The sequence below is a fragment of the Callorhinchus milii genome, unplaced genomic scaffold (assembly GCF_018977255.1).
Source record: "Callorhinchus milii isolate IMCB2004 unplaced genomic scaffold, IMCB_Cmil_1.0 Scaffold2, whole genome shotgun sequence".
Taxonomy (NCBI): Eukaryota; Metazoa; Chordata; class Chondrichthyes; order Chimaeriformes; family Callorhinchidae; genus Callorhinchus; species Callorhinchus milii.
This window is the reverse complement of record NW_024704743.1, coordinates 82,669,736-82,741,824: the sequence shown is the minus strand read 5'-3', so window position 1 is coordinate 82,741,824 and position 72,089 is coordinate 82,669,736. Positions and strand designations below refer to the sequence as shown.

The following is a 72,089-nucleotide window of genomic DNA, read 5'->3' as shown; positions in this document are numbered from 1 at the left end:
TGAAAAAGAGAATGAGCAGGAGAGAGCAAACATATTAAATGACTACTTCCTGAAGTTTTTAACCAGAGAGAACTCCTTACAAACTTGACATTCAACATCCTGTAAACATTGTTTGAGCTGCAGGATTATGACAAGTTCAAAGAGCTGAAAACAATGAGGAGCAGTTCCCTAGGGGGTGTTAGTAATAACCCTTACAATTGATGTACTGCCTTTCATGCAGGGAGGATGTCCCAAAGCGCTTCACAGTATATACTGTAAAGTAAGTGTTGGCTTCTATAGGCAAACAGGCCTTCAGAGAGACAAAAAGTAGTTTGTGTAGGCATAACAGACTAAATAACCCACTAACGCTTCTGTTTACCTAGCAGTAAGTAGGAACCCGGTTGTTAGTCGATTGGCAGATCGCTTTTCTGGGGGTAATAATTCCTTAAATAAAATAAATTGGTCACTTCAATCCATGACTGCTGTGTGCAATTGGCTGCTGCGTTTCACCCACAAAATATGCAGTCAATTCTCTTTACAGTACATTCTATGAAACGCTTTGAGACATCTCAAAGATGTGAACAGAGTTAAATCAGATGCAAGGATTATTATTATTAGTATGACGTGAAGGACCAATTGCATTTGGGAGACATTCCCTTCTCTTTTCGAAATGTGCCATGCGATCTTTATCAAAGTCCTGAACAGACAGATGGGAACTTCGTTTAACACATGAAAATGAAAATCAAATCTCCAATTTTTACAACCATAGCACTGTAAATGTCTCAACCAAAGGATAGTAACATCTACACTGAAGTACACCTCCAGTGCTGTATTGGAGCGTCACCCTAGACTCTGTGACTTCAAAGTCCCAACATAAGGCTTGAACCCACAGTCTTCTGACTCAAAATTGAGAATACTACAAACTGAGCCAGGCTGACATCAGCATAGAATGACTTTTCAATTTCCTCAAAGTACCTTCCAACGATTCGGTATTTCCCTCTAAAGATCTAGCTGAGATTTGGCATTCCTCTACAAGAAACCAATGGTGTGAATCGATGCAACCAATATCCGTCTTGAGCTGGGTAGGTAAGTGGATCTTTGAGGTAATGGATGTAGGTACAAAAAAAGGGTCAGCTTCCTCATTTGTAACAATAGATTTCAAGAACTGCTAGGTCAGATATAACATAAACAGATGCACGGTGACTGTGTTTTGTTCAGCTACAATCCAACCATAAAGATATCAATATTCAAAAACAAAGCCAACTTCTAGATCATGTTTTTCAATTAGATGCAAATTGGAAAGGTAAACATGAGTTTAATGCTACGACAAGAATCTTCACTTCCACTGCATTTATAGAGCGATGTTGACAAGGTTGGAAACTTGACTTTCATTTTCAGTATGGGTATGGATTATGAAAGTAGAAGCTCACAATCCTACTGACTTTATGGGTTTTAAGTAAGAGGTTACTAAATGGATAATTGGCTTGAAGTTGCCAAATGTTCATAATAATGTTGCTTTTCAATCCTTCAATGTTGGCTATGCCTATCATGATGCAACAGCATCCCAGTTTTGGGTTCATATCAAATGTGAGCTAGGTTTAGACTATTGAGAGGCAGGTTATTTATCCTACAACTGATGTTGCAATAGTAATCATATTCAAGGAAGAACTATACAATTCATTTATTCCTGAAAATACTACCATTTAATTAAGTTTCAGAGTTCCATCAAAATGAATGAATTACTTTCAAATTTCAAATTACTTGTGAATTACAACATTTCTATTCTTGGCTCATAAATCAGGATTAAGTTTCATTGGCTTCTACATGTCCAAACAAATTGCTCCTAGATCATTGGACCAAACCTCATAAAATCAAGGAGTTCCTTACAAATAAGGAGAATAATGACAGCCCATTTACAAAACAGAATATCACCAAATGAGTAATCAATGGCACTGTTAATCTCTGCCCACTAGATCTATTAAGAGTTTTCAACTAAGAGTGATGCATCCTCAGCAGCAGATATTCTTTCAGTTTCACTCGATCATCCTTTCCTTCTTCTTCCAAGTATTAGATCCTTAATGTAGGAGAAAAAAAGTATTTTTTCAGCGTTTAAATATATATGTTTTATTTGTAGTATTTATTTATAGGTATGCTTTATTTAAATATTATATTTAATATTATAATTTAAATAGTATATTTAATTTAATTCCTTTCTCGAACCCCTCCAATCGAGTTTCCGTGCCGCCCACAGCAGAGAAACAACCCTGATCAAAGTGACAAGGGCTCCCTCTGCCTCCTCGTCCTCCTTGACCTCTCTGTTGCCTTCGACACTGTCGACCACTCTATCCTCGTTCACCACCTCTCCTCTCACCTCAACCTTCACGGCTCGGTCCTTGACTGGTTCAGATCGTAACTCTCACACCGCCTCCCCTTCATCTCCACAAACAATTTTGCCTCTAGCCCCTGCACAGTCTCGTATGGCGTTCCTCAGGGCTCTGCCCTTGGTCCCCTCCTCTTCAATATCTATATGCTCCCGCTTGGAGACATCATCCACAGACATGGGGTCAACTTTCACATGTATGCGCATGTCACCCAACTCTTCCTCTCTGCCTCCACCCTTCACTCTGTCAGACATCAAGACCTGGATGAGAGCTAACTTTCTTCAGTTGAATGTCAATAAGACCGAGGCTCTCCTGATTGGCTCCCGTCAGCGCCTCCTCACCTCAGGCGCTGACAGCATCACCATCCATGGTTGCACACTCCACCTCACTGAGCCAGTCCCGAATCTTGGGGTCTTGTTTGACCCTCAACTATCCTTTCTACCCCACATCTGTGCCATGTCCCGCTCTGTCTTCCCCACCTCCGCAACATTGCCCGGCTCCACCACTGTCTCACACCACAGGCCACCAAAACCCTCATACATACTTTAATTACATCGATGCTCGACTATGCAAACTCACTGCTTGTCGGCCTCCCCAATTCCTACCTCCATAGGCTGCAGATCATCCAGAACTCTGCAGCCCGTGTCCTCTCCCACACCAGGCTCCGTGACCCTATCACCCCCATCCATGCCCAACTCCACTGGCTTCTCGTCTCACAGAGGATACAGTTCAAGATCCTGGTCCTCACCTTCAAAGCCCTCCATGGTCTTGCTCCCCCCTATCTCTGCGACCTCCTAACCCCTTACCATCCTGCTCGCTCCCTCCGCTCAGCGGGCTCCAGCCTGCTTCATGTCCCCTGCCTCGCTCGCCCCACTATTGGCAGGCGGAGCCACTCTGCTCCACCCTCTGGAACTCCATCCCGGAGTCTCTCCTCCTCACCCCCTCGCTTGCCACCTTCAAGACCCATCTCAAAACCCTCCTCTTCAACCATGCTTTCAATCTCCCTGCTTCCCCGTCTGCCCTCCACCCTCCCCGACCCCGAGCTCAGGTCCGAAACTCTGTCTGTCCAGCGCCCTGGGATGTCCTCCCGATGTGAAAGGCGCTATACAAATGTAATTTTGTTATTGTTGTTAATTTATTTTTAGTATTATATTTAAACATGCTCCTGTACTCCAAAGAAGACCCTTCCCACATAAATGTAGTTACCCACCTATTTCTCTTTGTGAGAACAGCTCGATGTTTAAAAACCTACTAATAGATGCTGAGAAGAGTCTTTAGTGATGGGTCATGCGCATTCCGTGAGAGAGTGTAGCGACATTTTTTTCTAAAATTTATGGTGTGCACCTGTGATTTGATAAATGCAAGTGTCCACGTAACAAATACTCTCACTTGGAGATCAGGGATTACTTTGGTGAGTAATCTCACTTTCCCACACTCTAGATTTCTGAATTGTTACAATAAGGTTATTGTATGACTGCCAGATACACTCATGTTGAATTCAAGAACATCTGTTATGTGGACTTGTGCCCACTAGGGACTTGTTGGAGTCTCAGTCTGACACAAAGCTTTGATGTCAAAACTTGGAAGGCTATGTTGCAGCTTCTTTGTCACTGATGCTTCATCCAATTTATTAGCATCCTACAAGGCACTGCTAATTTCACATATCAGTGAACCCTGATCACTTAAAATTAATTTACAAGAAAAAAAAGTCTTCTTACAGTTCAGGCATTTCTCTGCATTCTTTTGAATTGAAAAAAAGCACAATGAATGTTTTAACTGAGAACCATTTTTTTTCTAATGGTACTGTATGGACATTTACTACTGAGAAATCGGCAGTGTCTCTGGTACATCAACGGCTGTTAAAGCTTTGAGGGTTTCTTTCTATACCTATTCAAAAACTCAAAGCTTTTAAAAAAAACAGCTACATCCCAACTCCCAATAGTTAACCCTAAACCTTACTTCACTCAACAAAGATTAATCATCCAAGATGAAACTTTAATAGCCCTTAAAACAATTTGAAATTATTATGATCACGTTTAACTTGCTTTAGTTAATTTATAAATATACTAGCTGTACCTAGTTTATTTTGTTTCCGCCGCTTGGCTACGTAAGTGCTCTGTGATACAGAATACCACAGCATCACAATGACTCGGCGGCCACCAGGTGTAACTACAGCGAAAAACGCAAAGCTGAAAATGACTCAAAAGCAATAGGAGATACCCAAAAACAAATATGCCCATGTCACTCCCAGTTACAAGACCTTCCAATGAGGTATAAATCAAGACTCTAATTCAATCGGTTATTGAGATCTTTCTTGAAGCGCAGACAGATGTTTTATTAGTATAAACTAAAGAAGATACTGGATATTATCAGAGCACACACGTGTGTATATATATTTCTCTTCAAAAAAAACAGAATGGGTTACGAACCCGAGAAGTACGTGAGACCGGAATTAACATTCTGAATTCAGCAGATACCATAAAATATAACTATGAATGTTAAAGGTGGCAGCTGACACATTGTGTCCAATTGACACATTCAGCAATTGCACCCAGTCAGCTCCCTGGCAGGCTATCCCCACTATAATTAAAATGGTTAAATTTGAACAAAAAGCAGAAAAACAAACATTTGTTAACCCTTAGACAACTGCTGACTGCACAGAATTCCAAGCTTCCTGGGACAGTCTTTTCCTTAATGTTTCCAATTCCTACACTGAAATATACTCTATAATAAAGCTACTTGGATAGCAGAAGTATCCTTATTTCTGCAAGATTACAGTTATACTACTAAAAGGTAATTTTAAAAATAATAACCTTCTGCCTTCCAGTCTTCTCTTCTAAAGGTTTTTTTTGCGCTTTTCCTTCTGATCTTTTCTGCCTTTAGTCCCCTCGGCTTTACTACTGATACCAGTGCTTTCTGCTACTATGCCCCAAATCTCTGGAACTCCCTGTTTAATCCCTCCATCATTCCCCTTCTCTGCCCATCTTCAAATCACACCTGAACACTTTCTTCTACAACTATGCCTTCAGTCATCTTCCCCTCTCTTTCCAGCTCAGCATCAAACCCCACTGCTGGTAAGTTCTCCGAGCCTCTGCTTGCGTGACGGGGATACATAAATACAAGTTATTGTTGATGAGCTCCATGATCCTTTCAAGAATTGTTTTAGCCAATCAAAGCATAGATATCTACAATGACAGTCACATTATATACTATTACTATGATAAAGCTACTTGGATAGGAGAAGTATCCTTATTTCTGCAAGATTACAGTTATACTACTAAAAGGTAATTTTAAAAATAATAACCTTCTGCCTTCCAGTCAACATTTGATATAATAAAACTTTACATTCATATACTGCCTCTCACTCCCAGAGGACGTCCCAAGGCGCTTACAACAACAACAACAAGATTCCATTTATAAAGCGCCTTTCACGTCAGGAGGACGTCCCAAGGCGCTACACAGTTGGGTCATGACCCGAGCAGGGGGGAAATGGTGAGGGGAGGGAAGGGAGGGAGCGAGGAGGGGGGAAATGGTCAGGGTGAGGGGAGGGGAGGGAGCGAGGAGGGGGGAAATGGTCAGGGTGAGGGGAGGGATGGGAGGGAGCGAGAAGGGGGAAGAGAGTCGAGAGGGGAGCTGAAGGCTCGGTCAAAGAGAAAGGTTTTGAGACCGGCCTTGAAGGCTTAAAACTTTCCCAGCATGAATCAGGAAGTGATGCTCGGTGGTTAAGTTACTTTGATGGTATGGCTACAGTGGTTATAATTCCTATAACCATTTATTACGGACCCAATCACTTGAAGTTTATCAAGCCGAGCTGAAACCAAACTGCATTCTCAGAACTGAAAGGGCAGCATTCTCACACACTTTGCTTGCCAAATCCCATTAGATTTAAATTTATGCTTGGGGAGGCAGGGGAAGCTGTTGAATGTTTGACTCCCAACTACATGATTCAAAGCTTGAATCCCAAGGCCATCTAGCAATCAGACTCACTTGCTCAAATTGGGTGATGTAATTAGATATTTTATACAATTCTCAGCACTCCAAGACGCTATCCCGTTGAAGAGTGCTATATAAATCCAAGTTGTTACTGTTGTTGTTTTCAATGGAGTGCAGCACAGAACTGAAATAATCTATGTGGGAGATGAGTACTTTTGAACTTCACATATAAGTGTTAATTGCACAATGGCAATGAAATAAATGCTCCAACAAAACAATGTACAGACCATAAATTCACTGTGCTTCCTAAATTACTGCAAACAGAAATAATGAAAGTGAATCACTATACTGAGCACTGATGTCTTACATTTGGAAGGACTTCAATTATGTGGAGAGACTAGAGAAGCTGGGATTGTTGTCCTTACAGCAGAGAAGGTTAAGGGGAGATTTAATCAAGATGTTCAGAATTATGAGGGGTTTTGATAGAGTTAATAAGGAGAAATTGTTCCCACTGGTAACCAGTGAGAATTTTTTTTAACGCAGCAAGTTGTTACTATCTGGAATGCATTGCCTGTAAAGATGGTGGAAGCAGACTCAATAATAACTTTCAAGAGGGAATTGGACATTTACTTGAAAAGAAAAGGCTCCAAGAAAAGAGCAGGGGAGTAGGACTAATTGGACAGCTCTTTCAAAGAACTGGCACAGACATGATGGACCGAATGGTCTCCTTCTGTGCCATAGGATTCTATGAAAATCATCAGCATCACCACTGGATGGCAAGTGGTAATCTCGAGGCATTTGTAAAATGCTAAATTACTGAATCATAGAATTTTATAGCACAGAAACTGATCACAGGTATTTGGCCCATAAAGTTGATGTTGGTGTGTTTTAAGCATCTAATTTACTCTTTAAAAAATAATGAACTCTGCCTCAACAACAGTGGCAGAGAAAAAAATTCCACCTCCTCGCTGTAATGTTTTTCCAATCTTCTTTTCAATTCTTTTTGCATTACCTTAAATGAGTGTCTTCTACTTACTGGCTAATATACCAGTATAAATACCCTATTACAATTTACCCTATCAAAACCTTTATAATCTCGAAGACCTCAATCAGGTCATCCCTAAACCTTTTCAAATGTAGTGAATAAGTAATATCTTCTGAAGTCTCTTGTCACAACTGAAACTGTTCAGCCTTGGTAACATTGTTTTAGAAACAACAAACAAAAGCAAAACAAAATTGTTGCTAAATTAGTGGTTCAGCATAAAACTATCACTGTAAATATTTACATGCCAAGTTAAAGGTTGTGAATTTGTATAAAATTTCAAATCATAAACCAGAATTACCACTCAACTAAATCGGCAATTAAAATGCTGACCAAACAAATCTGTACAGGCACCCATGCTACAAATTACATATTATGCAGATTGCAAAGGGGTTTCAAATTACTGAATTTTATGCATACACAAAGATTACTCATACCTCTAAAATGACCCGGAGAACGGTATGTTAATTAGCGGCTGCTACACAGTCATTTTAACATTTATTATTGAAAGACTGGAATCCTGTTACTCGCCGATAGAGAGGAAGAGAACAAATACTACAGAGTACAAATAAACACTTGATTTTTGAAACGGTGCCTTACCACTTTGAAATGTCCCAAGTGCTTCACATAATTAATTACTCTGAAGTGAGTAACTGTTAGATTGTAAACAACATGGCAGCTAATCTGCACCAGTGAGCAATTGGTTAGCTTGTTGACAAATTTGGGGTTGAGGGATAGTGGCTTGAGACTTGGGAGATGTGCATGCCGTGAGATCATTAGCATCCAATTCGACCCAAAATAAAGCAGATGTGATCTCAGTTTAATGTTTCACAAAACAATGAGATTATTACTGAAGGATGGATCTAACTGGTGGAGGTGGAGCAATATTCAAAAGAGCTTCTTTTTAAGTTCAAAAGTGCAATCCTTTGCACATTGGCCTGCTTTTGACTTTAACCAATATTATTAGTGACAGAATCAATGGTCCAGATTTGATAATGGTGAGTTGCCTGCCAAGCACAGCTGCACCACAGCACAATAATTCAGTAAACGTGAGGAGTGGAAGGAATTAATCAATTTGTGTTGCCAATGTACCAGCCCCAACCAGGAGTACTTTCAGCAGCTTCTCTTGAAATATTGTAATTTCCACACATAACCTTTTTATTTTTACCATCTTTATTGATCAAATCTATTTTGTAAACTTGAGCAATGTTCATTGGTGACAGAGGTTGAACTGATTTGAAGGTGTCATTGAGTGTGGCCGAGTGAACTAGGTGAATTAATGTTAACAGAGATACAGTGATCACGTCACTTAAACCCCATACATTATTACACAGTTGATTATATTGTGAGATCAGGAAGTACATTTTATTAAGGAGGTTAAAGGGTGACTGTGGATGGTCTGTGGAACAACAAGCTAGATGGGCCAAGTAGCCTTTTCGTTTTGCAAGCTTGCTGATATTCCCAATGATCAACATTTTCCATCAGAATCAATAATTAACGGTCAGCAGCATTCTGCAGACTGAACTGGGGATCTTTCTCGTCTTTGTGGCTCAGTTCCACACCAAGCAGTTAATGTAAGTCCCGAGCTTTCAGAGAAACTAAACAAAAAGGTCCTTTATGCCATCTAAATTCATACATCACTGCAATCAGTCACCAGTGGAACTGAAATATACACATCTCTTGTAATTACAGTGGTTATGTAGCGAGCTGCCTGCATAGAAATGTAAAAAAAGGAGGTCAAACAGATTTATTATGTGGATCACCCGTAAATCCTTACAATTCAAAACCTAAGTTTACTGTATAAGATCAGACCAGTGCAAATGTCCTGCTTGCTACTGGAAGCTGCAAGGCAATCTCAGTGAGAGAGGCTTAAAGGCTTACTATAAAATCTCCAGTCCTATTTACCATTACCTCAGAGTATAGTACCTTGTTGACATAAAGTAGGAGGGCCACTGGTTTTCTAGAAACAATCTGGAGATATGGTACAACTGGAGTGCTTGCCGTAATATCACTTTAAAAATATTAAAATGGGAGGAACAGCTGTGAAACCAGATAGCATCAACTGGGACTCCAGAGGTTGAGAAGAAAGTCTTGAGAAAAAAAAACTTTTTGCAGCTTCCGATAAATGAACCTTGACAAACACACTTCCAAGCGGAATCACATTTCTTGATGTCAAACAAACAGCTTTTTACTTTTCTTGTCAAATTCAGACCATTCCATCTGAAGAAAAAGTATCCTATTAAAATGTAACCCATAAAGTAACCGTTTAGACCACTAAAGAAGGTGTATATTCCACTTCAGAATCCTAACTATTGTAAAGGCTGATGTCTGTACATTTAACAGCATTTCACAGTTATTTCCAGTTGCTGTACTTCACAGGGCCACTGGCTACTGTCAACATTTTAGTTTAATAAAAGTTTATAATTGATGTCCAGATCATCATTCCTTTTTCCAATTGTCATTAATTTAGGTCAAATTTGCCTTGTTATTTCAAATGGATGTGGGCATGCCACTGATTTGGAAAAACATTTAAAAAACAGCCATCCTTGCTGCAGATGTAGGCACAACTGCTGTTGCTTTCACCTAATTTACAACACTGTAAAAATGGGACGAGAATATCTGAAGCCACATCGAGTCTGGTGAGAATGGAATTCAAAGAAAAGTGGTATTTTCTGTTTACTTCACAGGTATCTTGGTTTATATTCTCTCCTTATCCAATTCACCCAAAAAATTTTAAAGCTGTGTCCAGGCCACTGTTGTTGCAAATTATGCCATGTTTAACTCCAAAACATTCACTTTACATTACTTGTAATTATTAATAAAAATAACCATTGCGTTCGATATACTGCCTTATCATGTAAACAAAACATTTCAAAGTATTTCACAGGATACTTTACACCCTCAAAATACACAGTTGTACCACTTCACAGGATACACTGTGAGTGGTGTAACTGTGTGTACTTTGTGGGTGTAAATTGTGTGGAACAAAAAAAAATTTCCTAGGATATTGTGAGTTTTGCACCATTTTTAAACATGAGGAAATTCAATTTAAGGCACTTTCCCTTTCAAGTAATCTAATATTTGCCAGCATTACTTTTCGTTGCCTAAAAATGCAACAAATGATACGTTTGAGGAGCACATGATCCCTCAAAAACTTCCAAGTCTCATTTTTACAAAACTTTGAATCTATACTTCTTAAGGTAATATAGAATAACAGTGTTGAAAGTGTGATATTCGCAAACGAGAACTCACTGTGCTTACAGTGGGATTTGCTGTGAAATTGAATTCAAAATAAATTTACAAACAACATGGGGAAAAGATCCCGATCGCAAAGGCTTGCAATGTCTGTTTTGCATCTAAAGTTTTACTTTCCGGCCTTTTTTTCAGATAAGGAATGACATAAAGCGAAAGGTAACATTGCAGAAAGATATCAGCCTGGCTCAGATGGAAGCACTCTCACCTCTGAGTTAGAAAGGTTGGGGGTTCACACTTCACCTCACATTTGAGCTCATAGTCTAAGCTTATACTCAAAAGCAGCGCAGTAGAAGTGCCTCATTGTCAGAGGTGCCATGGTTCAGATGAGACTATAAAACAAAAGTCCTGTCTGTCTGTTCAGGTGGATGTTAAAAATCCCATGGCACTATTCAAAAATAGTTTCTCCTGATGCCTAGGCCAACAATCCTCCAGACAAAATTGGTCATTCACTTCATGGCCAGTTGTGAGACATTATTGTGCGCAAATTGGTTGCTGTATTTGCTTGCAAAACATGCAGTCATAACACTTTACAGTAAATCCTTTGAGGCATCCTCCTGATGTGAAACACGCTAAATCAAATGCAAGGATTATTATTAATAAATAATATCTCAAACTAGTTGATGAAGTGCCATTGCTTACGTAAGTCTTTTTAAATATTAAGACGTTGAAGAAATAAATAACATATTTCTCAACATTTTGTTAAGTGATTTATTAAGTGTGCAATGCTAGGTTTCTGACACCAGAGGGATTCATGAATTACATAAACATTAAAGCTCCCTCCAGTAGCACAAAGAAGTATTGAAGCATTTCAAGTTTTGTCACAATCTTTATATAGAACTTCGATTTGGTGCAGATTCCAACTGAAAAGGCACAAGTCCCAGTCATTCAACTTGCTTTTTTTTTAAAATCAAAGAATGCAATATTAACTAGATTGCAGGACATTACAGTTAGAGTGCCACAAATCCACACACCAGCTAACCGCACGTTCAATTATCCGGACTCGCATGAAACCTGTGCTAAAATGTGGGGGGAGATAAATAATTGTACCTGCACATAATGGTAACCATTGATGGGAATCTTAACACAGTACACAAAAGTCTGGTCATTCATATATCTGATACAGTACAGGGTTTTAAAGAAATTGTACGAGAAACCCAGAGGCACAGAGAGAGAGAGAATGTATATTTACATAGTGCCATGCACATAGGATAATGTCGGAGCACTTCAGAGTAGGATGGCGAGCTACTCCCCTAATCCTCCATTTTGCTTTTCACTGAAGACCTAGGTGAAGGGCCACAGTCCATACTGCAGGAGAGCAAAGCTGAAGAGTACAACAATAAATTACATTTGTTTAGCGCCTTTCACATCAGAAGGATGTCCCAAGGCACTGGACGGTCAGGGATCCGCACCCGAAGTGGTGGTTGGGATCAGAAGGGGTGGAGGGCAGGGAAGGTAGGGATAGGCGGGTGACCGCAGGCAAGGTCAAAGAGGAAGGTCTTGAGATGGGTCTTGCAGGAGGCAAGGGAGGGGGTGAGGCAGAGGGGCTGTGGGATAGAGTTCCAGAGGGTGGGGCCAATGATGGGGCAGGCAAGGCGGAAAACGTGAAACAGGCCGGAGCCCACTGAGCGGAGGGAGCGGACAGGTTGGTAGGGGGTTAGGAGGTCCCAGAGGTAGGGGGGAGCAAACCCATGGAGGGCTTTGAAGGTGAGGACCAGGAACTGCATCCTCTGAATGATGGGAAGCCAGTGAAGCCGGGCAAGGATGGGGGTGATAGGGTTGCGGAGAGTTAGGAGATGGAGAGAAACAGGATATAATTCATGATGTCTTTAGGGAACACCAAAGCCTTTAGGTAGTGACAGAGAGGGGAAGATTGAGTCATGTCATCTTATTTACCATCTTTACAATAATTCCAATTTTACAGCATTATAGAACCATATCCTGAATCATTTCATCAGATCATACAACTCTGAAGTTTTAGTTTTGAGACATTAACTTTGGAACATATTTAAATATGTATTCTTTTCACACCCACACCTAGTTTGTGGAACATGTATTCCCCAAGCTATGTGTAAGAGTCAAGGAAGTCCAGCGCCAATTTTTCTGGCCATACCATTTATTTTGAAGCTACCAGGTACTAATATAATGTTAGCAGCCAATGATTTGCTTGTGCATTTACTCTGGTGATAATTTATTGATGGATTTCTGTCAATTTCCTGGTTAGCTCCAACCTATATGTATCACAGACAAAACAAATTTGTATCATCTGTTGGCACCACAATTTGAAATATCTCTATTTACATGTTTCCTGCTCTTAATTTTAATCCTCAGCAATAATGTAAGTCACACAATGGAGATTCCATACTCTCCACTGAGACTTACAGTATGAATTAAGAAAAAATGAGATTGCTCATTCATTAAAAAGATTGTTACAATTTTTGTGTGTGTGTGTGGGGGGGGGTCAATTTGGGCACTCTCAAATCATGTCCTTTTATGAAGTCATTATGAATAATGTAGTCGAGAGGAGGCGAGCCCTTCACGTAAGGGAGAGAGGAATAGAAGGATATGGGAGGGTGTAAGGAAAGTGTGTGAAGTATAAAACACCAGCACAGACTGGTTGGCCAGAGTGGCCTCTTTCTGAGCGAGATATTCTTTGTAAATAACAATAATAATAATATCTTTGTAAATGGTGTTTCCTTTGCAGCAATAATGAACGCACGCAGAACACTAACACAAAGCAACTTGGGCAATACTATTTACTTTCCTTTAGTTTAGTTGAAGAGCTTTAAGAGAGAAACCCAAAGTCTGAGTGGACTACTCATCATGCAAAATAGGCAATGGTTGAAGAAATACATTTTCTAATGTAAAAAGAGGAGACCTTTAATGTTCTATGCGACTATGCATACTCTGAAAAGATGAACACAAATTTGAAGAATTTATAAAATGTACTGTATAATGTATTTGCTATTAAACTACTATAAGAAAAAGAATAGTACATACTATAGCAACCATCACATTTGCTATGTATCTTCCAAGTCGAGCATAACCAGCTTTGTTAGTCTTTCAACTTCATCACATGCCACAAGAGACAAGTTTATAATTTAAAAACTATTCAGCAGGAGGCAGAACATTTAAGGTTATAATTAAGTCTTGGGATTCTGCTGGTCTTTATAAACTGCTCGATTAAATTACAGCCTCATAACTTGCTGCCAGCTATCCATTATCCTGTATTTATTCCCATGCACTTCATAAAAAAAGACTTCAACAGATATTCATGTCAAGAAACTTTTGATTTTTTTAAAAAAACACTCAAACAGAGTGTTCTATATATTTAAAGTGGTATGTTCTGTCAAAAAGGTGCCATAACATCCTTGCTGTTATCTGCAAAATTACAAATGCCAGATTGTGTAGCTTAACGGTAGGAAGGAATCAGCATAATTTCAAGTTAAACAATACAGCTGTTCGCATATGTAGAAAATTCAGTCAAATAACACATGAACAGGGAATACATCTTTCACTTTCCAAATCATACATTCCTTAACCAGCTGCATAAGGCCAACTGCAGGGACACAGCACCCTCTAGTGAAAAGAAGCTAAAATTGTTGGAAAATAGACACTGGTCAAAATTCAAAATAATGACTACAAATTATTTTTCTCTTCCCAAATGATCACAACGCAAGCAGCTTTGTGATTTGAATGGCTTACACAACATTTAATGTGTAATAATCTCTAATTATTGGCTCCAAATAACATTTTCACTTTGGATCAAATGGAGAGAATTCCATACAGGACGAGCTCTCTGTATAAACTTCTGCTTCAATTTCGGTGATATTTGCCACAAAACATGAAGTATAAACTGAAGTTCAGGTATCACAAACTCAGGAGCAGTGTAAGTCTCCCCCACTACAGTATAAATGCGACAAGGGTGAAGTTCACCAGCCTCATAATTATCAGACAGTTTAAATTATTGGCTGTGTCATGCTGTCCAATATCACCAAGTAACTTTCAAAAATTATTTTTTTAATCTTATTACGTATTAAACATTGAACCAATGAAACAAGGCATTCTTAGCCTCAATTAAATACAGCGCAGAAAATATAAAACAGGGTTCCCACTCCAAAAGTTGTTTGCTCTAAGTAGTAACAACAACAACAAATGATATTTGTATAGTGCCTCAGGAGGTCATTTACATATCACTGATTCAGTATAATGCAGAAGGGAATATTGTAATTCTGTAGTAATGTTCTGATGACTCATTGATAAGACTCTGCCCCACATCTTCAGTCATAGACAGCAAGTTCTTAATCTTATCCACTCAAACAGTGGATAAATCTAAAACAAATTGCTGAATAGTTAGTGCAGTAATGTTTCTTATATGGTCATGGATAAACATATCACTTTGGCTTACTGCACTTTTACCCTCTACTGAACAATTTACACAACAGCCTGGAAGTCTGAACAACAACAGCAACAAGATTACATTTGTGAAGCGCCTTTCATGTCGGGAGGACGTCCAAAGGCGCTGGACAACTAATCTCAGCTACAAAGTAATAATAAACTAAAATTCAGACAATGTAATAATAATAATCCTTGTTATTTGATATGGAGCCTTTTTACGTCTTCGAGACATCTCAAAGCGCTTCACAGAATATACTGTAAAGTGAATTGACCAAGGCACTCACATTCTTTAATTGAATACTATTAAATAAATGTTCCTTCACAGTTCATGAAGCATTTTCATACTGTGTTACGTAAAGTGAAAGGAAACCTATTTTGCATGGCCTTTGCTAGGAGAGCAAAGACATTTGTAAGACTAAAGCGGTATAGGTGAATGCTAAGAATCCATTATTTAATTCCCAGAATAAATAAGAAGAATCCTTGCATTTGATATAGCGCCTAATCATGTCTTCAAGACGTCTCAAAGCGCTTCACTGAATATACTGTAAAGTGAATTGACTGTATATATTTTGTGGACGAAACGTGGCAGCCAATTGCGCACAGCAGTGTCCCACAAACAGTCGTGGATTGAAGTGACCAATTTTTTTTAAAGAAATTATTACCCCTGGAAAAGCGATCCGCCAATCGACTAACAACCAGGTTCCTACTTACTGCTAGGTAAACAGAGACTGTATATTCAATATACTGTATATTCACAATTATTCCTGGGACCATGTCATGGTCAATTCCTGGGAAACAGTCAGATTAATAGAATTAAGTGTTTATTTTCTTTCAGGCTTTTAAGAATGTTAGTAATGTTATTACTGCAGTAAGATACAGTATACTCAAAAAACAATAACAAACACGTACACTAAAGTACATTTACAAAACAATCACATGCATATTGTTTCCACATAGCTTAAAATATTTATTAAACCAACTTAAGTTATGATTCATCAGTATTCACACTGAGAACTGAATAACAACTTTGTTTTTAAATTATTAAATCTAATGTGAAATACTTCTTCAATCAATTAAGCCGAAAGAAACAGATTTGCTCAATTCTTATGCGCCCTTTTGTAAAAGGTGACTTTTATAATGACCTCCCACATGTTAACGGCCTAGAGTTAGTCAAACCTTCCTTTCCAAATAAACACTTTCCACAATGATTTTGCCACATCTCCAAAGGAGAGCAAGTATTTTTCCAGGAGAAGCATTTTACCAAAACTAAAGACGGCATGCTCACAGGTCTGCCCTCAAATAAAAGAAGCAAACTTGCATTCAGAGCAGTGCCTGATCACACTGAAACATCTCAAAAGTGTTTCACACACTGAGACTTATTTTAAAATGCAGCAGCTGTTGTTAAATAAGCAAACATGGCAGCTGGTGTGTTCCAGCAATGTTCCACAAACAGTAATGAGATGAATAACAAAATTAAACTGGTTCTTGGTGTATTTGGATAAGCAGAATATTGGACAGGGTGCGAAGAGAACTCACATGAAATAGTATATGAAATTTTTAACACACACCTGAACCACCTTGTGGTTTTGATTTTATGTTTTGATTTATTTTACATTATGAAATTCTGTCACAAGACTTTGGATTAGTCTCATTTAATGGTTGACATCTCCAACAACACAACACTCCTTCAGTACAACATGAAGTGTCAGTGTAGATTATGAATTAACATCAAGTTTGAACCCACAACCTTCAGACCCAGGAGCAAGAATGCTACCACGGATAAGCAAACAATAAGAATGATTATATTTGGCTCCACAGTTTTCCTTACTGCTTGAGAGCACTATACAGTAATCGATGATCAGGGTTGCTACGCACTACTTTCAGAATACATAGGCCACACACAGGCCATATTCCCAGATATTTCTACTTTAAACACTCTCTCCCCAGGGAAGAATCAAAGAATCACTGCTACCAAGTTCCTCCTAGTCCAACCAAACACGAGCACTGACTGAAGCCTAGGAGCTTGGCAGCAGTGAACATAATTGTCCTTTGGCAGAACGGCCTGAACAAATTTTTAAAAAAATAATTCCAAAGATATTTAAAGACTGCTCCCATTTCCAGAGAGGCTGCTCGTGAACCTCTCCATGGGAAAACTCTGTTATTGTTTGTTGGCATTTACCACATGTTCCTCCCAAGCTCTAGCTCCAGATATGTAGTACTTCTTTCCATCATCAATACTCTATTGTTACCAACTCCCCCACCCCCAACCCCCCCCATAGACCCCACTCATGTCTTCCAGACTGTGGAACTCACTGCCTTCCTCAGTCTCTTCACTTAAGACTTTTAAATCCGAAACACGGTGCCACCCAACCACTGTTTGACAAGTAATTTTCTCCATTAATCTTTTCAACCTTGTTAGAATACTGAATTGTGAACAGGGCACTTTACCGAGGTTCTCCAAAAATACTTGATTTTCAGATTTCACTCATGAGCTTATTACAAAAGAACATTTTATTACTGGTGTAAATCATGATTATAAATGTGATATGTAGAACTGAGAAATCATAGATCTGGAGAGAAACTATTGCTTGTAACCAATTGCTTGCAGCTATTACTGCATAATAAGATAAGAAAAATAAGAAGATTATTATGAGGACCTTCTACCCAACTGGTTTAAAAAAGCAACTATTTTACAATGACAACTTGCAATTACATAGTGCTCTTCATATGGGGTAATAATAATAATATTCCTTGCATTTGATATAGCGCTTTTCACGTCTTCTCAACGTCTCAAAGCGCTTAACAGAATAGACTTTAAAGTGAATTGACCGTATATTTGTGAGCGAAACGCGGCAGCCATTTGCGCACAGCAGTGTCCCACAAACAGTCGTGGATTGAAAATGACCAATTTATCATTGTTTTGTAGGGATTATTATTATTAGGCGTGTGGAGTAAGGAAACTTGCCCAATGTTTCGCCCTGCCTGGAATTGAACCCAGGTGTCTCGCTTGCAAGGCGAGCGCTCTCACAACTAAGCTACAGGACTCCACGTTGATGCCGAGCTGGGTAGAAAGGGGTGATTACCACAGGCAATGATCAAAGAGGAAAGTCTTCAGAGAAAAAGACACAAACGGCTTTCAAAAAATGTACATAAGGGAAAGATTTGTATCCTATTGTAGAAAACAACTGTATAATGCCACATATTCCATCACGTTTCTGTATAGGACCTCTATGTAGGACCTGGTTTCTCTTTTTAAATAATGTCATAGGAACTTTAATATGCACCTAAACTGGCAAACAGGATCTCGGTTTAGTCCCATCCAAAGGATACCATCTCCGACAAAGCAACATTCTTCCAGTACTGCACTGGAGTATCAGCAAAGACTGCCATTCACTTCCGAGCAGTGATGCACTATGTTGGCACTTAAGCAACAGTACACCTACTTCAACTCCCAACATGGAGCTTGAACCCACAACCTTCGAGTTTCAAGGACACTTAAATGTGCATGTAAAACAAGTTTAATTTGTTTGAACCTCAATATATCCATGTGAAATGATTTATTCAAGGACAGAAAGTCTACAATAGATACTCTTTTTTCCCCGAATGCTTTTTCCGCTTTCCTAAAAGTACTCAACGTTTGATGGGGATATGGTGTTGCACTGGTCACCTTATCCAAGTGGGTATTAATTTGACCACTAATATCGTGAGTTTCAGTGGAGTATTCAATCATACAGGTAGTCGAGCTGAATTCTGCTCTCACCTAAAGTACACGCATTCTTTCAGCAAGGTCACTGCGATAAGCAACGTGAGCTCTGAGTGATTCTCCCTCGCTATCCTCGTCCAGTGGAACTACACGCAATGGTGCGGTTCCAGTACCTGCCACGGCTGCAATCAACTACCTCAGCCCACACCATTAAGCGAGCCCACGGACCTCTCATCTATCTAATTTAACGCCGCACGCAGAGCAGAGCAGTACTTTTACTCATCGAACCACCGAGGGCACACTAAACGCTAAATCGTAAAATTAGGCTCAGGAGTAGAGAACATCCGAAAACAAGTGTACATATTTTTTCCACAATTAGAAAATGTGGGGAAAAAAATGGCTGTTAACAGAACACACGAAAAGCACAGGTGAAGTGATTCCGAGGTGAGGTACTTCTGATGAATCTGTTTTTTTTCTCTCTCATATTTGTCTGCAACACCTGAATGTAACGGCACTGGGAACCTGGTTGGGCCAGTCCCGGGTCTCTCACCCCCTCCCCCACCACCTGCTGACCAGGGCAGTGAGGCTGAGGCTGCAGCACAGGGGCTGAGCGGCTCATTCATTGAGACACATCGACACCGACTCGCATTTCCTGGTTCGAGCCCATTGGAGGAAAGGCATTGTGACGCTCCCCCGAGATTGGCACGGCAGCGCGGCCAATCGGATCGCCGGGCATCGCGTGAAGCCCACCCCCCCCGATCCTAGCCAATCCGCTCACAGAGGAGGCGGGCCCTTGCGCCGGGACAAGTCACTGAGCGGCCAAACGACGGCATCGCAGAGGCCCAAAAAGCCTCCTGTGAGCGACCTCCCCAGCCTCCCCATCGTATGCCCCCAACCGCCGCTCCGACAGCAGTAACGCTTATGCCGCTGAGTCCCCGCTGGGCCCCCGAGTGCCTGAGGATGATCAAAAGTCACACGTTTGGTTATTTACACTTACCTCCACGCAAGTACGTAGAGCGCCCGCCCGGCATGTACTTAGTCACAAGTGGCCTGCCGTAGAGGAGGCGGGGCACGGGGGCGTGACTGCCAGCGTCACTCAGCGAGACGGGAGCGCGTGCGCTGCATCACGTGCCTAGGCGTCACGTAGCACGCTCGATTCTGCGCAGCAGCGAGTGGGCGCCGGACCCTTCATTGTGATGTCACTGGGGATTCCCTCAACCCCAGTGGTTGGTGATGGAGGGAAGGCTTGATGGGAAATCCCCAGGGCTGGGCCGGGCTGGCCGGGCTGGCTGGCTGGCTGGGCCGGGCTGGGCTGGGCCGGACTGGCTGGCTGGCCAGGCCTGGCGGGGCTGGGCCGGGCGGGCCGGGCTGGGCCGGGCTGGGCTGGCCGGGCTGGGCTGGCCGGGCTGGGCTGGCCGGGCTGGGCTGGCCGGGCTGGGCTGGCCGGGCCAGGCTGGGCCGGGCTGGCCGGGCTGGGCCGGCTGGGCTGGCCGGGCTGGGCTGGGCCGGGCGGGCCGGGCTGGGCCGGGCTGGGCTGGGCTGGCCGGGCTGGGCTGGGCTGGGCTGGCCGGGCGGGCTGGGCTAGCTGGGCTGGGCTGGGCCGGGCTGGCCTGGCTGGCCGGGCCTGGCTGGGCGGGCCGGGCTGGGCCGGGCCGGGCTGGCTAGGCTGGGCCGGGCTGGGCTGGGCTGGCCGGGCTGGGCCGGGCCGGGGCGGGCTGGGCCGGGCTGGCCGGGCTGGGCCGGGCCGGGGCGGGCTGGGCTGGCCGGGCTGGCTGGGCTAGCTAGGCCGGGCTGGCCGGGCTGGGCTGGCCGGGCTGGCTGGCTGGGCTAGCTAGGCTGGGCGGGCCGGGCTGGGCTGGGCTGGCCGGGGCGGGCTGGGCTGGCCGGGCTGGCTGGGCTAGCTAGGCTGGGCCGGGCTGGGCTGGGCTGGCCGGGCTGGGCTGGCCGGGCCGGGCTGGGCTAGCCCGGTTGGGCTGGCCGGGCTGGGCTGCCCGGCTGGGCTGGGCTGGCTGGCTGGCTGGGCGGGGCTTGGCTGGCAGGCCGGGCTGGCCGGGCTGGCTGGGAGGGCGGGGCTGGGCTGGCTGGCTGGGCTGGGCCCGGGGTGACCTGCTTGGCAATGGATTGTCTGTGTGTTGTCCACCCTGTGTGAGCGGCTTCAGTCCGGTCCCTGAGCACTGCTGCTGGCAGCCCATCCAGCCTGGGCTCAACAGCAGGACTGGGGAGGGCAGACCAGTCACTGGGGACCAAGACTCTTCCCACTCAGCTCCCATTGGGAGTCAGCCTGGCTGAGGGGATAGCACTCTCCTCTGCGTCAGAGGGTTGTGGGTTGTAGGGGTGTGATGGATTGTCAGAGGCTCCGTCCTTCGGATGAGACGTTAAACCGAGGTCCCCTCTGCCTGTTCGGGTGGATGTTAAGGATCCCATGGCATGATTTTTTTTAGCCCTGTTGGTGTACAGACACCCCTTTTCAGTGGCCAGTTCTAAGTGAATTTAATGTTCTTAACTGTAACGCATCACCAATTTTTCGGGGCCCACATGTACACTCTTGATAAACCCCTAATGCATTTACCAACTACCATGTTGGGAAGTCCATGTGATGCCAACAGCTTCCGCCCTCACCAGAGAGATGGCGTTGGTAAATATAATAATAATCCTTGCATTTGATATAGCATTTTTCACGTCTTCTAGATGTCTCAAAGCACAATGCTTTAGGAGTTCGGGAGGAATACTTGCAGACCTGTGGAAATTTTTCAGGCCTGGTCAACCAACCATTATTTGGAGGCAATCCTTGAATAAAGGGCACTTTAGTCCATCCAGTCCTCTGACTGTTGCTGAAAACAGGTTTACTGTAAAAATCCTTGAAAGGTTCCCAGTTCCACACACCTTTCTCAAATCAGTCACTGAAAGGTGTGCAACAGGAGCACAAGGCTGAATTTCTATTCCTTTGAAGAAGGAACAATAGGTGCCTTCCTATAGCAGAATACAGAAACCATAGGCAAGACTTTTGGCTTAACTGTGTAACACATCACTCCATGTTACAACCTTTTGGATCATCAACCTTCCTGATCTTTAAGAGTTTTCTACATATTATTCTTCTGCCTTTGTTTCAAGGCACCACACATTCGCATACAAATACACAGTTAAGTACAATTTACAGTAAAATCCTGTGAAGCATTTTGGGACATTTCAACGACAATGATAAGCCCACAAAATAGTCCACTTTACAGTATATTCTGTGAAACAGATTGCGACAACTCAACAATGTGATAAGGTGCTATATCAAACACAAGGATTATTATTTTAAAGATCAACTGTTTGAAAACCTAATCTTTATTTAAATTATTAGAACAAATGAACACAGTTAGTACCATTGCATTCATCTTGAAGCTTATTTTATACTCCTCTGGCGTGAAATGTGCTGAACAAATGACTGTGTGGCAGTCACTGACATCTGGCAAGTGATTCTTTTTATTTGCTGCTAACCACTTTTTAAATTAGGATAGCAAAATGGCTATGGCAGCAATACACTATGTTGGCACTCTCGATATCACAATGCACCAATTCCATACACTGCCCCGAGGCACTGCTGAGTACATTGCCACCCATCTTGTCATCACAATGTTGGAATTGAGATAATAGCATTTCTTGATATTTCAAACTAGTTCCTCAATTTTTTTTGACAATAAGAAAGCATTCAAGCACAACCCAGTTCTTACATTACGCAGTCAATCCACTTTACGGTGTCCTGTGAAGAGCTTTGACATGTCTCAACAGCAGGATAAGGCTCTATACCAAATGCAAGGAGTATTATTATTATTACTTAACTTCAACAAGTGCTGTATCTTATTCACTGAGTGAGTGAGCTCTTTGTTGATGCCGTTGAGCACTTCCAATCACACCAATAAATAGTCTGCTCCTCTAGTTCAGAAATGTCAAGAACTGTCTGGACTTTCATCATGGGTTAGGTTCTTTTTACGCATTTATATCATTCTCCCATTTTATCCCAATAATAAATGCCATTTTTACTAAACTATTTATGCCGCTAATTGAGGCTCGGTATTAAAATTCTCTCATGTCAATGAATGTCAAAAGATGTCATCTTGTGATGCTCTCCCCCACAAAATACACAGTCAATCCACTTTACAATATATTCTGTGAAGCACTTTGAGACATCTCAATGATGTGATAAAGCGCTATATCAAATGCAAGGAGTATTATTATTAATAATGTCAGAGTCTGATCAAATAAAAAAGAAAGATCAGGTGTTTCAGTACTTCTGTAATTACAAATGGGTTACGATTCACTTCAAGAAAACAATATAAACAAACTATGTACAGATTTGATATCAAATAAATTAAAATCATTTTCAGTGGATCAATTGTATGGAATTAAATTGACTGCAAAGAAAAGTTAATTGAGCAGCAAAGTCATGGTGGAAAATTAGTAGCTTTGCCTCATGATTAAAAAACTGCCTCATATGTTGCCCCATCAAAATTAATTTAAAAGTATCGCCTTCTGTATCTAACTCACAGGAAGGTTCAATGGCTGAAACTGCTAAATAATTCACTTGCATCAAAGAACAATAATAACAAATTGCATTTATATAGTGACTTTCACGTTGTGATTTAAGACGTTAATAAGAACGCAACTTTGGTTTTAAACATTTTTACCTGCTTTAGACGACTTTAAATATTTAAACCAACTAATCTTTACAATGTGACACATTTTTACATAAGAAGCAATGAAACAATAAGAACTTTCTTTTAGGAGAAAAAACTCTCTGAAATCTTCTGAAAAAAGAACATTCTTTTCCCTACATAAAAAAACCTTGCCAATGTTCCCAGTGTGCACAAATGCTGCATATCAATCAGATAAGGATTTTCAAATTGCTGTCAAACAACACAACACAGTCAAACACTGCAAAATTAGGACATTTAGCAGAATTCTCGCCACACAAACAAAAGAGTGTTATTTTCATACCTGTCAAACAGACAGCTTTTCATGCTGATGTGCCACTCGAGTTGGGGTGGAAGAGCAAACACTTAGACCTGACATTCCTCCTGGAGATTATTTTGTCCAGTGTTGAATACCAATCTTACTTTGCTAGAATTAATGAGGTCTGGCACTGAGTTAGAAATACCACCTCGCTGCCAGAAAGAGCAGAGTTAGGCATTCACTAGTTGGCATCATTTTCCAAGTATCATTTGTCAGCAAAAGAATTGTTGACAAGAAAATAACTTTAACAATCTACTGTGGTCATTTCAACAACAACAACAAGACAACAACAAGATTCCATTTATAAAGCGCCTTTCACGTCAGGAGGACGTCCCAAGGCGCTGCACAGTTGGGTCAGGACCCGAACAGGGGGAAATGGTCAGGGTGAGGGGAGGGAAGGGAGGGAGCGAGGAGGGGGAAATGGTCAGGGTGAGGGGAGGGAAGGGAGGGAGCGAGGAGGGGGGAAATGGTCAGGGTGAGGGGAGGGAAGGGAGGGAGCGAGGAGGGGGAAGAGATTCGAGAGGGGAGCTGAAGGCTCGGTCAAAGAGAATAACAACAGCAACAAGGATTTATATAGCACCCTCCATGTCGGACGGCGTCTAAGAGCGCTTCACAGTAATGGATCCTGGGACCGAGCCAGGGGGACAGGGAAGAAGGTGACCAAAAGCGCGGATCTGTAGGGTGCAGACAGACTATCATCTACACCAGTGGTGGCCAACCTTTATGGTCAGCCTACAAAATAAATTTTCATGATTCAATATTTCTTGGTTTATGCCATTATATAAGGAAATGTTCAATCATGAAGAAACTGAAAACACACTATCATTCGAACAAAGACTTACCTAGACTTGTGGGAATGTTTGTGGAGGGTGTGGGTGGGGCGCTTCTTGGCGGCCTACAGGCTACACGTTTGCCAACACTGGCTTACACAGAAAGCCAGCCACTAAACAAATACCAAGGATTATTAGTTAAGTGCAAGACTGTTTAATTGGTTGGTGCTTTCAATGGCTGCAGATAGCGTGTGGGGGAATGGAAGTGGCAAGCAATAGTCTTGAATTATACAAACAGTGGTTCATGAATAAATATTGAGAGGATCTTTGACCTATCAGGAAATTTTAGAGAATTATTCTTTAATTTGTGTTGAGCCGAGCAGAATATTTTTTAAGCAGTCGCAAAAACCACGAGTTAATTGTAAAGGTGAGAATCAACCGAGCTTAGATTTGACTCACCGTCCACTGCTGTCTCCAGTATCTAGACAGAATCTGGTGAAACATCTAAATCTGGCACCCAAATCTCCGCCTGTTCTCTTGCATTCTGAATATTGTTGTTTTGGCTTGATGTGATTGTTCTTATTATTAATAATCCTTGTATCTAATATAACGCCTTATCATATCGAGACATGTCAAAATGCTTAAAGGATTTACTGTAAAGAGTTGTGACTATATTTGTAGGCAAATGTGGCAGCCGATTTGCACACAGCAATGTCCAACAAACAGCCAATAAATTAATTTTATCTAGGGGGATTGTTGACCACAACACTGGTTCGAAACCTTCACTTTTCAAATAGTGCTGCGGGATTTTTAATGTCCACCTGAACAGGAAGATGGAACCTTGGTTTAACATATCAAGAAGATGGAAGATGGTTTAACATATCATCTGAAGAATGGCACCTCCAATAATGCAGCCTCCCTCAGTAATATATTGGAGTTTTGGCCTAGTCTCTGAACTCAATATTGTAACATAGAGCTTGAACCCACAATGCTCTGACTCAGAGAAAAAAATGCTATCCACTGAGCCAGGCCGCCACATTTATTGAGGAAGAATGTGATGTTTACCAGAACCTACCAATGCTGCTTCTCACATGCTTCTAGGGCATTGCAACAGTTCTCACCCCAACGTGTACCTAGTGAATGTCAGTGACACAGAGTACTGGGTGGCCTCTGTATTAACTCCTAACTCTGTGAGTGCAAATTCCCACTCTTGGGTAATTTGACTATTTCAGCTTACTGACCCTACAATTGGGATGCTTTCCCCAATGCCTTATTGCACTACCAAGCCACTAGGTATGGGAACTTCCTGCTTTAATGTGTTTTACCTTCCTCCCTCCCTAAGGATATATTGGAGACTCAAAGGCAATGCTGAGCAGGTACAAAGGATGTTTATTAACTAAAGACAGGTGCATATCTTTCTATCTTACTTCTAGGCCGTAGTGAATCAAATAAACACAACAATGAAACAGATCCAACAAGATCCAATAACTGACTGTGATAACTGGCAGCAAATAATAATCTTAGTAAAATAATAATAAAAACTCATCTTGACTTGGAGGTAGTCCCCCTCAAGTCAGGCATGTACCATTAATTGTTGGGCTAAGACAGCCTGCAACCACGAGGTAAGCCAAGTCTCCTTATAAAAGCATATGGTTCCTCCCATTAAACAAAGGATCAGTGTGTTTTTTTTCCCGCGCTAAACAACATAAACAAAATTACATTTGTATAGCGCCTTTCAAGTTGGGAGGACGTCCCAAGGTGTTGGACAATCAGTGTTTCGGACCTGAGCTGGCGGTTGGGATCGGAAGAGGGTGGAGGCCAGGGGAGGAAGGTGGGTGATTGAAGGCTCAGTTGAAGAAGAGGGTCTTGAGATAGGTCTTGAAGGAAGCAAGGGAGGGGGTGAGGTGGAGGGACTGCCGGATGGAGTTCTGGAGGGTGGGGGCAGAGTGTCCAATGGTGGGGCAGATAAGGCAGGGGACGTGAAGCAGACTGGAGCCCGCTGAGGGGAGGGAGTGGGCAGGTTGGTAGGGGTTTAGGAGGTCGCATTGGTAGGGGGGAGCAAGGCCATGGAGGGCTTTGAAGGTCGGGTGAGGATGGGGTGATAGGGTCACGGAGCCTGGTGTGGGAGAGGATACGGGCTGCAGAGTTCTGGATGATCCACAGCTTATGGAGGAAGGAGTTGGGGAGGCCGACAAGCAGGGAGTTTGCATTGTCAAGCCTGGATGTTACGAATGCGTGTATGAGGGTCTTGGCGGCCTGTGGTGTGAGAGAGTGGTGGAGCCGGGCGATGGGGGAAGGCAGAGCGGGCCATGGTGCAGATGTGGGGTAGAAAGGATAGTTGAGGGTCAAACAAAATCCCAAGGTTTGGGACTGGCTCAGTAAGGTGGAGTGTGCAACCATGGATGGTGATGCTGTCAGTGCCTGAGGTGAGGAGGCGCTGCCGGGAGCCAAACAGGAGAGCCTCGGTCTTGTTGATGTTCAACTGAAGAAAGTTAGCTCTCATCCAGGACTTGATGTCTGACAGATGTTTGTTGGCACAGCGATGGTCCTGGAATCAAGGGTGGAGGCAGAGAGGCACAGTTGGGTGTCATCCACATACATGTGGAAGTTGACCCTATGTTTGCAGATGATGTCACCAAGAGGGAGCATGTAGATATTGAAGAGAAGGGACAGAGCCCTGAGGAACGCAACGTGGTTTAACTTGTTGCAAGTAACTGTTTCTTTCCCAGACCTAGACTTAGTACCTTAAAGGGGCAGGCAACCCCCAACATGCAGATATATTTACAATATATTATACAATTTATACAGGATAGAGTATGGAAAAATAAAGTAACTGTGACAGCATCTTGATCCAGTCTCTGCGCTATGGCAGTAACATATGCTCTTGCTTGCAGCCATCTGAAGGAACTTAATCGAAACCCCACAAATGTCTGATGAACCCTATCATACTACAGGGACCAGTGAATGTCTTACACCATGAGGACATTGTAAACATTTCAATGGATATTTTCATTGCTGTGACGATACCTTCAGAATTAACTCGCCTTTCTCTTCTTGCATGTCAACACGGAGCATCCAATTTCGTTAAAGTTTAAACCACTAATTAAGTCTGCACAAGCCTGTCTGTCTTCTCTGGTGCTTGTTCCACTTGCCTCAGCAGACTTTCTGTTATATAAAAAGGAAAGCTGACAATTGCAGGAAACAGTTAAAAAAGAAATATATGAAAGTCTTTCATCTGACCAGTGCAAATTGTAAATTCTAATTTTATTTCCTTCATATTGTCATCTCTGTCAAGTAATTATAGACATTTATCAGTGTAGTAATGAATTATGCATTCCCTGAACTAGGATTTATTATTAAATGTTGATTCATCCAGACACATTTCTACATCAAAGTATACTGCGAAAATGGAAACATAAATTTATTGAAAGCTATGTAAAATGTCTGAATGAACCAAGGTAGAATTCAAACCACATGAAATGGCAATGAAAGTGAACACTTTAACACTTTAACGAACAATGTAAGATTCTGTAATTAATGAGTTAAATAATATCTCAAATTATATTAGCGTTGTTTATATATTTAAGACATATGATCAATCTCATATGATGGGAGCTGGTTGTGACTAGCTTTGCAGAAGAAACAAAGACTGTTTATAAATAACAAATTGTTTTCAGTCCTTATCAGTCATTTTCTCATGGGAAAATAGTCTGCAGCTGGAGAGAGAGCTGTGTTGTATTTTTTACAAAGGAACCACCTTGCAAAAGACAATAGGTGAAAGATCGTCTAATGAGTTGTATAAACAGAGATCAATTCGGAAGAGAATCAGAAGAAATAATTGAAGAAGCAGAAGGATCAAATTGGATGTGCCATAATACCTCGATACTTTTGAGGGATTGAAGTGAACATACAATAATACCTGGATACTTTTGGATGATCGAACTGAGAAACGTACAAGAATACTTGGATAACTTTTGATGGACATATATAGTTGGATTAAAAAGGACACATTAAAATGGACATTAAATTGGACATTGCTCCTCTATGTTTTCCGCAGCATTTGGTTAGGTCAACTTAAATCATTGTGTCGATACGTAAGCATTATTGTGATGTATTTTTTTAATTACTTATAACTATTACTAATCTGAATTAATAAACATCTATATTTTTGTACAACATTTGTGTCAGTCCTTACTTCACAGCAGGGTCACAAATTTAAATTAACCCTTACACTAATGAAATGTGCCAACAAAAATTGTAACAGGAATCGATTATTTTTTAAAAAAGACACATTTTCTGGAATTGTTACTGGATTATGAAATACTTAAATGTTGATATTAGTTTCCAAACATGTATAAAATGAATTACATACTACTGCATAGAAACAGGCCATTTGGCTCAAGCAGTCGGTACCAGTGTTTATACTCCATAGGAGCCTTTACTAACCTAATTTTACGACCACATTGGGAACATGGGATTCTACACAACACTTTTTTTTATTTGTCAGCCAGGTGCCTGATACATCCAGAAACCCATCACCATACTTAAGCATTTTCAGAGGTGCCGTTCTTTGAATGAGGCAATAAACTGATAGCATCTCAGTCAGTGTGTGAGTGAGACAGTCAGTATGTGAGTGAGACAGTCAGTGCGTGAGTGACAGTCAGTGTGTGAGTGACAGTCAGTGTGTGAGTGACAGTCAGTGTGTGAGTGACAGTCAATGTGTGAGTGACAGTCAGTGTGTGAGTGATAGTGTGTGAGTGAAACAGTCAGTGTGTGACTGACAGTCAGTGTGTGAGTGATAGTCAGTGTGTGAGTGAGACAGTCAGTGTGTGAGTGAGACAGTCAGTATGTGAGTGACAGTCAGTGTGTGAGTGATAGTCAGTATGTGAGTGACAGTCAGTGTGTGAGTGACAGTCAGTGTGTGAGTGATAGTCAGTGTGTGAGTGACAGTCAGTGTGTGAGTGACAGTCAGTGTGTGAGTGACAGTCAGTGTGTAAGTGACAGTCAGTGTGTGAGTGATAGTCAGTGTGTGAGTGATAAATCAGTGTGTGAGTGAGACAGTCAGTGTGTGACAGTCAGTGTGTGAGTGACAGTCAGTGTGGGAGTGAGACAGTCAGTGTGGGAGTGAGACAGTCAGTAGGCGAGTGAGACAGTCAGTGTGTGAGTGACAGTCAGTGTGAGAGTGACAGTCACTGTGTGAGTGACAGTCACTGTGTGAGTGATAGTCAGTGTGTGAGTGACAGTCAGTGTGTGAGTGACAGTCAGTGTGTGAGTGACAGTCAGTGTGTGAGTGACAGTCAGTGTGTGAGTGAGACAGCCCAACCATCCTCTCTTCTGGCAGGTTGGACAACTGTAACTTTTCTTGGATCTTTCCCCAATTCTCCCAGAGCCACTGAGGGTAATTGAATGGTTTCCCCACTTCAACAACAAACTAAATAATAATAATCCTTGCATTTGATATAGCGCTTTTCACGTCGGGAGGACGTCCCAAAGCACTTCACAGAACACACTGTAAATATTTGTGGGCGAACGCGGCAGCCAATTGCGCACAGCAATGTCCCACAAACAGTCGTAGATCGAAAATGACCAATTTATTATTGTTTTTTTGGTTTTGGAGGGATTATTATTAGGCGTGTGGAGTAAGGAAACTTGCCCAAGGTTTCGCCCTGCCTGGAATTGAACTCAGGTCTCTCGCTTGCAAAGCGAGTGCTCTAACCACTGAGCTACAGGACTCCACTACCTGGAGTAACTAAAGAAAGTATTAGACTTACTGACCAGTTCACAACACAAACCTCAAATATACTGGGGGAGAAGGGGAATCAACTTAAATATCAATGTTTGAATAAATTTAATTATTTCTCCTTTATTACTTTGGAACACTGCTTGTTCGTAATTGCAATTGACATGTCCTTGCCCTTCTGAAAAATACAGATGTCTTGTTCACTGAACAGTTTGATTACTGGAGGAATTTCTGCCTGTCATAGTTTCCATTTATAATTTACAAAAGATGGAAAGGTCGGTGCTAAGAAGTGTAAAGGAGCATTTCTTGTCTAAAGACGGTAAAAGTTAAGATGAAAAGTGCTGCACGGAAGTCCACGTACTCAGTCGCTCATCTCATTCTCCCTGTTTAATAATGGCCTTACATACAATAACTGCAACAGTTGTAAGAATGAAACTCAGACTCATTTTAAGTGCAAACATGCTGAATGATGTGTTTGCGGAGCACTGTACCTGCTATGTGCCCATGTCCACCAGCTCCACAGTTCCTCCCAGTTGCCCGATAGACTCGCCCACCACCTCCATCATTTGAATCACCTAATTTCTCTTCTGTGCAGTGGCTGATTCGCTTTGTATCACTACCCATTGTCTCAGATGCTGTAAAGGGAAACTGCTGTGAAATGACATTCATAAAATATCAGAAAGCCCACATCTGAACCTCCCAGGAGATGAGAGAGAAGGTTAACCATTCCATTCACAGAGAGGGAAGTCCATCATCAACTCAACAGCAGCAACAAATTACATTTGTATCGCGTCTTTCATGTCAGGAGGACATCCCAAGGTGCTGGACAGTTAGGGTTCTGCACCCAGGCAGTTGGTTGGGATCAGGAGGGGTGGAGGGCGGCTCACAAATAAAGATACAATACAACAATACAAATTTACATTTCTGTAGCACCTTTCACATCGGGAGGACATCTCAAAGCATGTAATACACTATAGTGATAGATAGTGTTGTGTTACAGAGGAAGTGGGTGAACCTGGAATGAACAGATTTTTTTCTGCCGTAACATATGCGTATTGTTAGCATAACATGCAACTTTTAGATCTTATATTTATGAAATATATTGTAAATAAGTATGTATGAACACACACTAATAGTTTACACTGTATCACAGTCACTTACACATTAATAGTTTACACTGTATCACAGTCATTACTACACACTAATAACTTACACTGAATCACAGTCACTGGCACACTTATAATAATAATAATAATAATAATCCTTGCATTTGATATAGCACTTTTCATGTCGGGAGGACGTCCCAAAGCGCTTCACAGAACACACTGTAAAGTGAATTGACTGCATATTTATAGTGTATACTGTACTACTGTCACTCATACAGACCAAATGGTTTGGCTAATCTTTTCAAAAAGAAATTGGTCACTCAATCCACAACTGTGGGACACTGCTGCGCGAAATTGGCTGCCGCGTTTCACCCACAAAATATACAATCAATCCACTTTACAATATTTTCAGTGAACCTCTTAGAGACGTCTCAACGACATGATAAAAGGCGCTTTATCAAAATGCAAGGATTACTATTAGTGGTAATAACATAATACTTGCATTTGATATTGCACCTTATCTTGTCTTCGAGACATCTCAAAACACTTCACAGAATATATTGTGAAATTAATTGATTGTATATTTTATGCGCGAAATGTGGCAGCCAATTGCGCACAGCGGTGTCCCACAAACAGTCGTGGATTGAGTGACCAAATTATTTAAATTTTTTGAAGGGATCATTACCCCCGGAAAGTGATCTGCCAATCGGCTAACAACGGGTTCCTACTTACTGTTAAGTAAACAGAAGCGTGTGGAGTAAGGAAACTTGCCTAAGGTTTCACCCTGTCCGGGAACCTAACCGAGGTCCTCTCACTTGTGAGGTGAGTGCCCTTACCAACACACTGCAGGACTCCACTTAAAGCCATCTTAAAACTGGCCAACTCAATCTACAGAGTTTAAATTGAATTTAACCCCCAAAACTGAATGTCCCTTATAAACACGAGACAAAGAAGTAGGGTGATGTAGTGTGCCCACCCCATGCCATGATTAATGTTTCAACACGCTGTGCTATATTCCAGTGTACTGTGCCACTTAGGAACACGATCTGCTGTTGTTCCAACACACGGTGCCATACTTCAACAATGCGGCATCACATACTGGGCCATGTTTAACTCACTGTACCATATACCAACCCTCTGTTATTTGCTAACACATGCCACACAGCAGCAACCAATTCATCTGTTAATAGTAGTAGTATTGGTATTATTATAATAATTACCAGTAGATGGAGCTCCTTCTCTAGGTCAATGAATCATCCTCATCCAACTCACTCACTACCTTTTTAAAATCGAATTTCTAGTCACTGGGGCACTTTTTAACCAATTTATTTTTAATGTGTTTTCACTCTTGATCAGCTGAAGAAATCCACACTCTCCCTGGTGAGAATTAACAATATGCCTTTTTGTGCCTTGTCTGGAATTCTCCTTTGAAAAGTTTTTGACAAAGGCAATTCAAGGAGTGGGTCAGGAAAATGAATTAAATCTAGCAAGCATCTGATCTCTCATTTTCAAAGTTATATATAAAACATTAGTTTTCACATTGTAGGTGTGAATGCTCATGAAGATTTGGAGCAAACAGCTCCATTGTCTGTGGCTATATCTACAGGTGGGTGGGTGGGCGAGGGGAGGGGGGGGGAGAAATACATAGGGTTACTCGTATTCACCAGGCAGCAAATATTTGTATATATGAATTCAAGATAGCAAGTAAAATAGGAATGGGTGAAATTACAAGTATTTGTTTTTTTTACACACCCACCGAGTTGTTAGGATGTGAAATGCCTGCCTGCTGGGTATGGTGTCATGATGCTGCTGCTGGTTTTTCCTGCTGTCCCCGCTCGATCCACCAAATAACTAACAACTGAGTTCCTACTTACTGCTAGGTAAACAGGCACGTGGAGTAAGGAAACTTGGGTTTCACCCCGCTCCGGAATCAAACCCGGGTCTCTCGCTAACCACTACACTACAGGTCTCCAGAGTCAATGCATTTATTTAATAACAGCAATTAGCAACAACACAAGAACATTTCCTTTCTCTTTTTCAACCCCATTTGATTCATTTGGGGATTTCACATCTTCCCTATCTTCCCAGAGGATCGAGTTTAAAATCCTTGTCCTCACCTTTAAAACACTCCACGGTCTTGATCCGCCCTACCACTGTGACCTCCTAAAACCCTACCAATCTGTCTGCTCCCTCCGCTCCCTGGTCTATTCCATGACCCCCGACCTATCCGCTTCAATATCGGTGGTTGGGCCTTCAACCTTTCTGCACCCACTCTCTGTTACTCCATCCAGGAGCCCCTCTACCGTGTCCCCTCTCTTGCCTCCAAGGCCCATCTCAAAAGCTTCATCTTCAACCTTGTCTTCAGTCACCATTCCGTTGCCAGCCACGGATAGGACTGGGTGACGGTCAGACAAGCGCGTAAGAGGACCCGAAAGAGAGGGGCAGAGGAACCCCAGGCTTTAACCTTGTCCAACAGGTATGAAATACTTGCAACCTGTGTTGACAAGGAAGTCTGTGAGGAAGATGGGCAAACTTACCCCAACACCTCTATACAGGAGGCCACACTGGGAATAGTCAGAAAGAATATAGTGTTAATTGGGGATGAGACACTCAGGAAGACTGACACACTTTTCTGCAGCCGTAGCAAGGAGACAAGAAGACTCTGTTGCTTTCCTGGGGCCAGGGTGAAGGACGTCACTTCTGGGCTGGAGAAAAATTCGAAGCAGAAGGGAGTGGATCCAATAGTTATGATTCACATCGGGACCAATGATCTAGGTAGGACAGCAAATTCTGGGAATTGGGAGTTAAGCTAAAGAGTAGAACTTTGAAGGTATTAATATCGGGATTATTACCTGAGCCAGGGGCAAATTGGTACAGGCAAAAAAAATTAAAGAACTGAATACCTGGCTAAAAGAATGGTGCGGAGGGCAGGGGTTTCACTTTATAGGCCACTGGCACCAGTATTGGGGGAGACAGGAGCTATTCCAAAAGAATGGACTCCACCTAAACAGGGCTGGGACAAATGTCCTGGGAACACAAATAAATAGGGAGGTAGACAGGACTTTAAACTACTAAGGGGGGGGGGGGGGTAAATTTAATCACATGTAATCCGTTACAATTAAAATTAGGATCGATGAACGTAGGAGAGCAGATTAACCAGGGAGATGAGCAAAGGGTGTCAAGCGGGGAAAGGAAGCCCACGGATAGGGTACTGGTGAATAGGACTAATAGCCCGAAGTCAGAATTAAAGGTGCTATATCTGAATGCGCAAAGCATTCGAAACAAGATAGATGAGTTAAATGCACAAATAGAAACAAATGGGTATGATCTAGTAGCCATCACCGAGACATGGTTACAGGGAGATCAAGGGTGGGAGCTAAATATTCCAGGGTACGTGGTGTATAGGAAAGATAGGCAATGTGGTAAACGAGGAGAGGGGGGTGGTCCTGCTAATAAAGGATGGCATAAAAACAGTAGAGAGGAAAGATTTTAAATCAGAAAAGCAGGAAGTAGAGTCAGTATGGGTAGAAGTATGAAACAACAAGGAGCAGAAAACTCTAGTGGGAGTAGTTTATAGACTCCGAACAGCAGTCATAGTATCTCTCAAGGTATAAATCAGGAAATTAGCGGAGTATGTAGAAAAGGAAAAACATTAATTGTGGGTGATTTTAATCTGCATATAGATTGGGACAACCAAATTGGGAAAAGTATGATAGAGGAAGAGTCTATAGAATGTATTAGGGATAATTATCTAGATCAGTATGCCGAGGAGCCAACCAGGGAACAGGCCATATTAGACCTTGTTTTGTGTAATGAAGCAGGGCTGATCAGCAAACTGGAAATTAAGGCTCCTCTAGTGCAAAGTGATCATAATATGATGGAATTTAGAGGTGGCTACTGAGATAGTGAATGGCTTGTCTTTGATCTTCCAAAATTTTCTGGATTCTGGAACGGTTCCCATTGATTGGAAGATTGCAAACGTAACACCGCTATTTAAGAAGGGTGGGAGAGAAAAGATGGGGATCTATAGACCAGTTAGTCTGACATCAGTGGTAGGGAAAATTCTTGAGTTCTTAATTAAAGATGTTGTTATGGGATTCCTGGAAGACCATAACAAGATTAGGCAGAGTCAACATGGCTTTACAAAAGGGAAGTCATGCTTAACTAATCTTTTAGAGCTTTTTGAAGATGTGTCTAGCAGGTTAGATAGGGGGGAACCAGTAGATGTAGTATATTTAGATTTTAAAAAGGCATTTGACAAAGTGCCACACAAAAGGCTATTGTCCAAGGTTAAGGCCCACGGGATTAATGGGAACATATTAGCATGGATTGAAGAGTGGCTAATGGGTAGAAAACAGAGAGTAGGGATAAACGGGTCATTCGTGAATTGGCAGAATGTGACTAGTGGAGTGCTACAAAGATCAGTGCTTGTGCCTCAGCTATTTACAATTTATATCAATGATCTAGACGAGGACATTGAATGTAACGTATCTAAATTCGTGGATAACACTAAACTAGGTGGGAGAGTAAGCTCTGAGGATGATGCGAAAAGATTGCGACGGGATACAGATAGGCTAGGGGAGTGGGCGAGTAGGTGGCAGATGGAATTTAATGTGGGGAAGTGTGAAGTTATTCACCAAGGTAGAAAAAATAGAAAAACAAAGATTATTTTCTAGAGGGGGAGAGATTAGACAGTGTTAGTGTTCAGAGGGATTTGGTTGTCCTTGTACACCAATCTCAAAATGTTAGTTTACAGGTGCAGCAAGCAACTAAGAAGGCGAATGACATGTTAGCGTTCATTGCAAAAGGTTTAGAGTACAAGAGTAGGGAAGTCTTGCTGCAACTGTATAGGGCCTTGGTGAGACCGCACCTAGAGTATTGTGTTCAGTTTTGGTCTCCTTTTTTAAAAAAGGACATACTTGCCCTAGAGGGAGTGCAGTGTAGATTCACTCGGTTAGTTCCTGGGATGAGGGGACTGACCTCTGAGGACAGGCTGAATAAACTAGGGCTGTATTCTCTAGAGTACAGAAAATCTATAACCAGGGGTCACAGTCTTAAAATTAAGGGTCAGCCTTTTAGAACAGAGTTGAGGAAACATTTCTTCACTCAGAGGGTAATGAATTTATGGAATTCACTACCTCAGAAGGCTGTAGATGCTCAGTCCTTGAACATCTTCAAGGCTGAGACTGATAGATTTTTTAAAAATAGAGAGATTAGGGGATATGGGATAGGGCAGGTAATTAGTTAGGTCAGAAGATCAGCCATGATCTTATCGAATGGCGGGGCAGGATCGAGGGACCGAATGGCCTACTCCTGCTCCTAATTCTTATGTTCTCCTAACCCTATCCTCCCTACCCTCCACCTCTTGCCTCCAGCCCACTGCTCTGGTGTAAACCCTCAACTGTCCAGCGCCTTGGTACATCCTCCTGTCATGAAAGGCGCTATATGAATGCAATTTACTGCTTTGTCCTCTGGAGTCAAGTGGATCACCTACTTCCTGAAAAGTGTCTGGGTCACTGACTAGAATTCAAGGAACCTCTTGTGGGTTCCCTGACACGCTGAGTCAGCAAGCAGTCACGTATCCATTAATAAGTACAGACTTTTGCACATGGGTACTTCCATTTTATGTGGGACTGATTGAAGTCCTGCATCAGCACTACCTCTCCGACCTCCTCACTCCCTAATCCACCACCCGGCGCCTCCGCTCAACTGGCACCATCCGCTCCACCATTGGAGGTCGCACTTTCAGCCACTACCCCCCGAAAACTCTGGAACACTCTCCCTCAATCCCTCTGCATTTCCCCCTCTCTCAAGTCCTGCCTGAAAACCTTCCTTTTTAACTGTGCTTACGGTCACCTTCCACCATCAGTGTTATGTACACATGTACAATATTTACCCCTTTATACATGTGCCTTATCAGAGTATATTCGATCGTCCCGTCTTCTCCAGTGATGTCCATTTGGCCCTCTATTGTATTACATATAATGCCTTTTTCATTCACTACATACAAACTTCATAGATAGATATCTCAGCCTAGGTATTCCAAACCTGCTAATCTCTCAAGAAGTCAATGTGCTGTCTTGTATTTAAGAATTAGATCCTTCGATTACATGCATTACTTCATCAATAAGAATTTACATCAGAATACAGTGTGACAATTTTATTTCGTTTAAAAGATTCTCATCCTCTGATGTCACTGAAACTCCCAAGGAGACAGTGAACCCCTAACTGCAAATATTAGATCATTACTTATGCCACAATGTGGAAAATAGCAACAAACCAGATGTACTCACTTTGCACACTACACTTTGCACTCATTTTGCACATGAACATTGCCCCATATTGATTGTTACATGTTTGCATTAGATTTCCATTATGAACTGAACTTGTGTTCAGTCTAGGAAAATAATTTGGTATTTGTGGTATCAAATGCAAGAATTATTTGAAACTAAAATACTTCAGATTCTCTATTTGTATCAGCAAATTAGTACATAGCATTTTCACATCAACAGTTAATGGTCTTCATTAGTTTATATTACACTAACTGTACCCGTTACAGCTTCGCTTACAACCAAATCAATATCAAATGTAGATTGACACACAGACATTTCGTCCTTATTAGTATTAGATTTTATTATATAAAATTATATGCATGAGAGGGGAAGGGGCTAAACCCGAACCCTGGGTGAGGCCCCAACTCATGCCCCAGGCTTCACCCTCTCCGGCTAGTTGCTGATAGGCTGCGGAGCAGAGGAACCCAGAAACCCTGCAGCCTTACGAAGCCAACCATAACCCGCCACCGGTCCAACTCCGACACAGCAGGAAAAGCAGTTGGACAGCTGCCCTCCACGCAGCTTGAAGCAACTTCCACTTCACCACCGCCATCTTGTTCCCGCTGCTTGGCTTCGTCTGCAGTGCTTGCTGTGTGTCACAGCCCCACTGGGAGTCGGTGCGGCCTCCAGGTCTAACTGCAGCATACATGTAACTGCCATACATATGGAAGGAGCTTCTTTAGGTCATAGCTCATCCACAATAGGAGATAACCCACCAAAAATATGCCCATGACACTCCTCCATTCAAGACCTTTCCGAGGTATAAATCATGTCGCTGTGGCAATCAGTTATTGAGTTGCTTGGCAGACAGATGGACAGACAGATAGACACTACATCTTTATTAATATAGATGAATAATTGAAAGTAATGAATGATGTGAGAACATGGGGGTAATTTAGCAGTAGATTTGATGTTTATCACATGAAATGTGGCAGAGGCAGTCCCTCCCCACCTTTGATGGGACGTCCTCCTGACGTGAAAGGCGCTCTATAAATGGAATCTTGTTGTTGTTGTTGTTGATTTTCCATTAGCAAGATTTCATTTTTTTCCCAAACATAAAAGTAATATCTGGTATATTGCTAAGAGTCTATCAAAGGCTTCCAGAATTCCAAATGCTTTACTTTTAATACATCAGCATACAGAATAGTCAGTAGCCCATCTCATTTAATGCAGGACAAGAAATAATAGCTGCATTTGATAAAGTTGTTACGTTGTCTCAAAGCACTTTACAGGTTTACAGTAAAGTGACTGCATATTTGTAGTCAAATGTGGCAGCCAAATTGCACATAGCAATATCCCACAAACAGTCATGAAGTTTATGACCAATTGTATCTGGGGGATTGTTGGCCAGGGCACTGGGAGAAACTCCCTTCTCTTTTTGACTAGTGCCATGGGATTTTTAACGTCCACCTGAACTGGCAGACAGGACCTCAGTTTAACATCTCATCTGAAGAACAGCATCTCTGGCAGTACAGCACTCCCCCCAGCAGTGGATTGAACTATCAACTTAGACTGCTGCATGAGCTCAAAGGCAATGTCCTGGCAATGTCAAATATACCAGCTAAATTGACTGCATTGAAGTTAGTAATAAAACCAGTTTCAAAATGTGTAACCATCTATACAAACATTGTGTAACCATGGTAATTTTATAATTGTGAAAACACCATATCACTGCACAGTTCAATGGACCACACACAGCAGACAAATTCAAAAAAGACATTAAGTTTGTTAACATTTATTTACTATATACTTCAACATAATGTGCAGATTGAATGCCCAATTTTTTTTAATTCAATATGAGTTAACAGTCTGACCGCTCAAAATTTTGCCAGGTCGAGGTCAGTTCTCAGACCAAAGTGCCTGCGAGGTATAGCTCATGGCAGTAACAATGATTTATTGACTTTTCTTTTGCAAAACAGGACAGTTATTAAGGAACTGTGGTAATGTGCAGTGCAAAAGACAAATGTACAATGCCTCATGTTACAGTCAATGGGAAGCATCAATGAAAACAAATTTGGGCTTATATATTTACACATGTTCAAGGTAATGTCGTTTTATACTTCATTGTTGTTTTGCAGAGAGATAACTGCCAAGATAACTTATTAACTGCTTCAATTTAAAAGGCATCACAGAATGAAAATAGGAGTATTCAGAAATTTCCATAACTACATCAGTGGCATTGCAACAATATAATAATCATAAAGACAATACACATGGTGGTTTAACTCATTCGCTACAAGATCGTTTCCAGCAGCATTTGAACTGGAATCACTGATATTACAAAGAAATATTGTTGCTACTGAACAACAGTGAGTGCAGTCCACTTAAGTGAATTTACTTAAGTAATAAAACCAGCTTTAAAAAAGCCAGCAAATAAGTTTCCTAATGAAGCACTTCATCAGTTATCTTAAATACTTCTGTAAAAAGAATCAGCTTTGAGCAGCAGCACAAAACTGCATGTAAAAAGCAGCTTTGTAACAGTTAAACAAAAGTAGGTCCATATTTTCTGCAAGTTGCGTTTTGTATGAAATCAGAAACTTTCCACCGGCCACTTCTCCCCCCAAAGCCACTTCCTGCTTCAAAAATCACAGAACTCAAAATAGAAACTTTTGAAATTATCAGAATTTCTCTCAAATTAACTTCAGAGGTGAGATACCTATTAAAAAAGTACAAAATAATCTATTAAATGACTATTGAAATCGAAGAATTAAAACTGATTTATAGTAAAAGCGTTTGCTATGAAAAATACGCCCTCATCCTAGACAGGGTTATTAACATTAAAAAAGCCTTGATTAGGTTAAATTAATCTTTCTCTAGATTTCCACCCTCAAGAATAATTCGTACACATTGTATACGGTCAATAACATGAAATGGATATGTTGCACATAGCTAATAAATTAGCATTGTATTTCTGATACAGTATTATCTTTCATGAGCTTGCAATCATGGTAGATATACCCAGATACTTATTACTGAACCTTGATGGTTGACCAACAACCACACAACAGATTAAGCCAGTATTTTGCTCTGATGTAAATCACCAGAGGAGGATGGGGAAACAGAAAAAACAGCCACTTCCCCTTCTCAACTACACTTTTATACATCCTTGATGACAGACAATATTTACACCACAGTACTACACATAGCAAGTATATGTTCAACATCCTGGTATTCCATATCCCCATGAATTGTGAGGTTTTGTAAATATCACATTAACTTTATCCACTCAAATTAGTGTTTAATGTGTGCACTCTCGTAATGCAAAAGTTTTGTTCCTTTAGCTCAGAGGATGTTTTCCAATTTGATATGGGATCTCAAATTATGCCAAAACGGAGGAGTTAACACATCTCAATATTATAGTCAAAGGTTAAGGTAATTGAGGTGACTAATCCAACTAACTTGTACTAGAAATACTGTTTGCAACTGGGCCACTAGGGTGACGTATCCAACCATCTCCTGGTAGAGGGGTATTAGAAGGGAGAAAAAAAGAGCTCTCCATACAACTCAATGAAAGCAAAATTCCAACTTCCAATCCAAAGGGAAATTGGAAATTATAACACACATTTCCATTTTACTGGCAGGATGGCATAGTTGCTGGGTGCCCGTGAAAGAGCCTCGTAAAAAGGCGAGTGCAATTTTTGCAAAGTATACATGGACCAAGGGAAAATATGCCTAACGATTGCTCACACTGAAAGAAGTAACTGGTCTGTTTACCCTTATCCATAAGCTGACATTTTCTTCTGCTTTTTAATTTTTATACACAAAACTCAAATCAAACAGGAAGAGTTCATACATATTTCCTTTTTTTTACATTATTAAGGTGCTATTTGAACACATTAAACTGGATCAGCAGGTAAATGCTTTGCTGTCCCTAAAGGTTAAGAGGAGATGCAGTAAATACATCTGTTCCCTGTGACATTTACCTACTGAGACAGGCAGTATTCCAACAATAGGAATGGGTTTAGTTAGTTTGGTCCTTGTGCGATTTTGCAATATGTACAGATGAAGGAGACTGTCCAACCCATTCAGACAAAACACCATCTTTGAAGATGAGATTCTTGGCTGGAAGTGGAACTCCTGCATCAGGTGGTGGCTGGTTAAGTAATGTAGCAACACCACTGTCAGAGTCTCCAGGGTCCTGGACACACAAAACAAAGTATGAGAAAAGCTTTTCAAAAGATAACCTTTCAAAGAAAATGTAAGCCTTATAAGCACACAACATTGTGCTCACTACTTTCAGGACATATATTTTATCTGGATTCCAGCTCATTTTTGAATTTGAGTCAAATGTATATTTAACTGGTTTCCTCCAAGTGTGAAATGGGCACCTATTACAATGCACAATGGACAGCTCAATGTGTCACTAAGCATTGCTTTTTTTCCCCAATCAAAACCAAAATGACTGAATAGAATAATGCATGGATGAGAATTGCTCCTCACTACCAAAACTTGCATTTATGTAGCACCTTTCACACTACTGTCTCAAGAGTGCTGAACAAAGCCAGGGTGTTACACCCAACTAGAAAGAAAGGGCAAATGACTATAGGCACAACAGAAGAAGTCTTCAGGTGAGATTTGATGGGTAAAGAGGGATCGAGGCGGAGGGATTGAGGCAGGGAGTTCCAGCCGTTGAATGCACACTCGCTAATGGTGGAACGAGGGGACAGGGGAGGCAGAGATGGCCCAAGCCAAGCAAAGGGGCAGTGAGAGGAGTAAAGTGTGTGCAAATGAGAGAGGCAGGGAAGTACTAGCACACAAAGTGATTTATAGTCGAGTGTGAGGATCTTGAAATCGATCCGTTCTATGACAGGAATCTGGCAAGGACTGGGGTGATGGGAGTGAGGAGTTTGGTATGTGTGAGGATAAAGTAGTAGAGTTCTGAATCAGTTGGCTTTGTGAATGGTGGAGCTGGGTAGAGACCATTTCCTTTCATACCACCATGCCTTCTTGTAAGTCATGCAAATTAAAATGGAACTTTGCTCAAACTGAAAAATTTTTAATGGAACAATTTGTTTTCCTATTGAATCTGAAATTGGACAATGGTTTTCTGACAGAGCAAACATAGGGCTGTTCAATTGGTTAAAAACACTTACCAACTATTAAATACAATTATTGAATGGATAGGTGTCATAAAGCATGTTACTTGGGTTATTTGACAAGGTTTACTCAGTGCATAAATATGGTATCATTCGCTAGCTATATTCCTTAAATGGAAAAATTTTGCCAAAGTTCTTAAATTTAAATGAAACACAAAAGTATTGGAGTCACCAACACCACAAACCTGGAATGACTGTACGAAGTTGAGGACCTGAAGAGACAGTTTGCGACTGGAATGCAAGAGTTTCTGAAGGCTGCAGAGAACATAGTGTGCAACTCAATTATACACAACAAAAAAATTAATTCACAATTATTCAACTATGCTCATTAAAGACATAAATTGGCAACAGAAGTAAAAAATACTTGATTCTGGTTTGAAACAAAAAAAATTGAGACATTTAACAAAACTGATGGGTTTTATCTTAAATTAATTAAGTACTACTCCCAGCAGAATAACACTTCTGAGCTTCAAGTATTACATTTGCAGTGGCACAAAATCATCGCTGTATTCACCTGAGCAGTTTNAACCTTTTTTTTATTAAAAAAGAGAATGACCTGCTTCACTAATCATATTAACTTTGCAAATTCTCTCCCTACACTTTCAGGGCAATATTGCAGTGTCTGGAAAGGAAGAAAGTTACAGGAATCCATACTTGAGCTGTTGAATGCAAGCATGAGACAACTAAAGGACACCAGCTGGTTGCACTGTGGGATTAGTTTGCACTGTCACTCAAATTAGGGAATGAAAATTGAGGACTTCTAAGAGAGAGATACAATTTTTACTCATCACCAGGGTTAATAGTATAGATTATTTTCAAACAGTGAGTGAGAGTTGTTCATAACCATCTATTATACGTCATATGCAACTACTCTTGGGAAAATAGGTCTGTAATATCTTAAACTCAATGAAAAGATTGGGTATTGTAAAACCCTTTCATTATTTCTCAATTGCATCATTAAGATAATTTAATTGTCTCTATATTCAAGTTTATACATTGGGCAAATAAAAGGTGGTTGAAAAAAAATGGCACCACAAAATACTTGGCGGCTATTATTTGCAAATTGACAGCTTCCAAAGGGACAGCAATAAACATACCTGAGACACTCAAAGTAACTCATCTAGGCAGCAGTTTTTTTAAAGCAATAAATTCTCAGCATTTTGCAGTTTTAAATCCTAACCGTTTGTGTTCAATATGTACACAGATTTATAAAGCAAATAAACTTCTGAATCCAAAAAAGAAAAAAATCTGCATGTTTGCCACAATATGTACCTCTCCTTGCCACACAATCCATGTGTGGCAATTTTCTGACAAACAGTCTGGTTGAGTTCTGAAACAAACAGGGGGATCCCGAAGCACAGCTCCAGGGGCATCCATTCATGTTCTCTTGTTGAGACTGTAGAACAACACATTTTACATTTATATAGGGTCCTTCACACAGGACAATGTCTGAAAAGCTTTACAGAGGCAGCATTGGAGACCAAACAAAGTAGGAAACAGGTGGGATAGAAAGGATATGACCAAAGTCAGTCAAAGAGTTAGGTTTTTAAAAAGATTTTAATGCAGAAGGACTGGTGTAAGGAATAGTAATTTGTCTGGTCGTTCCAGACTGACAAGACAAAGTGGCCAATGAAACACCCACCAAACACCAGGACGTGCAGGACGCTAGACCTAGAGCAGAGAGTGGGTGGAAGAGTAGGATTGCTGCATGAGATCACAGCGATGGGGGCGGCGGGGGGGGGGGGGGGGGTGGGGGCGAAGGGGAGGAGGGAGGGAGAGGGATTAGAGAGAGGAGGCATTTGAAAATTAAGAGTGAGGATCTTGAAATCCATCATCTGCTTTCACTGTCAATGTTCACACATGCACTTGGTAGCACTAGGATGAATACATTCATAAATAAAATGAAGATGGCACTAAATTCAACATACTGAGTATATTTTTCCCAAATATTCTCTGCTGCTCTCAAGACAGTGACGATTGTTGGGATATAATAATCCTTATAGTTCCACAGGCAGCTCGTCCAAATGGCCACTCTAGTGTATGATTATTAGCAATGAATAAGGCAAGTTATTTTTTCCCAGGAGGAATTGCATACATTTGCATTTTACAGTAAAATGAGTGTGGAGGGGGAAAGAGAGAAGGAATCACAGGATATTAACCAACATGGCTGATTTTTGTATCCATAAACCCACAAACACAAAAGTAAATTGCAATGTTTCCACACATCTTAAGACCAGGTCATTCAACACAGACCAGCGATCAAATATGGGACTTTCCTGGTCTGCAATAGTTAAGTACCAAATGTTGTCATTATAGCATCTGTATCATGTACAATAACAATTTGAAAATATTAAATAACAATTGCATTTACCTTCAGTAATTCTATTGGAAACTGTATCTGCCACAGGTTCATCTGCCACCAACTCGAATGATTCTGTACTGCCCTGAGCATCAGATCCAGATGGGGAATCTGATTCGCCTGCAAATCCATATTATAATATATTTGAGACTTAAACAGCTTGCAGTGGAATAAGAATCTCAATGATTATGTAGTTGAGCAAAGCAGATACAGTGCACTTGGGAGAATAGGTCTGTAATATCTTAAACTCAATTTAAGCAAACTTGAACAATTTAAAATCCTGTCAACAATCAATTGGAGCAGTATCCGACCAGCCAAGAAAGGTGAGAATAACATTGAGTGGAAGGTTGTATCCTTTAGGTTTAATCCCAAGAACAGTGCTACATAAGAAATCAGATGGACAATTGTTCTATACTCACATCTATTGCATCTTCTGGTGATTACAATGCATATTCATGTTATACAGAAAAATTGAGGATCTCATGGCTACACCACAATTTTTACTCAACTTCAGTCCATTATCCCATATTACACATCTTAGATGGTTATTTTAACATTAATAAAAGGGTCGATTCCACTGGTTGGCGAGTTTAATATTTTAAGTAAATAGAGCAATCCCTTGGTGATAGGGCTCAAATTGTGTAAAATCACAAGAAGCTCACTCAGTTTACACAAAAAACCTCAAGAAAGTTTCCCAATCAGAACCATGACTTTTTTTTAATATAACAGATTATGACACAAAGCTCATAGAATGATTTGATGCCATTTTGATTTTTTTTCTAGCAGTGAGTGTTGTGACTGAAGGCAGCAGCCAGTGCATGCCACTGACAACAACAACTTGCATTTTTTTAGCGTCCTTCACACAGGGTAGCATCTCGGAGCACTTATGTTGAGCGTGGTCTCTCCCTCAGACTCACCAAACCCATGCGCAACTATGGTGTCAGGTTCGATCCCCAGCTGGACTATTCCAATGCCCTCCTTGTTGGTCTCCCCAGCTTCACCATACACAAAATCTAATTAATTCAAAACTCCACTACCCGGATACTTACCCGCAAAAAAACCCTTATCCCCATCACACCAGTCCTTACCAGGCTCCACTGGCTCCCAATTACTGAACAGATGGATTTCAAGATCCTCTCACTTATTTTCAAATCCCTTCATGCCCTCGCATGTCCCTACCTATCCGATCTGCTTACCCCCCCCCTCCACCACCCACTGCCTCCGCCCTCGTGTGTGCCTTTCGTGCCCTCCATTCCACCATCAGTGGCCATGCCTTCAGCCACTACATCCCATATCTTTAGAACTCTCTGTTGTCGCAGGAGCCTGACACGAAGCAGGAGAGAGGTGAACGTTAGCACAGTCAAAGAAGATCTTTAAGGCTTTGAAAAGGGGAAAGGAGGGACAGGTGGAGAGTTTGAGGGAGAAGGTTCCAAAGTTTGGGGCATAGTGGCTGAAAACATGGTCATTGATGGTAGAGCGGAAGGGATAAGGGACAAGTACAAGGCCTGAGATAGCCGAGTGGAGTCGGTAGGTGATGCAGTGAGGAGTAAACAGGTCCAATCCGTTATGCGATAGGGAGCTAGTGGACCCTGTCTAGGTCTGGCTTGATGGTGTGGGGGATAAAGTTTAGAGTGAGTAAGTATATCGGGAGTGGAGTTCTGAATTAGTTGGATACGTGACGTTCACAATGGTTGCAGTCAGCAATGTTCAGTTGATAAAAGGTTTGCACCTCCAGCTCGGATGCAAACCCTTAACTGTCCAGTGCCTTGAAATAACCTTCCGATATGAAAAGCACTAAACAAATGTAATTTTGTTGATTATTGGAACCCAATGGCTTTTCATAAGTTCATGTTGTTTATTGCAACATTATAAAACTTTAAATAGATCAAACCATTTTGAAGTAGTCAATGATTGGGAAAAAAAAGAGAAACAGATTACTAAAATAAGTTTATGATCCAGTGCACTTTTTAATGTATTGTGCTAGCCTTGGCATACCTTTCTCATCTGACTCAGCGTTCAAACACCTGTCATTAGTATGTTGAACACGATGATTGAGCATTGTCACGTATCCACAAAAATGGTCCAAATCCACTTTCTCACTCAACACTTTCAAAGACTGGTGAGCACACATGTTGCTGCGTGAAAATTCTAGAGCAAACCCAAGACAATAAAACAGACATTCAGCTATCGCTTTCATTTTTCAAAAACACTAACTTTCCTTTTGAGATGATACATAACAATGGCAACATGAATAATTCTATTTATAGAAATGTAGATAATGGTACATGGTACTATGCCAAAAAACCTTTAACAATTATCAGTGTGGTTATTCTCAACCTGTCAGTAAATGTGGTATAGGTCACTACGACAAATCCCATTTCAATCGCAGAGGACCAAGGTCAGTCAATTTACAAGTGCAGAATATATATACACATAAAAGCAAGCACAAATTTTTTAAAGTTAAATTATTTCCCCTCCGCCCCCCCGCGTAATTTACATTGCAAAAATGATACAAACAAGATAAATGACAGTGAAGCAATATTATGCATACATCTAGCTAAATGTGCATAAAATACTGTAGCTACACAACACTAAATTGAATGTGACCACTAAAGGACCTTGATAATGGCAAAGTGGGAATGCACATGTAGATTTCAGTGCATTTTAAACAGGGTTGTGCATCTACAATGAATCTTAACAAGAGGACTTGATCAGAGATGTTAAAAGAGATCTATTCTAATGTTGCTATAATAAAGACAAAGGCGAAAAAAAAATGAATTTCCGACCTCCTTTCATCTGTTGCTCATCAAAGGGAAATGGAACATGAACTGTTTCACCATGACCATGGATGCCATAACCCTACAAACATCAGCAATGAAGTGCTAATTAATGAACACTGCACTTAACACAAAATGACAGATAATTAGACCTGCAGAAGCAGTTGTATTTTAATAAAGTTACATACAAACCATACTTCAAGTATTATTGAATCCAAATTACTGTAATATTTGTAATTGTTCATATAAAAATTATAAAGAATTCAAAGTTACAAAAAGGTACAAATCAAGAAACATCATTTCTTAATGAACTACAATTTCTCCTCAATAATAGAGAGGTATCTCATCTTTCTCTTAGTTATTAATGGGTCAATCTGGCCTTGGAAACAATCTGGTACAAATAGCTAATTGTACACTTTCAGGAATCCAGGCAAACTTTGGAAAGCCTTCATCCCCAACAGTAACAAATCATTGTGAGTAAATATCTACCAGCAGTTACATCAGAATCTTGTGAGAAATTGGATGGGTAGGCTAGGTGGGCCAATGGTCTGTCTACTCCTTCCTGAAATTGTCATTTATGTTGTTCTAACAAGAACAAGATTGCATTTATAGAGCGCCTTTCACGTCGGGAGGACTTCCCAAGGCACTGGACAGTTGGGTCGGGACCCGAGCAGTGGGGAAATGGTCAGGGTGAGGGGAGGGAAAGGAGGGAGCGAGGAGGGGGTAGAGAGTCGAGAGGGGAGCTGAAGGCACGGTTGAACAGAAAGGTCTTGAGACCGGCCTTGAAGGAGGAAAGGGACAACTCTGAACGTATGATTGATTGGCCGGAAATATATTTATCATTCAAACGCAAAACATGTTCCAGTATTTTACATGAGTATCTGAGGTCATAGGCTTTAGGAGAAATTTACACTAGTGGAAGTTAAAGGCAATTGTGAGTTAGTTACCTGTATTAATACAGCTGAGTGTGTCAGTGCATCGTTCAACATGCTGAGCACATTTGAGGTAGGAACAACACCAGGATCATGTCCCCAAGAGGTTATAAGCAATCGATCAAAGTTCTTAAAATAAGATGGTAAGGAGAAGGACAATTTTATAAATAACAATAATGAGTATACAGCATGGATAATAAGAACAAGAATATACAGCAAGTAATATTTTTAGGTAATACCTGAAAAACAACAGGAAGTTTTCTAAGTCTTGATCCCTTTGAAAGTAATAGTGAAGGAGGTCCTCGTCGGGTGATGTGGTACATGTAAAGTTTGAACCAAATTGAACTGACTTCCGGAATTGCTGGTCCTATATGCTAATTGTTTCCCAAAGTAAACAAAATGTTAAGTCAGGAGAAGGATTCATTAGGATTTTACTGAAAAGACCAAATAAACCAGATTACTTCTGTTGCTCATCATACCAAGGTTAAACCTGTCTGTATAAAATATCCAGGACCAAATCTTGGTCATTTAATTTCAAGCCCAATTAATTTAGATGCACCAATACAAAGTGAGATAAAATCTACAATTCTGATTAGCAACAGAAAATTCCTGTTAAAAGATAAAATTAAGAACTAGCAAAATAGAACAAAAGAAGCCGGGAGGGTGGGGGAGAACGGGACTGACTGAATATTAACTACTGTGGACACTTATTTAAAAGACAAGGCAAGCTTGCATTAAACCTAAATATATTAAATGTATTCAAATATTTGAAGCACAGGGCAACATAATCCTAATAAATCCCTGCATTTGATACAACATCCTTTATGTCAGGGAAACAGGAGAACTTTTCAAAATACTTCACAGGATTTACTGTAAAGTGTGTATTTTGTACATGAACTTATTGGAAAGTGCTCTAGTTGTTTGTATGTTTGCTTAGTGCACAGGTCTATTGTGGATCTATGGTACACCTGGCTTCTGGCACTGATGAGCCAGCTTCCTACATTAAACAAATGGCTGTCATTGATGTCAATTTCTGATGTTGCACACGCAAAGTGACATCAACAGTGCTTCATGTACATAGAGCATATGATCTAAAAGGGGCATTTGTGTTGTTTCTTGCGTGCAGAACATACATAGCAAGTGAGGTCAGCAGTAACCTTAGAACCATGTTTTTATGATTTGTTTTAATGTGGGGGTTGAACTTATGGACCCAGTGTACCGTGTTATAAGAAGTGTGTCCTGTATATGAGCATGAAAGGGCCAAGCAGAAACTGCAAATACTTATCAGTGACACATATAGCTGAAGCCTTGTCCTTTGCAAGTGCTTCCATTACCTGTGGTGTACAGCTGCTTATTGGTCGAATTTCATTGCTAAGAGGTGCCATCGAGACCAAGAGAGTGTAATTCTTGTTCAGCACTCTGCTGCAAGTAGCCGGATCCAACCCCAGCAAGCTCTCACAGCGCAACAGATCTAGTGGAAAACCTAAAGCAAAATAAGTTTGTTAGAAATCAAAATACAGCTTCAGAAATACCCTATCTTAATAAACCATGTCGAGGAGGTCATTTTCTATTACTAACTAAAGGTAAAAGATTTTCAGCAGCACACACTCCAAAATCAAATGCATTTGGTTCCATTTCTAGTGGACAGTTTGCTTTTTACTTCTTCTTACTCTTCTTACTTCTTTTCTATCCTGAAGGCATAATTTTACCTTCCACCGAAGCCTGTTCAGAGGTTTACTATTCGCTCACTGAAATAGTGTTTCCTTAGATTCATTCTGAATTTATCCTTTCAATCGAAAGGCTGTGTCCTCTGGTTTTACTATTCTGGACTAGTTGAAACAACTTGTCATGATCTACATTGTCTAGCCTTAATTTGTAATATTTACATTAGAAGAAGTTTATGGTTTTTATTTTTTACTAAAGCAAGCATTAATTACACACGGAACTGTCTTCCTGGGACCCATTCTTAGTATTGCAATGATTATCCACTGCTAATTAAAAAAGGCGATAGACACAAATAAATACATCTACCAACAAGTACATCAATATCAATGACCTGGAACACAAGGTTAGTCTTCAATGATTTGTTTTAACCGCAACTAGTGTGCTAGGCTAAAACATTTAAGCTTTTGAACCATTTAATTTAAAATTCAGTATAAAACCTACCGTTGTTTGGCTGCTCAGCATCTGCAACTAGTTCCTTATTGTGTCGTAGGAAAAGTATTGTGTTTCTCAAAGTAAGCGCATGGTCAAAATACCTCTGGGCTTCTCCCTCACCAGTGTTCTGTACCTTAAATGCAAAGCAGCCCGATTACTCATATTCATAAACTGCATATAGTAACATAATATGTAACAGATGGAGTGAAATTACAACTTTTTTGAAAAAAGGTTAGCAAGCACCTTGTGATCGCATCATGAAAGTTAGGATCATTAAATCAGTACAACACACAATACAAAATTACATTTGTAAAGCGCCTTTCACATCGGGAGGACGTCCCAAGGTGCTGAACAGTAAGGGATCAGGAACCAAGTGGGGGGGTGGTGGGAGCAGGAAGGGTGGAGAGCGGGGGAGGCAGGAGGGTGGTCGAGGTGTGCCTTGAGGAAGGCAAGGGAGGGAGCGAGACAAAGGGAATGTGGGATTGAGTTCCAGTGAGTGGGGGCAGAGGCTGAAGGCCCGACCGCCGATGGTGGGGCGGGCCGGGCAGGGGGACATGGAGCAGGCCTGAGCTTGCTGAGCATGAGCAGAGGGAGCAGACAGGTTAATAAGAGATTAACAGGTCGGAGAGATAGGAGGGGGCAAGGCCATCGAGGGCCTTGAGGGTGAGGACAAGAATTTTTAACTCAATTCTCAGTGGAGCCAGGAGAGGGTGGGGGTGATGGGGTCACGGAGCCTGGTGCGGGAAAGCACAGTTCTGGATGAGTTGCAGCTTGTGGAGGGAAGAGTCGGGAAGACCGACAAGCGGAGGTGGGGGAAGGCAAAGCGAGTTATGGCACGGATGTGGGGGAGAAAGGACAGTTGAGGGTTGAACAAGATGCCTAGGTTCCTGACTGGCCTGGTGAAGAGGTGTGTGCAACCGTGGATGGATGCACATCATATTACATTGGAGTTTAATTTGTAATATTACAATAGGATTTACTTAAACATCCACAGGTACTCAAATACAGCTCAGGCTGACCCTCTGGAACACTGCTCAGAAGCTGATATCCTGCCGAGCATTACGATCATCCTTCAATCACAATCTGGACTCATGCGAGTAGAAGGTATCTAAACAGTTTCAGAGTGGAGGATTGAGCCAAATTGGGATATATGCAACATTCACTGATTACCAATCTTTTTGTGAATACTGTAAACTAGACCTTAATAGCACATTTCTTCTTAAGTTTAGGTGCCTCAGTAAAAGAAAACTTTTATAATCCTATTCAACAACCACAAAATTACATTTATATAGCGCTTTGCATGTCAGGAGGACGTTCCGAGGCTCTGCTATTCAGTTCATAGGACTTACAGAACCTGAACCTTTTTCTGACTGACACCATTCTTGGCAAATATTTTTTTTAAGTGAACCACTAAACTAAAAATAATGCATTGTAATCGCGAGAGGAACATCTCATTGTGCAGTGATGCATCAAATGCTTTTAAAAACAAGTTACTCTATATTCTCCAAAATGACCTACTTTTTCAAGTTCCACCAGAAAACTGTCCAGGGACTCATCTGATAACTTCCCTACTTCAAACATGGTGACTGCATGGCTCTTCAGATTCTACACAAACAATGAAAGCAGATTATTACTCACACATAGGTAACAAACTATTCACATCCTTGTAGCAATGTTTACAAAAGTTCGACTACAAAATTAGTATAAATTGTACATTGTCATGGCTTACTAGTTTGGTGACAAACAGCTTGTCCTACTATGTAGCTCTGCCATAATCCTTCATGTTGATATTTCATACAACATTTAAGCACTACTCCCATAGAAATAGTGTAAATTTTGGTCTTTTTGCACAAGACAAGGCAACTCTGATATTTCAGTGCAAATAACTATTACACAAGAGGACTGCTCAGTAAAATTTACATTGGGAAAGGAAGGTCTGAGCATACTTTACCGGTGAAAGGTTTCCCATCATTAAGAAAGCCGTGAGGGTTGAATCAAACAGGAATGCAATTCGCTTTGTGTGTCCACTGGGCGTGCTGAGACTGCTCACGCTCACAGAGTCAGCTACAAATAAATCATAAAATTTAGTCAAATAAAATTGGCCACTCAGTTCATGGCTGTTTATGGGACATTGCTGTACACAACTGGCTGTCATGATTCGCCCACAAAATATACAGTCACTCCACAGTCAATGCTGTGAAGCGGTTTGGGACGTCCCACTGACATGAAAGACACTATACCAAATGAAAATATTACTATAATTATCCTGTAAACGCACAAGTGCCGAGTAAATTATACACAATGGTCTGAAAAATTTAATTAGATTGTGAACTTTTCTTCACACCAAAGTAAATCATTTCAAAGTTTGAAATACCCAAAAGATTTATTTTTAAAAATAAAATTTTGCTGCGAAAAGGAACAGCTAAGTGTGCACTTTGGTGCAAGTGGAATGCAGAGCTTCTTTAGCCTCAACTGACTTTTTTTTAAAAAGAAATGCCAATCACAATTCAAATAAATTCTCTGCAAGACATTTACACGATCAAAAGCATTTAAGATTTTCAAATAAACAAAGCCCAACTACATGCTCACCCACATCCTCCTGACTGGCAGTATCAGTGTCTGTTGCTGAAGATGCAACATCCTGCACAGGACTTCTGTTTTCCATCCCTTCCCATGACAACAGCATCTTCTCGGGGTCCATGGAGCACCTGCATGAAGTAGCAAACACTCATCAAATTACCATTAGGGGCAATACATTGAGCAGAAATTTAAGGTTAATTTTGCTTTGTACAAAGACCATTTATTCAATTTAAAAACAAAAAAACTGCAGAAATTCCCTGGCTTACAAGCAGACCATTATATCTCAACACAAAATGAAAGTGGCAATAATTAGAACATGTTTCTATGCTTGAAGTGATGATTTTATGAGCAACATGCAATGGAAGCAATTATCAAAGTTACTGCTCTCGCAATAAAGCAAGTAATTTAAGGTGAATCTTATTTATCTCATATGTTTGAGCCTTACACAGAGCCTCTTTTCCTAGGTCAAAGTGCATTTTTAAAAATGCCATTTTAGGGATCATTTTAAGCAGGACATGGACAAGCTCGCACAAAATACACAATATAATCTAATCTGCTGAGAGCCACAAGTTTAATTTCTCAATTTTGTTTTATTTCTCCAGCAAAACAAATTTATTTAGCACATTTGATTTTTCTTTTGTACAAGCAAAACTAGTAATATAATTTTATCCTCAATTTTTTATATAAATCACCTTAATGAACTAAGTTGATAAACAGGAATCCATGTGTTACTTAAGTAAGCCCCAAACACATCTGTGTCAGTTCATGTACAAACCAAACTAGATTTCCACTTGTAAAATGTGCACTTTCTCTTATTTACCATCTTCATAGGAAAACAATCTTCAAAATCTATATATAGTTTAATGTATTTTCATTAGGTTTTAACCTTACTTTAATCTATTGACTGATGCGACATCCTTCCACGTTGGGTGAAGCTGCTCTGCATTGATCACTTGTCCCTTCTTGTGTGCAAAACCCAGACGACAGTACACTGACACTGCATTCTGAAGAGAAAATGAACATGTTCAGCTTTTGTCTGGTAACAACACTTTTAGGAATACGTAAATTATAAGAGAAATTTCTTTCTCCAACAAATAATCTTTCCAATAATTCTGCCACTATAATTAAACGGTATTGCTATGCAGTTTCACATACAAGGTCAGATTTTTTTAAAAATTGCAATAAACATGCTAGGGTTATAATAGAATCCAACTTTATTTGCAATAAAGGCATGCAGAATACTGCATTAAAGTGTAATTTAGATGTACTGTCTTTATTTGGAAACCAATACGCCACAGTTGCCTATAATAGTTTTTGATATTTTTACCAAAAATGAAAAGATAGTAAAGCATTTTATTGCATTAAATCAAAGGTAATAACCCCCATCTAGATTTACAATCACATAACCAAAAAAGGTACCATATCCTAGCTTCTGTATCTGTGAAAAAAATTCTCATAACCACCCCCCTCCACCCCATTTGCTAATTATCTTAAATTGATGTTCTCTCATCAATAACTCACCAACCAATGGAAGCAATTACTCCTTATTGACTATCAAAACCCCTTATAATTTTTAAAAACTTCCATCAGGTTAGCCCTCAATCAAATTGACAACTTTATAGAGATGTTAGATATCCCCAACGTATCTGTTCTCAAATCTTAGATTTCACATACCTTTACAAGTGATAGATCTATTTCAAGCACGTTTGCCAACTAGAATATAAAATATTAAAAAAAGTTGCAATCACAGTAACACATAGAATTCAACTGTTCAAAGCTTAATACATCATGAAGTGGTATTGATGTTGGTGTTTCATCCACAATGAGATTATAGATATGGGGAAGACTTTGTTGGCCAGGGAACTGTTGTCTTGGAGGGCGATGCGGAGGAGACATGCGCGGAGGTGTTTGCATGATGGGGGAAGGGGGGAGAAGGGCAAAGGAATGTCAGGAAATGTGGGGATGGGAATGAAGTTTTTTTTAAGAAAATACTAGAAAATCGGACTCTTCTCCCTACCTCTGCAACATTCGTATGTTCATCAATAGAGACAAAAATCTTGTAGAGAAGAGTTTCAAAATAATCACCTTGCAATCGATTCATCACAAATCCCTCCAATGGTGGAACTAAATATGGGAGATATGGTGCAAGGAAAGACCATCAGAAAAGACTTTCTAGTACATATGGTGCTAATATGCCAAGTACTAATACGAGAGTAACTGATACCCACAGAACCTAACGGAAAATAAACTAATTTCAAGGCCTCCAGGAGTAGAGGAGAGAAAATTGAAAGAAGAATACCTGCTCACCTGCTATGCAGCTGTCATCAGATATCGGCACATCAAGGTAAACAAAACCTTTATTATACAAACCTGCGATAGAATGGACAAAAAAATGCATGGTTTAGCACAGTGGTTCACATGATTGGATAGAAGATTATTTAATTCAAGCAGCATGGAGAGACTGTATTAAAAGATACTCTGTTAGAGGTTGTCATTACTCAACACAAAACCCTCAATATTTTTAAGAAACTGAATTCTCTTACAAACCTTACAAAAGTATCTCGATTCATAGCAAACTTCTCAAATCTTATATCACCCAGGTTGTCAGATTATTCAGGTGGACATAAAATTTTCCATGAAAAAAAGGGCATTTCTCCAGATGTCATGGCCACCAGTCTCCCAAATTAATTGGTCATTCAGCCAAACAGTTCCAAAATGATGTCAGTATAAAAATGCATGTTCTTTCTTTCAATTTTAAAAAGCTCACTTTCGTAAATATCCTACTATGAAAGGTGTGTTTTACAGCAGATAAAGCATGGTTTGATTTCATTTTGTTTGTCAGCTAAAATTCAAGAATTTATCAAACTAGACTAACAAAATGACTGGCTTGTTTTTATGACTATATTATAGGATCTCGGGGATATTGTTGAAAATTAATTAATATATGGAGCAATAAATCTATGAAGTATCCAAGACAGTATGCATTCAGTCATGCTGCTTACATTCTTTCATCTCTGGTGAGCTCAGTATGTGTGAATCCTACCTAAACTGAATCCTAACTAAACACCTAATGTTTATATGTAAGGATGCTATTCTCATGTCTTAATCGAGTTCCTAATTGATCCAGTACAGAACATCTCAATTCATAGCAAACTTACAAATCTTCCTCCAAGGTCATTCTTCCTCTTTGATCGTGCTTTCGGTCATTGTCTCACCCCCACCCTTTTGCCCTCCACCCCTGTTGTTTCCAACCATTGGCTCTGGTGCAAACCTTTCACTATCCAGTGCCTTGAGATTTCCTCCCAACGTGAAAGGCACTATCTATATGCAATTTGTTGTTGTATCTCCCAGCTTGTCTGATTATTCAGGTGGACATTAAATATTCCATGAAAAGAGGATAGAGGAAGGTCTTCAGACGGGACTTGAAGGAGGCAAGAGAGGCAGTGAGGCAGAGGGATTGCGGGATGGAGTTCCAGAGTGTGGGGGCAGAGGAAGTGCGGGGAACCTGAGGAAGGCCGGTGTCCGCTCAAATGTCCCAAATGACCTGGAAAAATATCCACCTTTCATAGAATATTTACATATATATTTATATATAACATCCACTTGAATAATCAGATAAGCTGGGAGATACAACAACAAATTGCATTTAGATAGCAATTAGGAACTCGGGAGTGGACAGGCTGATATGGGGTTATGAGGTCGGAGAGATAGGGGGAGCAAGACCGTGCAGGGCCTTGAAGGTAAGAACCAGGGTTTTGTACTCGATTCTCTGAGGAATGGGGAGCCAGTGAAGCCGGGCAAGAACAGGAGTGATAGGTTCCCGGGGCCTGGTGTGGGAGAGGACCCGAGCTGCAGAATTCTGAATAATCTGCAGTTTGTGGAGGGAAGAGTTGGGAAGGCCACTGAGTTGGCGTAGTCAAACCAGGACATAATGAAAGCGTGAATCAGGGTCTTGGCGGCCTGCAGTGAGAGGCAGTGGCAGAGGTGGGCAACATTGCAGAGACAGTGAGGAGACAGTGCGGGAGGTAGAGGAGAAGTCGTTGGTGGCCACGAAGTGCAGACGATGGGAAAGGTAGGATTGGAACCAGGCAAGAACAGAACACTAAGAGCATGGCTGGTGAGCGGTAAATTAAGAGCTGCTTTGCTGAGGTTATAAATCAGACTGATCCGAAAATGAGTTACACTCTGCAACCTGACCCAACCCAACATCTGCACACTGATGTGATGGCAAACTAGATTTCACAGCACAATAACAACAACAACTTGGATTTATATAGCCCCCTCCACGTCCTCTTGTTGAACCCGATTGTTAGTCGACTGGCGGATCACTTTCCAGGGGGTAATAAACCCTTCAAATTAAAAAAAATAATAATTTGGTCACTCAACCCATGACTGCTTGTGGGACATTGCTGTGAGCAATTGGGTGCCGCGTTTCACCCACAAAACACACAGTCACTCCACTTGACAGTATATCTTGTGAAGTGCTTTGAGACCTCTCAACAGCATAATAAAGTGCTATACCAAATGCAAGGATTATTATTATTATTGCAAATACTTAGAGAATAGCAAACAAGTGAATACAAAACAATTTCAGCTAATTGAGGAGAGAAAGTGAAGAAGACAGAACAGAGGGCAATTGAATATTTTTAGCTACAGGATCGGCGGGAAAAAGCCCGAAAGATTTGCACTTTCTGAAAGATTCCTGCTCATGCCCATCATTCACACAGATGCACTGTTATAGTATATACTCACTGAGCACCACATTGTGTTCCAAAAGCCCAGACAGCTGAGGCCCCAAATCAATGATTTTATCAATAGCGATCTTCTCTGGTGTCGAACAGATCTAGAGGTAATAACCCAGCGGGTATTAAAACAAATCAAACTCACAAATAGGTTCTTTCTCTTCTCCCTCCCCCCTCCTGAAAATGGAGATCAGCACCAGATCCTCTTAGCAACCTCATTTCACCTATGTTGCCATTTTCCGTGTGGAACCCTAGAAAGTGAGCATTGATGGGTTATTTGACTAAGGAAGACTAATTGTAGCCAAGTCTTCTCCTGACTTACACAAATGTGCACTCTCCAGCAGACTTTCACATGACAACATTCCCTGGATGACCCCAAGGCATGAAAATGTCACTATTGCAACTGTGATGGAATTAGCTTCCTTAAAAACAGGCGATCGAACCTGGAACCCTCCTGGTCTGCATGAATAGTCAGGGGATTGAACCTGGGACCACTCTGGTCTGCATGGTTTAGTTTCAGACAACTCCTGGCAGACCCATGGGCAGGAAAATGCTGCAGTTGCAGCTCAGCTCACATACAAGATCCAGGACTGAACCTGAAACCTTGCTGGCATGGTTCAGGATCACACAGCGCTGTGGCTTTACCAACTGAGCATGAATTCAATTCAGGTTTAATTGGAAAACAAAGTTTAAAAGGCAAAGCAGTCACAAACTGATCAATAAGTAACGATATTCAGTTGTCAGAAGGAATCAGTTGCAGACACCCTTCAACAAGCACGTCTCATCCAAGTAGAGAAACAACTATGTAAACAATCAGTCTAGTTATTGGTCTGCCTTCTACTGTTAACTTCTCTCCCAAATTTATGCACCCATATTCTATATATGTGACTTTACTTTCAAAATCCAAAGGTCCAGGATTAAAATAATAGATTTAACATTAAAATATAATTTCAATAGAAAAATGTAGGGATTTGTTATCCAAATAAATGATGAAGGGTTAATGTATGAAAATCAACAGCTTTCTTAAAGGATCATTGTTTTCTGCTTGAATGCAGATTCTTAGCATTTAAAAATATTGCAAAGCAAAAGATTTCACAACAAAGCCTCGAGCTTCAGCAATCCCTCCCCCCCCCACAAATTACTGGGAGATGAACCACATCTGACAATGAAATGAACATAATAGGACGAAAGGGCTTCACTCCACCATCACCACAGAGCTATTTGCTGTATGGAGCCCAAGTTGGTCAGTGCTGGGTCCGGGACTATTCCTGGTGGAATTTAGAACTTGGGGTTCAGTGCTCCAGACAATGAATTTAGCAGAAATAATTCATAAATTAAATTTCCCACAGTAATTCCTATTATAGATATTTGATTGCTAAATATCCCCTTTACCTTAATGTCATCCTCTGTAATAAAGCCAGCCTGCACTACCCACCACGGCTCAATAGTAATTTCCACAGGCTTCACTGGGAGTAGGTCACGAGCTGTTTTTCGCCTGAAAAATTTCTGAAACAAAAGTGATATTTTTAGTTTATATCTCTGTGGAACCTATTGTTTTCCTGTCAGTGACAAAGATTACCATCAAGCAAGCTGCTAGGCTATTCATACTTCACTTTCAGTGGCAAATTGAAAAAAGGCAAATGAAAAATACAAGATGAATCTGTGTGAGGTGAGAGTTTGAAGCGAATGGTACCATTTCAAGGTTTCATCATGAAATTCAAACAACAGCTCGTTACTAAAATGAAAAAGCTCCATTGGTGAGTGGAGCTCTGTGTAGGCGCATGATTCAACTCAGATTCAGAGTGATTAGGTGTGAGTTAGTAGAACTCACATTTCTCTCTTATATTCACTGAGACTGGAAAGGATGTTGCATTTCTTTGAACAGCATAAGTCACAACTATGTTCAGTGAAATTCCAGTATAATAATAAATCACATTTGGTATAGCGTCAGGAGGACCTCCCAAAGCACCTCACAGGATAAACTGAAAAGTTGAGTGACTGTGTTTTGTGAGCGAACACGGCAGTGAATTTGCACATACTAAGTTTTACAAAGTTATATACCAGTTTACCAGTTATCTGCTTATTTTCTGCTCATCTAGGTGAGGAATGCTTAATACTGGGAAAATGAATACTTTCTCAGGTTCAGCACTTAATTTCATTATCAAGCACTCCAACATACAATACAATTTACATTTATATAATGTCTTTCAGGTTGGGAGGACATCCCAAAGAAGATTCACAGTGCTACATCTGACATAATATGGATTATACATCTGGTATAGCATGGACTGGGTACAAAACAAAGATCCTGCTGCTCCTCCCACAATGGCGTACCTTGAATCATATCTAAGAGCACTTCTGCAACATTTGACATTGTGGCTCAATCAGATCACATCACAAGAGAGATTCTGATGAAGAAGGCCATGTTTATCACCTGATTTCATCCTTTCAGAATACCTCCAGTAATAAGAAACAGTTATTCAATTGTCCTCAATCCTCAACCAGAAAATTGAGTCTGGTTTTCCAGCATTGAAATCCTTCATTTTGATGATAACAAATAAATTGTAAGAATGAGCTTAAAGAGAATACAGCCAACTCACTTTTGATGATCTACATTGGTTCATGAGGTCAATATACTGGTTTCTTCCTATTCCCAGGAGCCTTAGACCTATAAAAGAATTTGAGATCAGAATGCAATTGTACAGTTTCAGTTGTATTCATATGTAAACCTTGTAAGTTTATTCTCCAGCTATACAGAAAATGTCTGGTTTTCAATACAGAACAATTGGCATTTCAGCATAATCATCAAAGCTTTGAATTATGTCCTTAAGGAAGAAACATTCAAGACCAATTTGATAAATCAATTCATTAATAATATTGCCATGATGCTCCAGAGCATATTCTACAGAAGAAACAAGTTTTTAGATAATGCATTAACAAAGCTGGAAAAAAACATATTCCATGTGGCATATTGCAATAGTTTAACTTATTTTTCCAAGCTATATCTCTCTTCTACACAGAAAAAAATAAAATTTCGCTATCCACACATCAACAGCAAAGCAAGCCACAATATAATCCTATCTTAAACTTGATTGGGGGCAACAATTATATTGCAGTTTAGAAAGAATGCAAGTGGAAAGTAGAAATATACATCACAGAAACCCGAGACTTATACAGTATCAGAAGGTGCTGCTCTGAGGTTGGGGTTACAAACAATTGTTGGAGTCAAACAATCAAGCACAACACACTCAGCACAGAGAGACTTACAATCAGCTGCTGTGAAATTGGGCAAAGAATCATAACTTTTTTCACTGTTCATTATGTCCTACATAAAAAGGAAAAGACAATTGTTATAAATAACTACAGCTCATAGTAAAACTTGATCCTCTACCTTACTTGATAATTTCAGACTCTGCACTTTCTGAAGAACTTTCTGAACCAAGCTAATTTCAAATATTAGGTTACCAGAAGGGTTTTGTAAGGTTTATATCCAACAATAGTGAAAGGTGGTGGGCAGATAAGCAGAATAAATCATTCTTCTGGAGTCCTGTAGCTCAGTTGTTAGAGCACTCGCTTTGCAAGCGAGAGACCTGAGTTCAATTCCAGGCAGGGCGAAACCTTGGGCAAGTTTCCTTACTCCACACGCCTAATAATATTCCCTCCAAAACCAAAAACAATAATAAATTGGTTATTTTCAATGTACGAGTGTTTGTGGGACATTGCTGTGCGCAATTGGCTGCCGCGTTCGCCCACAAATATACAGTCAATGTATAGAATGCTACAAACCTATTTAAATTTACATTCTTTCACCAAGTTGTAAACTAACTGGCTAGTGGGAGGGAAAAGGCACAATCCCTGTTCCCATAACCATGTGCCGGCACTGAAACATTGTGCTGCTTTGGTATTTTGTTTTTCATCTGCGGAAAATTTATAGCACTGTGTAGAGAACCTAATCCTATTATAGGATTGTGGTTATAACCAATTTCTGCATTCAGTTTCCATGGAAAATCTTCCATCTGACAGGTACCAGCCTCTCTGCATTAATAACACAAATGGTTATGCAGCTCCTTTAATCAAGACCATGATAATTGGACAGGAACACTTTAAAGGGAACAACAACACACCTGTGCATAAGCAATTTGAATATATGCTGCAAAGTGTCACTGAAAGAAATAACTGAAGTTACGCCAATACAATGTCAGAACACTGACCATTTCAGGGCTCCACAATGGAAACCTAAAAGGGATTACCAGACTAACTGCGGGTTCTGGTTACATTATTAAACAAGAGCACAGCTCAAACCACCAACTGAGCACATACACCATAGTTTGAAATTACATTCAATATTGTTTTAATGCTTTGTTTTAATTGTTTTTAATCCTTTCAAATTCATGGGATTTTTGCACTTTCAATAACTCCTAATCACCAATTTGTTCAGATGGAATGACTTCCTTGCGTTCAATCAATGAAATGGTTTTCAATCAATTAGCACTTTCTGTGGCAGTATTTACTCATAGCAGAATATAAAATCTAATTATCTGTAGTTGTTGACACTAGTTTCATTTTCTCCACTGAACATATTGGATGGTCTGTAGGTCCATAGTCCACATAATCTCCTTTAACAGGCTCGATGAGCAACACCCTATCCTCATCAAGCTCCACTGGCTCCCTATCCCCACTGAATCAACTTTAAGAGCCATATGCTGTTATTGTTGTTGTCCTCCTGGGCCTGCCTTACAGCTTTCTTTATCAACACAAACAGGACAAACTTCTGAACAAACTTCTTCCCAATTGCAGCTAGATTCCGTATCGCATTAAAATGGCTGCAAGAGGAACCTTACCGACCCCTAACTTGGGTGAACAGGATCAAATTTAAACACACAAACATATTGCTGAGCATGAAAGCTAGTGAATATTTACTCACCTCCATAATTCCTATGTAGTAAGAAAAGGGTGTAACGCGTAGTCCCTTGACCATAATATCCGATAAATGAAATGGATACAGCATGAGGTGCTCCCTGCTGTATTTAAGCAGCTCTTCATAGTACTTGCGCTCATCTTTCTTAACATATCTCACTTTAAAACAAAAAGCAGGAAAACAGTCAGAAATGCAATGTACTTATGTTTGCAAAGATAGCAGAAATTGTATTGTAAAACAGTCAGATTCTATCTGCTGCAGCCAAAAAGCAACCATAAAGCATTTTCAAGTACAATACATGAGGTAATCTTTAAAAAGAATTCAACTTCACAACTTAAAATTGAATGTGTTTTGAGTGTGATGGGCCGGGAGATAGAAAAGGGATATTACCATAACCTCCCTATCAGAAACAAGTCAATACTTTTAGGTTCTAGAGCCACGAGGAGAATCACAGACACGATGCAACTATCACAACTGCTGGCAGAACCCACATAAAGCAAGTATTTTTTTCTCCCTCCAGATTGATAACTGATGTAAGAAGCACATCAGACCTTTTGTGTGGAAAATGTTCTTCTGCTTACCCAAATTATTTCTGTACCGCAGCTGGTTGCGGATACTGTAAAGGAGGACGTGTTTTTCGTACTCGCGCTGCGAGTTCCCAAGACTCTGTAAAAAAACATGTGCAACATAGTTAGCACTGGTGGTCTGTTAAGATTTCTTTAATGAAGCCTATATCTTCCCTGAATTGGACCTGATTGGCTGTAATTACACCAGATTTCAAAGTGGAGGTAATTCCTAATATTGCAGGCAGAGGTACACCAATGAAGAGTGCTTTTCTACACAATACAACAACAATTCTTCCATGCTACATTCCCCTTCTCTATCCTTTTAACTTTCCATGAGAGGAAAGGTGCATCCAACCAGCCAACGTTTCTGTTCACGTTGGTTAATATTGTTAGGTGTTCGTCTGGCTCAGTTGGTAGCACTCTCACCTCAGAGTCATAAAGTCGCAAGTCAGGAGTGGATTCACATAGTCTAGTCTGACACTTTTATGTAATCGACAACAACTTGCATTTAAATAGCGCCCTTCATGCGTAGTAGCGTTCCAGAGTGCTTGTGGGTGAGCTACATGGCTGGAGGTGCCAATCTGCAACCTTGATGCTTTATGGCTTAAGATGCCATTCAAAAACCATGTCCATCAGCACAACATATAACTGACCTGTACAATGAAATGTAAAATTAAAGCTCACTATCTGAAATCTTGAAATCAAGCTGACAGAAATTAAAAATTGTGGAGAATCCGTTTTTGTATAAGATAATTCTGCACTAAACAATGTGCAATTCAAAAAAAATTAGCAATTTCTTATCTTTACATTAGTTGACAGAACATGGTAGAGCATATCTACATTATATACAGCCACAAAAAATATATAGTTACTGTAAATTCAGAATCAATCAGCTGAAAGGCTGGTTAATTATAAAATGAAGAGTAACTGATGAGAAGCAAGGAGTATCAGGATGGTAACTCAATACAGCAGTCCTGACAATATTGCAGAACACGATAACAGAGATCACGTGGTGGACAATCAGCAGACCTGGGATTGAATTTCTGTCTTAATCTCACTACCAGATAGATGCATTATAAACAATAAATAAGGATGTAGCTTTTCTTTTAAAGCTTTTCAAGTTACTTGCCTGGTGTATCACCAATCTGTTTCAGGTGCAACTCCTCGTACATGTTGAACTGGGTAATCTCATCTACAGTATATTTAAATCTTAAAGAATGGTGTGGAAATTGCACCAACATTACTTTCTTATGTAAACTACCTGTTAAGAGAAACCTCAAATAAAGTGCTAAAAGATCGAGCCCAAATCTGACCTGATGTTCACTTCAATCACTTTCTTAGTCAGAAAAGTCATGTGCTATTGAACAGGATTAGCATCCTCATCTATTTAGAACAGACACTCACTCCCCTTCACTGTGTGGCTGCTACTGAGTTACAGAACAAATTTCGGTTCTCGATCATCACTGGGCAACAAAGATTGACACCAGTTCACCATCCTTAAAAAAAAAATCAGATAAACTGGAAAGGAGTACAAGGTGTAATCTGGTTTCAAGTGTGCAGATAATTATTAATTGCACAAAATCTGTTTATGTGAAACAAAGTGCCAAGACTGAATTCCAGGAACCTGTGTGGTTCAGGCAAAAAATACAAACCAATGATCTCTGACAGATATCCATTATTCTCAATTTCTTACCATGTAACCTACCATGTGACCGTCCACCTCAGCCCCTCCCTTGCCTCCTTCAAGACCTGTCACACATGCACGGTCAAAGAGGAGGGCTTTGAAGAGGGTCTTGAGGTGGATCTTGAAGGTGGCGAGGGAGGGGGCGAGACAGAGAGACTGAGGGATGGAGTTCCAGAGGTTGGGTGCAGAGCGGCGGAAGGCCCACCAGCCGATAATGGGGTAAGCAAGGCAGGGGATGTGAAGCCGGCCAGAGCCCGCTGAGCGGAGGGAGCGAACAGGATGGTAGGGGTTAGGAGGTCGGAGAGCTAGGCCTCGCATTGCATAGAGCACTCGCATTGCAAGGAAGGCACCTGGGTTCATTGTATATGAACACCTGTTGTGATGACTGAAAATATAAAGCTCTATAAGTCCATCCTACAGCTTCCATGGTGGGATTCATGAAAATCAGATACATAAAAGGATTTCAAGGCAGTGTGAAATCAAAGGATTTCAGCATTTGGTAATTTCAAGCTGTTAGGTTCTGCACTTAGAACATTTGTGTGACTAGGATTTCACAACACTATTTCACAGTTGTTATTCTGCTGAAGTGATCACAGACAATAATACAAGAAATCTGATGTCAACAACTGATTTCAGAAGTTAAAAAACTCATGGTATTACTGTACAATGGCAGTTACAAAAATACACTGTCAACAATACAATCACTGACAGCACTTCAGCAAGCAGCTTTGCTCTCATTGTCCATATCATCTAAATGTCTGAACAAAATTATTAATACAGTACTTCAAATCATTCCAGGGAGTCCACTAAACCATCAAACTATTACAGAAACACTCATACCAGCATCTCTGTCAAAAGCATATTGTTCATATAACTGGAATGTTATGTCTGACCCTCAACTATCCTTTCTAACCCACATCAACGCCATGACCCGCTCTGCCTTCCCCCACCCCTGCAACATCATCCGGCTCCATCACTGTCTCACACCGCAGGCCGCCGAAGCCCTCATGCACTCATTCATAACATACTGGCTTGACTGCAAACTCCCTGCTTGTCGGCTTCCCCAATTCCTCCCTCCATAAGCTGCAGATCATCCAGAACTCTGCAGCCGTGTCCTCTCCCGCACCAGGCTCCGTGACCCTATCACCCCCAACCGCCCGACTCAACTGGCTTCCCATCACAGAGGATACAGTTCAAGATCCTGGTCTTCACCTTCGAAGTCCTCCATGATCTTGCTCCCCCTTAACTCTGCAACCTTCTAACCCCCTAGCAACCTGCCTGCTCCTTCCGCTCAGCGGGCTCTAGCCTGTTTGACATCCCCCGCCTCGCCCACCCCATGAGTGGCGAGTGCAGCCTTCAGCCACTTTATCCCCACCCTCTGGAACTGCATCCCGCATTCCTTCCGCCTCGCCCCCTCCCTCACTTCCTTCAAGACCCATCTCAAAACCCTCCTCTTCAACCGTGCCTTCGATCACCCTCCTACCCCCTCTGCCCTCCACATTTCCCCAGCATGGGTATGAAACACTGGTTGTCCAGCACCTTGGGACATCCTCCCGACGCAAAAGGCATTATATAAATGTAATTTTATTGTTGTTGTATTTAAGTGCTCAAAGATGCTATCCCATTTGTAAGGGGCTATATAACTGCAAGTTGTTGTACAGTTAAACTCTGATAACTAGCCCCTGGGATAAAGAGTTAATTCTGCATAACTCGTCACTCATTCAATATCCTGGCTATTCAAATACTTTGTACTTTAAAGATACTGTCCTTTGGATAACTGGTCAACTTTGATAAGTAGTTGTTTGACCCATTGGGGCAACAAGTTATCAGAGTTTCACAGAATTTAATGGTGGGGGTGGGGGCGAGAAACACCGGCATTTTAGGATGTATGCACCAAACATTTCAAATGTAGCCTATAACCTACCCCATCGCTGACAGCAACCAAACGTGTAACTGCGTTTCATGAGCCGACGTGTTCTCATCCAACATTGTTCACCAATTAACCAAATACAAGATGATGAAAAATATGCAGCCCTAAACTCTCTGATACACTGCGCTGCCATTTATCAATGAATCTTTCTTACTGAAGACACACATTATCGAGCTAGGAAAAGGGTAGTATTTCATATTTGAATCGAGCAGCAGCAAAGATACCAAAACCAAAGAGGCTGACTTGTCAAGATAAGGTTCATTTTGCAAATAAAGTAGCTTACACGTGTTAGCTAAAAATCGTTGACTGAATGTCACGTACAAAATACTTATTTCTGCTCCATTTATTTATCCTAAAATTTTCTATTTACCAGAGTAGCATCATTGGTATTTATTAACCATGTAACTGATTAAAGGGAAAGACAAGATCCCCAAAACTGTTGTCCCCGAGTGCACTATAAAGTACTGCGCTCGTCTATAGAATTGTCCCATTAATTACTTATCAGTGTTTAATACATGCAGGAACTTGCCAGGGAGGGAGGACGAGTGCTATAGGTCACAGTTTTTGACCTCTCTCTCACCCTCCCTTTACCTAGGGTCTCGCTTACTCTCTCTTTACCCGGGATCTCCGGTAAGTGATCCGAGACACCGTCCGGCGTGAAGGTTGCTATATAAATGCAAGTAGTTGTCTCACTCACTCTCTTTTCCTGGAATCTTACTCATTCACTTTCTCTCTCTTTAACCGGGAGCTCACTCACTCACTCTCTCTTTACCTGGGATCTTGCTCACTCAATCCCTCTTTACACATTGTCTCAACAACAAGATTACATTTGTATAGCGCCTTTCACATCGGGAGGACGTCCCAAGGCGCTGGACAGTGTACAGCATTTCAGAGTCTCACTCACTCTATCCAGGATCTCGCTCACTCAATCTCTCTTTGCCCAGGATATCACTCACTCACTCTCTCTTTACCCAGGATATCACTCACTCACTCTCTCTTTGCCCAGGATCTCACTCACTCACTCTCCCTTTACCCGGGATCTCGCTCACTCATTCTCTCTTTACCAAAAGTCTCAGTTGCTCACTTTACCCAGGAACTCGCTCACTCTCTTCAGCCAGGCCTTGCTTCCTCGCTCTATTCCTCATGCTCTCTCTCCCCCTCCATCCCCCACTCTCTCCCTCCCTCTATCCCCCACTCTCTCCCTCCCTCTACCCCCATTCTCCCACTCTCTACCCCCCACTCTCCCTCTCTCGCTCTCTCTACCTCCCACTCTCCCTCTCCCACGCTCTCTACACCCCATTCTCCCTCTCGCGCTCTCTACCCCGCCCTCTCCCTCTCCCCCCACTCTCTCTCTGCCCCCCACTCTCCCTCTCTCGCACTCCCTCCCCCCCACTCTCTCTTGCGCTCTCCCCACCCCCCACTCTCTGTCTCACGCTCTCCCCACCCCCCCTCTCTCTCGCGCACTCCCCACCCCCCACTCTCTCTCGCGCACTCCCCACCCCCCTCTCTCTCGCGCACTCCCCACCCCCCACTCTCTCTCGCGCACTCCCCACCCCCCACTCTCTCTCGCGCACTCCCCACCCCCCACTCTCTCTCGCGCACTCCCCACCCCCCACTCTCTCTCGCGCACTCCCCACCCCCCACTCTCTCCCGTGCTCTCCCCCCCCCACACTCCCCCCCCACTCTCTCCCCCCCCACTCTCCCCCCCCCCACTCCCCCCCCCACTCTCCCCCCTCCCACTCTCTCCCCCCCCCACACTCTCCCCCCCCACTCTCCCCCCTCCCACTCTCTCCCCCCCCACACTCTCCCCCCCCACTCTCTCCCCCCTCCCCCCCCCCCCCCCTCCCTCCCCCCTCCCTCTCCCCCCTCCCTCTCAGTCTCTCTCTCGCACAGTGGCGCAGGCCTGAGACGCCTCCCCAGAGTGAGGACGCTCCGGTGTGGAGCAGTGCCGGGGGTGGTGGTGGTGGTGGTGGTGGAGCACTGACCTGCCTCACGCTGCCCGGCAGTTTAGACCAGGGATAATTCTGTCGGATGTGAAACTCCACGTCAATGTTCATGGCAGCGGCTGTGAGAGCGGCGGCGCGTCACCCCGCGGCGTCACATGACCCCCGCCGACATCACGTGACTCGGCGTCATTGGACGTCCGCGCGGCGTCGACGCGCAACACGCAACGTCATTGCGTCACCCGCTTACCTCAGCACCAATGGGGGAGGGGTTGGGGGCGGGGCTTCCCTGATCCAATGGGACAACCTGTAAATGGTTCATTACAAAGGAGATATGTGATAGTTTATGATAAACTGTGTCATTTAGATGGTCGTCCCCCAGCGACCTGCGCTGACATTCCACAATAACCATAATCCTTGCATTTGATATCGCGCCCGATCGCGGCTCCGAGACGTCTCAAACCGCTTCACACAATTATACTGCAAAGTGTAGTGACTGTGTATTTGGTGGGCGAAACGCGGCAGCCAACTGTGCACGGCCGTGTCCCCACAAACAGTCGTGGATTGAGTGACCAACGTATTATTTTATTTTGGAAGGGATTATTATTACCCCGGGAAAGCGATCCGCCAATAACTAACAACTGGGTTCCTACTTACTGCTCGGTAAACAGCGGTGTGTGCAGTAAGGAGACTTGCCTAAAGTTTCAAACTGGATCTTGTGGATTGAGGGATTATTACCCCGGATATGGATTGCATACAGTATCATGAAAGCCAAGCAACAGGACAAATACAACAAGAACAAGATTGCATCACGTTGGGAGGACGTCCCAAGGTGCTGGACAGTTGGGTCGGGACCCGAGCAGTGGGGGAAATGGTCAGGGTGAGGGGAGGGAAGGGAGGGAGCGAGGAGGGGGTAGAGAGTCGAGAGGGGAGCTGAAGGCACGGTCGAAGAGAAAGGTCTTGAGACCGGCCTTGAAGGAGGAAAAAGGGGGAAGCAAGGCGAAGGCACTGGGGAATGGAGTTCCAGAGCCTCGGGGCTGAGAGGCTGAGGATCTTGCATTTGATCCTCTGGGGAATAAATAGAGTAGAAGTTCAGGGTTGTGAAGGGCAATTTGGGGACAAGACCACAGGAAAGTATTTTGTTACACAGAAGATAAGTAATGATTGGGACAAGTTACCAGGAAAGGTGGTGGAGGCAAGGACGCTGGGTAAAGAGCTCAATGCAGCTGGGAAGGTGGTACATTTCATATTCTGGAAGGATGAGAACAAATGAGCATCTGAACCTCTGGTGATCTTGTGAATCTAATTACAGTATATAGGTCAGCGACACAAACATTTCATCATGCATTGAGAGCTCATAAAATAGGTTAAGTGTACAGACACTGTTTTACAAACTGCTTGCAGTGGTGTTTCATTTTATAGATCAACTCTTGGAAGAGTTCATGGTATCAATTAACTACAGAACAAAAGCAGAAAACAGTTTTATTTATCAATCTGAGAAACATTTATTAGTTTCAGTCTGCATTGGGAGCTGAAACCAGCTCTTGTACTTTGCTCTTTTGTTCTCTATTTCATAGAAGGCAGCCACACATTACAAACACATTGCGGTTGTCAGCTTCCTCAGATCAAACAAACTTATTCCTTTTTTTATTAAGGCCACAATGGGCAGTCATCAAATTAAAGTTAAACAAAGCCTACAATTGAATGCACAAGTGTAATCTCTGGCATTTCATTGGATTTTCTTATATGTGGGAGATAAAACTCATCATAATTTTATTGTTTGTGAAAATTTGTTTCAGGATCAGCTTGAACTTTTGTTAAGGCAGCACCATGTAAGGGAAATATCTGAAGCTCTAAAATCCTCAGATAAATTAATTGGTCATTCACTTTATGGCTGTTTGTGGGACATTGCTATTCACAGAATTGGTTTTGCATTCACTTACAATATACTTCACAGTAAATTCTGTGAAGTGCTTTGAGATCCCATGGCACTATTCAAAAAGAGAAAGGAAGTTTCTCCTAGTGTCCGAGCATATCGCCCACAAAATACAAAGTCATTCCACTTTATAGTAAATCCTGTGAAGGGCTTTGAGACATCTTGACGACATGATAAGGCACTATATCAAATGCAAGAATTGTTTTTTTTATTATCTGTATTTAAATGATTCAATGATTCTCCATTAGTAAATGTATATTTTATTTTGAAAGATACAAAATAATCTTTCTATCTGTTAAAATAAAACTAATAGATAACATTATCTATGAATACATAATCTATTAATTAATAAGATTAATAATTTTAGTAATCTAATCTATTAATTAATAAGAATAATAATCTTAGGAATTTAATTTATTTAATTAAGAAAGTCAACAACGTCATCAAATTACATTTGTATACCGCCTTTCACGTCGGGAAGATGTCTCAAGGCGCTGGACAGTCAAGGATCTGGACCCGATTTGGCCTTTGGGATGGAGGGCAGGGAGAGGGTGGGGGGGGGGGGGTTGGAAGGTGACTGAAGGTGCAGTCGAAGATCAAGGGTCTTGAAATGATCCTTGAAAAGGTAACAGATGTAACTTAGTTGAGAATCACAGTACTCAAGTTTTTTTTACACTTCCTTAAATACTGTACCATGTATCAATAATAGGACACCCAAGTATAGATATCAAAGTCACAATCATTCATTAACATGCACATAAACATTTACTTTGTCTGATAGCATTGAAATCACATACATATAACCTTAAATAACTTTCCAAGAAGCCAAATTTTTTCA

The 72,089-nt window shown here is 41.3% G+C and overlaps 1 protein-coding gene across 1 annotated transcript; it reads right to left on the bottom strand.

Annotated features, from left to right (window-relative positions):
* Positions 1-39,350: 39,350 nt before the first annotated feature.
* fam91a1 (family with sequence similarity 91 member A1) lies at positions 39,351-69,480 on the bottom strand. Its single transcript, XM_007900567.2, has 24 exons — positions 69,358-69,480; positions 63,774-63,858; positions 63,199-63,350; positions 61,542-61,599; positions 60,875-60,942; positions 59,667-59,780; positions 58,285-58,375; positions 55,840-55,902; positions 55,550-55,656; positions 55,207-55,245; positions 54,424-54,536; positions 53,542-53,660; positions 52,904-53,016; positions 52,471-52,557; positions 50,962-51,085; positions 50,130-50,278; positions 49,035-49,169; positions 48,811-48,924; positions 47,873-47,945; positions 47,082-47,234; positions 45,099-45,206; positions 44,000-44,123; positions 42,913-42,982; positions 39,351-41,769 (listed from the first exon to the last, which is right to left on the bottom strand). The coding sequence occupies exons 1-24, from the start codon at positions 69,427-69,429 to the stop codon at positions 41,593-41,595; spliced, it is 2,508 nt and encodes an 835-aa protein (XP_007898758.1). The 5' UTR covers positions 69,430-69,480; the 3' UTR covers positions 39,351-41,592.
* Between the last annotated feature and the right edge of the window lie 2,609 nt (positions 69,481-72,089).

Coding starts and splice junctions, on each gene's coding strand:
- fam91a1 (XM_007900567.2), bottom strand. CDS start 69,429: ATGAACATTGACGTGGAGTTTCACATCCGACAGAATTATCCCTGGTCT. Junction 60,943..61,541: donor CAATTTCACAGCAGCTGATT/GTAAGTCTCTCT, acceptor ATTCTTTTATAG/GTCTAAGGCTCCTGGGAATA. Junction 47,946..48,810: donor ACTCAGCTGTATTAATACAG/GTAACTAACTCA, acceptor TGATGTTTGTAG/GGTTATGGCATCCATGGTCA.